We start from the raw sequence: 72089 nt of genomic DNA, 5'->3' as shown, positions 1-72089 counted from the left end.
TACATAATAATCGAGCCTCTAGAAAGAGCCAAACAAAAGAAGCAAGTTTGTTATCAAAGCATAACTCTTAGAACAAACATCTTTGGTTTCTGTGTACAACTTAATTTTCTACAGCCTATTTAAACAGGTTTGAAAAAAAAAGATGCTAGTTACAGTTTTCTGTTAGAACTATTTCCAATTAAACTTGCATAGTTTTCTTGGGGTTTAGTAAAATAATTCCTGTGCAACAAGGAATCCTTCCAGTGGAGGTACTACTCAGGGCACTTAAGCAGTCCACCCTATCCAACGCAATAAAATTTTACTGTGCGTTTTACTTCGGCCTAGAGATAGATTTAGTCTTAAAATGCTAAAAATGCCAGTCTGCATGGAAAAAGAAAGTATATTATTATCTTTATTGCTAAAAGTAAATCATAAAGCTTAAGGCACTCCAGCTGTATTCTTTGGTAGTAGTGTCCTTTTTGTCATAACTTTAAATCAAACAATATATTTGAACTTGGCATAGATTATTAGAGCTAAAAGAGTGAGTATTCTGTGCTTCTATTACGTCATAGTTGACAATATAAAGACAAGATTCAGGGAACTAATGGAGCTTTTTTCTTTTTGTCATAGAAAGGTCAAGCTAGTTTTCCACATTTTATATGTGTGTCATTCTCAATATAGCAACAGAATCTCTTATAGAAAACAATGTAAGTAAATGTCTCTACGAAGCTACTAGTCACCTGATCAAAAGCCAATGTTGAAAAACACTTCTAATGACTTTCTCTTATGCATCAGTGCACCTACTAATGAGCTGCCAGAAAAGGCTTTGCAAAGCTTTGCTAAGATAGAGCAGGAATGTGAGAAGCCTGAGATCTAACTTCCCTGCTGTGATCCCTGCCTTTCTACTAACAGGGAGCCCAGGCGCAGAGCTACTAATGAGCATGCTGGAGAGAGTGTCCAGCCCAGCTCCGGCTAGAGACAATCCACCTGTCTGCTCTCCGATGCAGGGTATGGTGCATGACAGTAAGACACCCCGTTGTATTTTGTCCTTAAATAATTTAGGTATTTATTGATTTTCCTCACATTTTTGTTTTGGGGCTTTTTGTTATTGTTTTGGTTTGGTTTGGCTTATTTTTTTTTGCATTGACCTTGCTCTCAGTGGCAGTTCTCACTGTCTTTGGAAGAAAGTAGCAAGTTTCAAAAGCAGGTTTTCCCTCCATAACTATTATTTGATTTGATCTAAGGAAAACAATGCTGTTATAGCACATACTGCTCTTCAGAATTTCAAGTTTATTCCTCCTATAATATAATCATGCATCCTTAGCTTGATGTTTCAAAAATGGTAAACCAATATTAACAACTTGTAAAAAAATCCCAAATGTCCTTTATTTGAAAAGGAAAAAAAAAAAAAAAAAAACCGAAAAAGATATAACAGCTGCCTGACACTAAAAATAGTGCAAATTGCATAAATTAGAGCCCACATTTCAAAGGCACCACACTCAACATCTTTATCTACAGTCAAAAGCCAGCAGGATACTGGTATGAAACATTTACTTAACTCTGTTTGCAGATATTCTGTATGAATGGAAGTTACTGCAGGATACCTTTCAACTCCAAGCTGCTCACATAACGCATCATGACCATACCTAGCTCCCTTTGGGCTTTTCTTGAGGTTACCCTGCCATTTAATATTTTGTTAGCCAAAGAGATAGGTTTGTAGAACAGACACTAGATAACATTGCCAGTTAGCAGTAGGATGTCACAATTACTCTGAAAGAAATACAAAAATGTAGCAACAGGAATCAGTGATAAATTTCCTGTATTATGCTCCAGATTATCATTGGGAAAAGCTATTCAAGCCATCCAAATGATTTGCTATTTCCACTTCTTGTCTGCCTCTGTTTCCTACCTGAGTTTTGACATTAGAAAACCTCTAGTATGTCACACCGAGGAAGAAAATGTGTCCTCAGGGCATTATTGATCTCCCATAGTTTCTTCAACTAAGTCTTCACCATTATGAAAAAGTATCTCAGGGATCTATAGCCTCCTGTTGATACAAATTCTCACTGACATTAATGGGACTTGAGTGTGCACACTGCATAGGGAAAAGAAAACATACTATTGATATTCAGGACTGATACTCAGAAAACCTAGTATTAAAATACAGTAGTATTATAAGCACACTCACCTCCACACCTGTAAACTGGTCATTCTGAGTAGGAGCTTTAATTTTTAACTCCTTCTGAATTCTCCTTCTGACAATATTTAAAAAAAAAATATTTAATTTTACTTTTTAAATTTCTTTTTCTCTAACTAACACCTTGGCTTTCCATTCTTAGAAGATTTTAAAATAGTTGCTACTTCTTTGCTGAAAAGAGAACTTAACAATTTCAAAAACTTTTCTGATTTCCACTGTTTCAGCTGAATTTACAGGGACACATTGAATATGAAGGCTTGAAAAAAAAATGTTGGGTGGAAATTTCATGCATGACAAAATAAATTATTCAGGTGCATAAAAGTTTGAGAATGCTAGTAAACTTGCTTGGGCCAGATTTTTCCGAGTATGTGTAGTGGATTTAATGAAAGATCTCATATAAATGCTACACTATTCTCTTTGTAGTTGGCCTTAATAAACACTTAAATGGTGCCTGGTAAGGCAATCTAAGCATCCTTTAAAGATGCTGGAGAGAATAATCAGATTCATGGAAGAAAAAAGTACCAAAAGAGGCTCCTGAGCAGCTAAAAACCATCTTCTAGGAGGAAATGCTGAGCTCTCCAGTGCTTCTGTAAATACTCTTTATCTGCTAAAGAAATCTTGCAGCATGGAACTCTCATCCTTCATGTTTCTACCATACTGCAAACTCCTCTCAGATCAGTGAGAAACAGTGACTTTGTTATGCTGAACTGGTTAAGTTGGCTTGGTGCTATCACCCCCTCTTGTTGGGGAGCTCTTTAACACTCTGGTGTCATTCAGCCTTGTGCACTGAATGAGCCTGAGACAGATCTGCTCTGTGGTCAGGTACAGCTTACAGACCAGAATAACTCAGTGGAAAGAAATCAGGCACATAAAGGAAATTGGGTGCAGGCAACACCTTCAGACAAGGTCCAGGGAAGGGAGAAACATTCCTACTCTTCTGTTCTTCTATTCTGTTCTTCCAAACTCCCAGGATGAACAAAGTTGCCCGTATCTAGCACAACTCATTTCATTTCCTAGGAACATTAGGTTACAAAGAACATGTAAAATCTACCCCTCTTGTTAGACTGCAAAGGCTAGCTCACACATGAGATAACTCACATAAACTCTTTTGCCGTATTTTTCTGTATAGTGTTCTGTGCCTATTAGTGCATCAGCCCTATTCTCTGAGGATATACTGTATAATAGAATTAAAAGTGCTTTGAAATTGCCAATCATCTTTCAGTCTGTGCAGTGAAGGAGATATGTGAAAGAATGGAACTTTTCTAGCTCTATCCCTTCAAAAATTAGTTTATCCAAAAATTTCTGTGAAACATTTTTCATGTGAATGCACAGATTTTTCAGAATTTCAAATAGAAAACTTCACAGTGTTTTGATAAAAACCTATTACTGTACTGTTGTAAATATTTTTTATTATTTGATTTATTTGAATAAAAATTCAATAACATTACAAACTCAGAACAGAGTATGTTATCAGAACAGATTATCTTTCAAAATATTTATTTTATTCTCTAAGTTTTTAGCTACAGGGAAGACTCTTTATAAAATGATTTCTTCTTCAGAATGACAGAAAATTTTAAAATTCAAGAATTGATATTGTTTGATCAACTGTAATCTATGATAAACTCACAGTTTTGCTGGTGGTTTGACAACTGAGTTTTCCCTCTTTTATAATCCTGGCATGAAATAATATTCTTTTAAATAATTTTGATTCATTAGCAGGAAAGGTTGGTTTCCCCAAAGTAGCCGAAATATATGTGGATTTATGAGTCAGAGCAGAAGACCTCTCTAAATGATAGCAACAATTTACAGAGAGTTCCGAGAAGACTAATAGAAATGGTTATGAGGCTGGAAGACATGTATACATATAATTTCACAGAGTCATAAGTAAGACATATGGGGAGAATGATAACAGTCTAAATTTTTAAAGCATATTAGCAAGAGCGATAGAGAAAAAATTAGACCGAATATTAAAAAAAAAATTCCTGAAAATGAGCTGAGTTAGGCAGTTGAATAGTCTCCAAAGGACTGATGGGAACCCAACTGCAAGATACATTACAACAAGACTAAGAGGGCCATCGGGGTGACCTGCCAGGTTATACTTTTTTCCATGCTGGTCTTCAAAGAATTGAAGTACTAGGAAGTCAGAAGAAAACGGAGAAGTTTCAGATCCAAGGCTGCCTTGATATTATTATTTTATATCTTAGCTGAGATTTGCAATTTCCTGTCATCTTATCTGGGTTCCTTGGTCAGCTCTGGGTGTTAAGTCAATGAGATGCTGAATGACTTACCTTGGCTGCTGGTAAAGTTAATGTGTTATAACAGATTTTATATGTGATGATTTATGTATTTAGGATTTTTATGTCAATAATTACTGTACATGTTATACGACCATTTCATAAAATTACACATCACCATAAAATAACTGTATATGGCATATTTAATTTTGAACTTCCAAAGACAAAAAATGGAAGTAGTTACAATAATCATTATTTTCAATTTTATGTAGTTAAGTGGTTTTACAAAAAAAAATTAGCCTTCCAAATTACATAGTTATAATGTGTTAATGGTAGCATAACATGTCATTACATTATGCAGCTTAATTTCATAGATATTATATATAGTTGGATATTTTAGACTCTTTCATCCTTACAGTTATTACAAGACACTGACTTCTTTCAAACCATATTCTGCTTAACACTTACGCAGTATAACCTTTGATGATCCAATTCATTTCGACACTTGGATCACAAAAGAAATTGGTGCTATTGCCTTTATTTTTAATTTGAAATGGGAACAGTGCTCCCATTCCTCGCAGTTTTCTCTGTGAACCCTTTCTTTTTTATTTTTCCCTACTTATAAAACATATTCTTCCAAGACAGCTGATGAGACAAGAGTATGGACAAGGTGGTGAATATCACCTTGTCCATACTCTTCTCATGGTCACCTATGAGGCTTGGATTCTTCCTACCTTACTTTTATAGTTGGACACCTAGGTACTTCAGTTAAGTTCTTGAAGTCAGGTGGGATGGATCAGGGACTAAAAGTCCTTATATACCCCTAAGGTATCTTTAAATTATTCTGTTTCACCCTAGTGTCCTATAGTTCTATATGTGTGACTTCAGGGGAATCAAGGGCAAAGAGTGGTCTTGTGTCAAAAATCCACCAAAATTCTCTGATGCTTACAACAAAAAAGAACTTCAAATATTACTTCTGATGTTCTGCCTTGATTTCTTTACATAAACTTCCTCTCTTTTTGATACACCCTCAAATTATTCAGACCCTTTTGGATTTTTAATTTGCCATCTTCTCTATTTACCCTTCCTTTAAGGCATGTTGTCTAAAAATTTTAATTAGTATGGAATTCATTTTGTCCTCAAGGTCATGAATGAATATATTGAATAATGCTGATTCCAGTTTCTGACCCCTAAGCACTCCCATCAACACAGCCTCCCAGTCACTTGTAACTACATTTGCAATAACTCTTTACCTCCTATTTGTCATTTCTTTCTTCAGCCATATATAATTCTGCTTGTACAGGAGCGTGCCTCACCAGCATTTAAAATAATTCTCCTTGAGCAACCTGCACTACTGGGAAAGGTAACTTCATGTCTGCACACTCTCATCTCTGTCTAGCCAGTTGGGCTGAAGGATGGTGCACAGAGAAGAGAGGCTATTCTGACCAGTCTTCCCCACACTTCCCATTGGGAATGATTTATGGCACATCAAGTCCCTCAAACATTGCTCAGATATTTTCTCAGAAGGTTAAATCAGCATAGTCTGTAAATGGGCTGGAAATAACACAGGATAACCAACAGTCCCTCCCATGCCTGGCCTCTCTTTCAGTTAGCACAGGCAAGACATGGACACAGACTGCTTCTTCTTGGAATAAAGTATGACTGGAAATATTGGGCCACAGATAGTAGCAGAAGCCATAGTACTGCAGATTTCTTAATCTTTCTCTCGCTCGCTCTCTTTTTTTTTTCTTTTTTTTTTTTTTTTAGAATTAGCAGCCTCTTTCACAAAAGTAAGAATTTTAGAAGAGGCTGCAGTTACAAGAAATCAATTCAAACCTGTAAAGGAAACCATATTGAGGTATAAAAAGAAAGCAGAAGAGAGTAAAACATCACACAGTACAGATAAGAAAACAAGATCTTTGCCTAAGGACCTTCCCCTTGCAGCAGAGTAAGACAGGTATTTTAGCTGTGACTCTGTCATGCATCATCTCAGTCTTTTCTCCATGCTCTTCTTGCACTGGACAAAAGCCTTGTAAGTCCAGGATTCCTATACACCCTTTCAACTATAAAGGAATTGTTTATATCTAAGTTACTCCACTATGCCCTCTTGGATGGCCAGAATTTGCAAACAATAATCAGTTATGATTTGACACATAGTTTCTTTCTCTGCTTCAATAGGGAACTATCCTAACAACCTCTGCTAAAGGCTGCTGTAGTCCCTTCCTGGGTTTTGGCAGTACAAATTGTTGTTTAAGACTGGATTTCCTATAGCTACTTCATACCTGAACCACCATGTCTGCAGAGTCAAACTGATCCATAAATCCCTCACCAAGTTGCAGAGTCACTGTGCTAATGTACTCTAATAGCAGAGCCTTATGCAGGACAGCAACAGTTAAAACATAAAAATAAGTTGAGTCAAGTATGTCTCTTTTTTATCAAAATGCATTCCTTCGGTTTGCTAGTATAAAGTGATGCTTCAAGATCACATAATCTAAATGTTAATAAAATACATGTAACAGTTCTGATGTCTGTCTTCAGACTGGGACTGTAAATAGGCTGTTATGTGATATATAATATCAAAGGAAAAAATTAATATCTAAATGCATTATTACAGCCCTGGTAATATTCTCTGTCTTTCCATCATCTGAAAAGCTGGCAAATGCATGTTCTGGATCCTCAGTGTAACAATCTCCATATAACATTGTAATATATATTTCTGTAGCATTTGTACTACACACCAACAAAAATTGTTCCACTAGGCACTCAGCTGTGCAGGTTTTTTTAACAACTCTAATCCAAACATTTCTGCAAGTAATTTTAATGCAGATCACGAATGAAAAAAATTAAAAATATATATGCAGAACTGAATGCGCATGCAGCTATAATTTGAAGAAATATACACTTTAAATTAAATAGGATTGATCAAAAATTTTTCTTCCAAAATGGAATTTGTATCCTGGGAAATTGGACTATGAAGTTCTAAATGGGAAAGTTTCATCACTGAGGTTTTTTTATACTGACATTTTTTATATTCTGTTTTGTATTTTAGGGATTTTGCACAACTGATTCCAAAGCAATCCAAATTATTAATACCTCTCAATTTTCCTTAAAATCTTTGCTGACTTGGAGGACAGATCTACTGCTTTCCCACTCTGTTCAATATGTCCCAGGAAATATGAAAGTCAAGATAAAGCTAATTCCATAGAAGTACTGCCAAAACAACAAAAAACTGATCTCTTTTACTGCCACCAAGCTGAATGGTCCATAGAGATCCTTGGTGCAGGCCCTTCTTTTTCTCAACAGCTTCTTCTGAGGTAGCTAAGTATAAATAACTAAGTATTCTGTTCAAATGGATGTTCAGAGGTCCTCAGTCAGGATCAGAATCAGTGTGGTTCTCATACTAGGTTAGTCTGCAATGCCTGCAGATTCTCCTCTTCCCAAATCCTACTCTTACACTTCCTCTCAGGAAGGATGCTTTGCTCACCAGGGTGACACGATGCACTTGTTTTTAGTGATAAAGCTCCGTGTCAGGCAATTATACGTCACAAATATTCCCAACTGCTTGAATTCCTGGAAATCAGCACTTCAGGAATTGTCTAGAATTTTGGGTGTTTACTTGGATGTTGTACTAATAATTTTCACACTTCAAGATCTACTGCTACCATTGCCAAATCTGTGCAACTGTTGATTGATTGAAGATCACGACAAGTACTTGAAAAAATTGTTTCAAAAACCACATATCAACTTAGCCATCATAGTGGAAGACAAAAAAGGCAAATGTTCAACTGAAAAGTAAGTTTGCCAGTATTGTTGCCTAATACATTTTTTTCCTAATGTGGTGCAGGAACACTAGCCCACTGCCTCCCCTATAAGGCAATGTGCACCCCTCTAAATCCTGCTGTGCCTACAACTGCAGACTTCTATATTCAAAAAGTGCTAGATACAGGCTTTCAGCTACAGCTCCAAAGATAATCTTAACAACAAGCCCAAAAAAGGTTTGTACAAAACCAGCAGAGATTATCTTTCAATGTTTTTGCTACACAAAATTATGTGACCTATGGGTTTATGAGTATCAGCACGTTCAATTACTTTCCTTTGGAAAAGTTTTTCCCTCTTACTCTAAACTGCATATGAAGCTGCATCTTCTGATATGTGTTTATACATCATACATTTCCCTTCAACTCTAACTCCTCTAAGAGTAATTACACAATTCAAATCTTCAGAATAAGCCAGAAATTCCAGGCTTTAGTCATTTGCCTGTCAGCAAAAGTTACTGTGACTATGACTATCAACTACTCAGGAGCATGTTCATTTTCTTAGTTCAGCCACTTTTCATCTTGCACGGGCATTAAAGTGTTGTTAGTACCTATCTTTCCCATAACATTTTTCATCAAAACTCATGTGTGAACGTTTCATAGAGGAGGTAAATGTCTTACCATATTTAGGAGAGAGGGAAAAATGAAGATATAAGAGGGCTGAGTATTTTCCCCAAATTCTTTCCGTGTTTGAGCAGCAGGAGTACAGCCTAGCCTTCTTGGTCATCTGCCCAATGATGATAGTCATGCCTTACTCCTTACTAAGAAACCAGTAAAACTATAACACCATCAGAGCTGCAGAGGCAATCAACACTTTCTTGAGACAGGTTTTAAGTATTAGTTCCCAACATCTTGCTTGGTTGGTTCATTTTTCATCCAGTGACAACACATCACCTAAAGCACACAAGCACCCATTGGTACTATTTTCTAGCATTGGCCCTAAAAGCAGGACAAACATCCGTAAAGCAGTGATCAGTAGCTGGTGAACTTAAATCTTGCTCAGGAGCAATGTTCCACTAAATAGGATTTTACCCTTTCAAGTCAGCAGCAAGCTTAGTTTTACAGCAGCTTAGGAGAAATAAAAGGTATTTTATTGAATATTTTAAATGTGAAACCAAAGAATGCAGCAGTGGAAATAGCAGCTATACTTGTTAGCTTTTATACTAATATAGCAGGGTCTTATGGCCCATTCATTTTAAATGGTGATCTATATTATTTTTCCAATTGCCACAGCCATTGAATTGGAAAAAACAACCCAAACAAAACTAGACCATGTGTCAGATGGGTCATTTAAATTTTGCTGTGAAAGACATTAATAATATTCCCATTTCAGTAATCATCTGTGAGTTTCAGAATTAACAAGCCAATGAGGGAAAAAAGGGCCATTCAGAGTTTCCAGGTTTTCTTTTGGCTAATGAAATGCAACAGTGTTAATTTACACTTGGAACAGATAGGCAAGGTTTACGTCTGTTTTAAAACAAAGAGCATCATCTTAGATTTTTTTTTTTTGCAATAAAATGTGAATCATGCATATCTTATACAGATAAGACCCTACTTTTCAGTGATTAGCAAGAATGCATTCAGTAGAAAGATTTCTACTCAGATATTTTCTCTCAATTCAGCATTTAAAAAAGAAGCTCTGGTGTATCCAGCACACCTATTCTTCCAGGGAAAACTCATCTAGGTCTACACAGTCATAATTTAAACATTCAATCACATCAAATTAAGCAACAGAAATAAAGAATTAACACATTTTAGCAAGATTACCTGAATTCCCATTTTTGAGTGCTTCATTTTTTAAATAGCACCTAATAGATCTTTTATTTTATTACAGTCATATGCTAAAACACTTTTGAAAGAGTCCTACAAAAATTTCACCTTTTAAACTGAAATAAACTCAAGCCCTCTATGCTCACGGGGAGAACCTGGCTTTTTTTGTTTTTTACCTTTAAATATAAATGCTTTCCTATAACCACAGCCTAGCAGGGAGGCAATGCCACTTGGCAAAAAAAGTTATATTAAGTGCACTTGCTGGAACTGTTTATACTTTGTTCCTGAGAAATAGATTGAGTACTTGATAGTATAACACAATGAGAGGTACGGGTGGTGGAGATCGGATCGGATGCTTGGGCGGGGGGAGCGGGGAAGTGTTGCTACCCCAGGAATTTATTTTTAAAGTGTCTGCTATTTCATGCAATCTGGTCTATTTCAAAGGCAAACAATTTGCTCTTCAGAAGTATCTTTATGAGCCCCAAGGGATGAAACTCATCCCTGGCAGAAATGATTTAGCAGTATCCAGAGAGGGGGTGAACTCCTTGAGAGGCAAGGGAATAATTTTTTGAAGGGTGGCAGAATTTTAACAAGGGCCTCTAGTGAGTTCTTGTGAACCCCTTTCAGCACATCACTGTTTTATTAAAATATTCTTCTCAAAATACTGAAACACTGACAGCTCATGTAAGCTTGCCAAAAATTGAGTAAGGAATAAAAATAAAATGTTAACTTGACATGTGTGAATAATTTTGATTTGATGATAACACCTTTTGGAATCGAGGCCATATTCAAAGCTGACTCGTAACACATTCACATTTCTAACTTACATGAAATAACTCAAACTTTTCAGGCATTGTTATGGTGCGGTGAAAGGAGGAGATGGTAGGAGTCGAGCTCAAGCTTCCCTCTGAGTTAAGTGAAGATTAAAAATATTTTAGGTCTTTCTGTCTGAACTTAGAGGGACCTAGGTCATATTTGGTATGCGCAAAACAGGTTGGTTAATGCATGCTGGCTGGTTAAAGTAACAAACTGCAGTCAAACTGAGTAAACACCAAAAGGAGGTAATTCTGAGATAATTGATTTCTGAATCTGGACAAAGTATGCAGCAGATATTGTAAGGAACACCCATATTCTGACAGGATCTAGCATTGCACTGTCTTGCGTGGGTCCGTTCCACCTCTGGGTCTCACTTGGGCCCCTTCGCACAGTGAGTGGCCAGGCAAAGAGGAAGCTCAAATGAACTATAAGAACCTCTTTGGACAAACCCTTGATGCAATGATTTCTTTAAGACCAGCACCATGCACTGTTTTCCACTCCCTACTACATTAGAACCTCAGATGGACATCTTTTGTAGGGTAACACTGAACTGACTTTATCTTTCCCTCTATCCCACCACGCTGCTATCTCTGCTCCTGAGCTCCTGACAAGTAGCCATCACTTAATGACAGCAAGGCTGGCAGGGGAAAGGCTGGCAGTAGTGTTAATTTGTCTATAAATCTCTGATCAAATGCTGTGGTCAGGAAACAAGGGGAGCAAAGCTGAAGGTGAAAAGAAAAAATGTAAATGGATGAGCTATGAATAAGTCCTACCACAGTCAGATGTACCTCCTCACAGCTGTAATGATAGAAGCACACCTCTTACTGAAAAAGGCCTGCAGGTTTCTACTAGGTACAAGAGTACTTGTACCCAAAAGTCATTCTCTGTTTTCTTAGTGCAAAAAGAGTGTTCTTAGGCATTATATTTTTAGACATTCCTACGGGCTTTTCAAGGGACTCTGACCTCCTTTGGGCCAGTTTCTCAGCTAGACAGGGCTGCTGCATGCTGTCTTGGGGGTGTAGTGGCATTTATCTCTAACTCATGTGACTTTCCTTGTTCTCCAGTTTATAAGTCAAAGTGATTAATCAAGTTCTCAGAGCTCAACTGATTGTGTAAAAACATACACGACATAAACCCCCCAACATATATTTGGCAACCTTCCTCAGCGTGGCTGAGTTATGCAGCTTACCTTGTGTTTGTGAATGGATTTAAATGCCACTCAGGACAAACACACAGATGAACTTGGCATATGTCCATTATTTCACTGAGTCCTGTATGTATTTAATTCATTGTGGATCTGAGGTGTAACATTAAAGTGTATAGTATTACTAATATAGCACAGGCCGTTTTTAGGTGCTACCCAAAGGCATGAGATAACATTGATAAAGACTAGCAAATCTGATGGCAAGCAATAACTTGTGAACAATGAGTACTGAAAAGATTGATTACCAAAAACCAAATTCAAGTGCTTTGTTTTTGAAAAGAGCATAAAGTCAGACTGATAAAAGAAAGGAAATGAGTAAATTACATACTCTGGACCCCACTTTTCTATCATTTTGTAAACACACAAGATCAATGTAAATGTGCTTTTAATAGAGCTGGCTCATACTTTAAGTGGTTTATACTTAGGTATTCTTTTCCTTCATACAAGTGCAGATTTTATATTTGTCCTGTGCAGAGCACAGAACATGCAAAACAGCTGAGGAGTGAATGCGGACGATTTCTGTGGGTTCAATGGACAAGTTATGACACCTCTCTCTCCTCAGGTATAGAAAGTTTCATTACATTATAGGCATGCAAGCAGGTTAACAACATATTAGAGGTAAAATGCTGGTCTCACTAAAATTAGGAAATTGGAGTTAAGACTCCACTGCACCTTAAACTCAGTCCTATTAGATTACCAAAGTATGAATGCATAATGTACAGACATTAGAGAAATAGATGTCATATGACGGTATATTTAGAAAATATTTGCCAGAAAATATATATGCTGAGGAAAGATTTAAAACCTCTATTAGGATATTATTCATCAGTAATTCTGATAACAGGAATATTTGCTCTGATTTTCTATTACACGATCTCTTAATTTATCATCTAATTAGTTTTCCCAAACACTGTATTTATCTGAAATTCTCTCATCAAGTATTCCATCCTGATTAGATTTTCCCTCTCACTGGCTATAATAAACACTGGTTTTTTTCTTCTTGAATGTGTCTTCTCAACTGCTAATTTATAACTTCTGTTTTTTCTTTTTCTGTGATAAGTTTTCCTTTTGTCTTTTTTCCATATGTTCTGGCACAGCCTTTTCTCAACTGCAGCCTTCCAACTAGCTGTCTCTATGTACTCACCATGACTCTCCAAAATCCCGTTCCTCTTAAAATGGAGCAATTAGCCCTAATCAGCTCTTCTCTAGAACTCCTAAGTCCAAAATGCAACAAGGTGCTACACATAGGACTAGTTCCAGTGCACAACACAGTCATCTTGACAGGCTACCTCAAAATGAAGCCAAACACACAGCCAAGGAGAGGTGTGGCTCGGAACTTGCTCAGGTTGTCCTTGAGCCACAGACCACTGCTCAGAGAGCTCTTGTGTTGTTTCCAACACAGATCAGAGGAGGCATTCACAGAAAGGAATCCACTTTCAGCCCTCAGGAAGGAAGGTGAAAGACAATAGTCAGCAGATGGCAGGAGGGCATGAGTTTGAGTCTGCCATGGTATTATAGCAGAGTTGTAATGTCTTAGTAGCATGGTGAATGACATAGCTGGGCAATGCTTCTTGTTTCCCAGAAAACAGTGTCCTAAATGTACTTCCTATACCTTCTCAGAAAATTGGGACAATCATTTCTCATACTTATTTTACCTAAAAAAAAAAAAATAAAGATGTGCTAGGTTCCCAATCTGCTCTTGCAACCTCTCCAGATTTTGAGCATAAATGAAAAGATATTGAAATGAAGACCTGCAGTGAGCCAGCACATTAGGGCAGAGAGGAACCTGGTCCCAATGAAGGGTGACTGCACCAACCCAGCTCTGTTTCGCTGCCACAGGACATCTTTGGTCTACCAGCAGAGCTGCATGAATGCCTTGTGAATTTGCCATGTGGTTGCTCAGATCATGGCAACCTGTAATGTCCCAGCAGTCTGACACTCAGGACAGAACAGCCAAGTCTTTTTTCATCCCAAGTGTTGACCCCTAAAGGGCACCTAGAAAAGCAGTAGCATGTTTATGGGCTAGGGAGAGTGAGATGTGTATCTTGTTTCCACCTGCTCAGACTTGGAAGACATCACCTCCCTTTAACAGCTCATCTGGCTGCTTCAGGCTCTGGCTTCAGGCCACCTCATGATGGTACATGCGCACAATTATGTTATCATTTCAAATGACAATTCATGACAAGCTGCTAGTAGGGTGATAGTCCTTCTTGCATGGTCCGCGTCTGCAGATTATTATAAACACTGACTGTGAGACAGGGCTCAGTGCTTCTCTCAGTCTTATCTGTCCAAATGTACTGACTTCTATGGTCTTTATCAGTGTAATTCACAGATTTTGACCCATTGCTTTTAGCCACCAGAAAAACAAAATTGCTATGGTATAATGTGTTTCACTTAAAAGCACTCTTTATGCTGCCTCGCCTTAAAGTGAATTTGCCAAGGCAAGTATCTCTGAAAGATCTATTTGTGAAATATCTTCTAGCTTGACATACTATATGAGACTAATTGAGCAGTAGTGTTGCCAGTCATTGCTACTTAATTGTGTGATCGCTGTGGAACGCACAGCCCCGCAGCAAGGTTACACTGCCAGACAGCTAAGTGGGGATCCCAAACACACCTGGACTGCAGGCCAGGGACTAATGAAGGGACCATTTTTAAACTGTGATCATTCTTGTTTACATTCCCTTGTCAGTGTTTCCAACAGTTATTCACATAGAAGAAATTAGTTAGAGAAACTATAGATTTTTAATACCCTTTCAGAAGTGAATTTTAACAGCTAAGAAGTTGAACCTTGTGCATTTTTTTTTCCAGTGCATTCTTCCACAGAGCAGTGATTACAGACAAAGCTGCTAAAAAATTATGTGTGCCCTTCATGCTAGAACATGCAAATTTCCATTTTAAGTTAATTTCTAAAAGGCAGTAACAGAAAGAGAAATTATTTTTACAGCGAGGTCTTATTACAGACCTGTATTAATGAATATGAGTATTCTCACATTTGTCAGTATTACAATCATTACAGCACATATTTAAGCAAAATACACTCCCAGCCTCTGCCCTGGAAATCAGACATCCTAGCCTCAATTTTAGGCACAAAAAGCTAAATCATGTCACTATTTTGCTAGGAACTTCGTCAGATTAAAAAAGGATATCTTAAGGATTTGTGGTTTAGTGCAAAAGGAAAGGCTCTCACATTGGTGTTGAAAGAGGCTGTAAGATGCAGGACTTCTTCTGAGAGCATTTCGTTAGGAGAAGAGCCAGTGTCGTAGTGCAAAACAAGGAGTCCTTCTCAGCAGAGTGCACTCTCAAGCACAACCAGGGCCAGCAGTCTCACTGAGACAGAAATTTTGTTCATCTGAAAATATGTTTCACTAACTATTTTTGGCAACTCGAAGAAAAGAACAGATTTGAAACACCTGTGCTTGCTGCAGGCCATGAGGCAAAAGGCTTGGTAGGCTTCCCTGAGAGGCTGGTCCCTGGTGCCATCTTGTGTCGAGACCGTACCTATCCCCAGCAGTGAGAGGCTGGTGGCAAAGCTCTGGCTCTGCCGCAGCCACATCTCCGTCTCGCTACCCCCAAAATATCTCCATGCCTCAAAGTGTTAATACCGACTGGTTGCTGCAGGGCTCATCTCTGCTGCCACTGTCCTGCAAGAGCTAAGGCTGAGCTCAAGGCTCCCAAAAGATTGACTTTTTTTTTTGTTTTAAATTAAATGGTCGGCAATGTGAATACTCTTTTTTCCCTAAATTACTCTGGTACCACCATCAAAGCGATGTTGGCTCAAGTGATAAGCCTGAATTTGTAGAATTCCTTTCAATGTATCAGTCAGTGGTCAGTTGAATTCTTATCATTGTCCTTTGAGGTTGTTTAGAGGACAAGGTTTGAGAGCCCACTACCATATAATACAGGTGACAACTGAGAAATGCGTAACCTTTCTGTAACAAAAATGCACAGCAGAAAAAAGACCAATGCCACACACCTGCCAATCACTTAAAATTTGATGTATTTAAAAAACAGTTATTTAATTTGCTTGCTTGCAAAGGTGCTGAGTGTTTTCTGGGAACATTCTGAGTGCCTTGATGCTAAAAAAACCTCCAACATACATATATAAAAATACTGAAACTTATTTAGGTTTTATGAATTTAGATACCTAACTTTGGCCACATGCTTTTTAAGGCTTGGAACTTTCCATGAAAATAGGCCTCTGCCTGACCCATTTAGGAGCCAGCAAAATGATAAAAGAGTGTGTCTGGATCTTCTTTGTGTACTTGAAATGATTATGCTGTATGCAGCACTGTTCTAAAGCATGAAAAATCTGGCTTTATTTGAGTATTTTATGTCTATGTGTTTCTAATATCTGTGTACCTCCTAGTTTTAACTAGGCTAGCAAGCAGAAACACTGTAGTGCCAGCAGAGCTGTTCTTCTTGTCCTTTAATCTGACCCAGATGAGAAACTACTAAAGATCTCACAAGAAAATCCAGTTTTTGGAAATTAGCAGCATGAATTCTTAATCAAATAGGCCAAGGTAACTTCTGATAAGCTTCTGAACCCAGCCTCCAAGGCTTTTAATGTTCATTCACAGTACATAGTACCATCTATAACATTTGGTACTTCTACTCCCTGCAAGCATGCTTCACCTCTCTCACTGCATCATTTATTAATCCTGTTTTTTCCCTTTTTGGACACATAGTGGTGGTTCACCTCTAATTTTGTTGCATTGCTCTATTTTTAATCACATTTGCTGTTTGTGGTTTTAAATTGATGGAGCAGGAAACTAAAGCCCTCCCTTTATTGAAAGGACAAGTGCAATACACGCATCTATGGAATAAATGAGTCACTAAACTACCTCACCTGTAGGCAGGTTAGTGGAAACTGGAGATTGTACCTGTTCAGACATAGGTGCCTTTGGTATAGGAAAATCAGTGTCAAATAATACAGTGAAAATAAACCTGCTGCCTAAGAATATAACAGAAAATATTCAGATCTAACTGCCTGTGCACCAACCCCAGGATTTAATATATTGACTTCTCCCCTAGTGCTGGAAGGAAAGATGTGCCCACACCTGCCTCCTCTGCTGTGACTGTAGGCACGTACCCATTCACCTCAGCTGCAGTGTCTGAGGTGAACAGCTTTACACCACATCCACCCTGCATTTCACTGAGGTCCGCTAATAAGTACTTTCTTTATGTGAGGGTATATATAGCAAGTTTTAGCATATTAACCTAGAGAAGTTTTCTGAATTATTCTTTATCTTCCTGGGCTCTTTGCTATACACTTCTGAAGCTGTTTCGTACACGTACACACTTAAGTGCAGCTGGGATTGAATGTAAAGAGTCATTATGGTGTTCTTCACAATCCCAGTGCTGCAGAAGGCAGTAAGTACACCCTTGTGCCTAGTGCATCCCAGTGGCCTGATTCTTCACTGTCTTGCACCTGCAGGAGTTATTTAAACCACTACAAAATGGGCATAAATCATGACTGAGCCTGAATGGCAGGATTTCACACTCTGCAGAGGCAATAATGACTAGATGAAAGGGTAAAGCAGTAGAAAAACAGAGAGGATTTTTTCACCCTTCTGTTCCTGCCATTTGAGTGACTAACACAGGGGAATTGCTCTGGTGTCATAAAATATATCCTAACCCTGTGGGTGGGCAGGTGAGAAGAGAGGCTGAGGGCAGCCTGGGGATACAGCTCTAAGTCCAGGCATGCAGCATTGCAGTGAGATGCTGCCACTCTGCCCCAAGTTTGACTTTATCCAAAGGGATCTGAGCGCTCCAAAACTACATTGTTGCAAATAATTTGGCAACTGATAAGTGGCATTCAGCCACACACAGCATCTGGAGGTAGTATACACACAGTATACTGGAGGTAGCACCGATACTTTTTTCTACCTTAATGCCACTAGGAGAAAACATTGGATCCACCAGAGCCTCTGCTTCTCACTGCAAATCACAAATATGCAAAGACAGGCACACAAAGACACAGGGGTACCTTAACACTACTCCTAGATACAAAGTTCTGAGAAAAACCCATCACATTTAAGACAATGAAATTTGTATGAAATATTGATGCATATCAATACAGCATGCTTTTGTCCCTGTAGCTTGAGGAGCCCTTTAGGGCCTGATCCAAATCAAGCTGAAATCACCATAATCCCTCTGTTTGCCTCAGTGTACTTTGGATCAGCCCCTGAAGCTGTCCAGCAATGACTGGCCTATAGGGAAAGCATCTTTCTAATGAGGAAATATCACTAGGATTTACATATAGAGAGATTTCTAGCCTTGCACAGAAACCTGTCTTTTCTCCTTTAACTAAGCTAAGAAAACTTGCATTCTGGATTTTGTGAAAAGTAATTAGCATTTCATACACTTAGGAGAAACTGAAAGTACGTTTAATTATAATCAGTTACAAGATGTTATTCGCCAAGTGTTTCCATGCTTTTATTCATCTTTCAAGCATAGCAAACAAGAAATTAATTACTAAAGGTCTTTCAACTATTCCAAGCTATATTTTAAAACGTAGTAAAGAATATAATATTCCTCTGATTTTAAATATATAATTTCTGGTAAAATACTGGAATAAGGACTGAGCTGGCCAGCAATGGAAGTCCTTCACTCTAAGCCAGCCACATCTAATTATAAAAGATGAAGGCTTTGAAAATTTACATAATTGCTGGCTCTGGTAGGGGTCGGTAACATATTTGCATTAGCTACTTATGCTTCATACCAACACTTTTAAGCACCACTTATCAAAAATAAGTCTACCAAGTCAGAGGTGCGTAGGTGGCTAAATAAAACCTGCTAAATATGGGTAGCACCACCTCTTTACGTCATGAAGAGATATATGGGCTTTGACACACAGGGTCTTTTCTTTGTCTTGTTTGTCACTTACACATTAGAGTAATAGGTACATTAGAAATGCTCTTGATAGGAATTAATACCTTCTACTCCTTTAGTGTGCATTTGTTGTAGCTATTTACTGTGTTTTTATATAGAGAATTTATTTGGTTTAATTTGCACTCCAGAATTTCCCCCCTTTCCCCTCTCTGGCTCATTTCTCAAGCCATCAGTCTAGATGGTAGCATGGCACACTTAACACGCAGGATAAAACCTCTGTAGTCTAAATATATCTGTCTAATTCTTCCATGATTATTTCTCTTTTTCATATCATATATCTTTTTCATAGCATATAAAAATTATGCCATAAATATATGATGCAAGAGCTATACAACAGAAAACGACAGGCCAGTACATACATTTCAAAGGCTCTGTTTGGAAAAAAGTCACATTATGTTACAAACAGGTCTTTTTCTTATTATGTTTGATGTCAGCAAGTGAGCTTTAAGGAACCTGACACTGTTTGAACTTCTTTTTTAATTTATTTTATTGTATACGTTGATTTGATGGTTTTTGAACTCTGGATCAATTTGGTGACATTGTGGCTGATCCATTTTATCCTTGCTTTGCTGGGCCACTGTTTCGTTCTGAGGCTCCAGTCTCCCATTTTCCTCGAAAGGCTCATTAGGCCTGATCTCTTTTAGCCTTTTTGCTTTTTTTCCTTTCTTCCCCACACTGGACTCTGGTTTGCTTTATTCCTTAGGTCCCCCTATAGGTTAAGCCTAAGCTCTTATCCCCTATTCTCTTTAACTCACAGCCAGCATTTGATTCTGATTTTTTAACCCTCTCCATGAATTACCCAGCCTGGGCATAGCCCCATCATGTTGGAGGCTCTGTCTGTGTGAGTCACAGCTTAATTTACACAATGAAGGGTAATGATTTTACCTAGAGATGCCTGACACAGAAACAAAATTGAGCAACTTCCAGTGAGGCTGTTGAACAAAAAATAATCTTCTGGGTTGATACAGGCTTCTATACAGTGAATAAAATGCCTACGGTCAAAAGTTTAAGTAGTTAAGTATTTTAAAGAATTATGTGCGGAGAGACTACAAATAAATCACTCTTGCACCAATCTGGGGACGTAGACTTGGCTATTTGTTCTAGCACATTGTCTTGTTTTCTAGCTACATCTCACATAGAGAAGATGAAGTTCCTGGACTATTTGTGCTGTATTGTGAATACATAGACATAAAGCTATACCTTTTAGAGCACACAGATGAAATACAATCACATGCTGTTCCTCAAGCACTGATAAAAAAATGTAGAGAACTTAATCCATTTACCTGATTTTGCAGAAAAACAAAACATTTTAAGCTTTGTTATTGCTTTGATGTGAGGAAAAATACAAATTTGAATTTATGTCTGCTTTATATTTGGCAAGGTCTGTCTGCTGAATTTATTTTGCTAATTGGCCACATTTTAATCACCTCTGTCTTCTCATCTGCAGTCTTAAAAGCATGAAATTACCTATATTTTATTCCCAGGTGTATTTCTTGCTGATGAATTCCATATAGAACAGAGTTAAATGCAAAACATTTGGTGATAACACTGCATCATGAGGGAGAAACTTATTAGAATGGTCTCTTGACACTTCACAAAGAAACTTGTTCCATCTTGCTCAATTCCATATATAAAAGAAATGATTAGTGATTTGGAAGAAGATTGAATGATCAATAATTTGGATGACATGTTCACTTTTAAGAAAGTTAACAAGTTAACCATGTCTGAGATTGTTTTATAAGATTTGCCTGTGTGTTTTTTGTCAGTTTGTTTGTTTTTTCTGTAAATAAAGCATTTTGCTGTGGGAGATCAAATTATCCCCTTCACAATATCCTATGAAAAACTCTTAAATTCTCTGTGATCATACAGAGTAATATAATTAATAGCTTAGATTAACGGAACAATAAGGAGATGTTCAGAAAAATAATCTAGAATTTATTTACGAACAAAAATCTGATGTTGCCATATATTCATGTGAAGAATGCTTACAAAAAGTTCCATGTGAAGGACATGCAAATTATCATGGAAGATGCCTTAAAAAATCTTTCATTTCACTGATTATTACAATACATTTCCAATCAGTGTCCAATGTTGCAAAGCAACAGTTCATGAAGTTAAATGTAAGCTTGTGGGTTTCTATGATCTGTTGTCTTTACACAGCACAGCCTTTACAGAAGGGGATCACAACATAAAACTCCTGGTCAGGCAGCTCGCAGGGTGCCAAAACTCACTTTGGCTTTTCTTAGATTCTGGTAGCAGTGCAACAATGACTCTTAGAAATGTATTTTTCAAGAGAGATACGAGATTAGTGATAGAAGTTCCAGACTAAAATAGATTTTTATTTTTTTTTCACTAAATGGTCAATTAATGAGGATTCCAAATCATCAGAATTTCCAGTCATATATAATTGATTCCTTTAAAGGCTTAACCTGCTTTTCATTCTCTGGACAACCATGTGTACACACACATGGAAGATTTTGCCAAAAATATAGAGGAAGACTTCACAATCATCTTCAAAAGAACTTACATTTAAGACATTTATTTATAAAGGTTTCTATTGCTCAACACAGCAGATGCCAGAGTTGGGAAGCCACTCCCTTGGAGAGCAGAAAATGAGGAATGACCCACCTTCAGAGTTCAAATTTTTGAAGCTTATTTACTCTTATTTAATGAGATCTTTTTTCCCCTAGAAATAGTGTTTTCTTTTCCTGCTATTGCAATTTTTTTTCTGTAACTTTGACAGGAAATTATTAATTTAACCTCTTTTTTGAGGTAATTCTGAAGAATTTCAATTGAACTAAATAATCCCTCTTTACCTATATTTTTACATTGCTCTTTATTTTAATTGAAATTCTTTATTTCACAGCAAGCTTCTAACATAGGAAAGAATTTACAAAAGAAGTGACAATACATCCTATGAATATAATTCCTTTTCTCTGGAAGTCTGTTAAGGAGGAGGAACTCCAGTGCTACTAAATACAAGACTGAATTTTGGGGAAAATTAACACTGCTGTGGCTCTCCACAGAGTGTGTGACACTCACTGTAGTAATAAAATACATCTTTTATCTTTTAAAGCTATGTCAGAGACACCTTGCACACCTTGCTCTCCCAGAAGCTATAGATGAGACCTTGCTCTCAGAGAAATGATTGGAAAGCTCTGATTAACGTTAACAGGGACAGGATTCTCCCCACTGTAGATAACGAGCTACTGCTGGGCCTTGTGGAAGGTGCCAGGCTGCCTGCTAGCCACACAGCAGCCTCTGGCATTCCCAGCCCTGTGGCCATGAAGGATGATGTGCTGGGAAGGCCAGGCAGGTTGAGGCTGGAAGAAAGAAGGGAGGAGAGCAGGGGCAAAAAGAATAGGCATAGCAGGAATTCAGGTGTTTTGTGCTTCTCTTAAATTCAAATTGACTGTCTATATGATGGTGACAGTAGCCTCAGCCTCACTCAAGTCTTAATGTTTATGAAGCTAACTGTGATCTTCAGATGAAAGGCTTTTCAAAATGACAAGGGATTTGTATAACACACAGAGTGATAGAAGCTTGCATTTCTGTAATACCAACACTAAAACCAGAGGTCAGAAGTTGATCCTAGAATAACTTCATTTCCCATTCACAACTAAACAGGAAAATGTATTTTGGCAGGAGCATGTCCCTTCTCCAAAGTCCCATTCTCAGGCTGCTCTCACCATCACCCCTCTGCCCACGCAGCTCAGCATCACCACAGAGCTACTCTGAGTGACAGTAGTGAGACTGCAAGTAAAATCAGGCCTCATTGTCCATCTAAAACATTTATTACAGTTTTGTTTAGTGGTATCAGTCTTTATCTGGCATGCAGTGCAAACCATAGAATGCATCGATCACAGCAGCTTCTCCCTGCACAAAACAATCTACTTTCAGCTGTTGCTTTGTGGTGCAGGACTAAGCTCCAGGTACTTTAAATCTCTTTTATTGAGTAAGTCTGTGTTGCTATGATTTAGCCAGGGTGTATTATTGCATGTGAATGATAAACTGTAGTTCATGACCTGAGTCTAATGGTTACTTTATCAGTTGCAGTGGACAATTAAGTGACTGAGCAGTGCAACTGACGATGAAGAACAGATTTTGCCTCCAAGCTGCTTTCAGGAGTTAGATTTCGCTGTATCATGTTCAGAAAGGTCAGAGCTCTGGCCAGATGACCAGTATAGTAGTGCAGATGGCATTGTATGTCACCTGGCCACTCTGGGCCTCTGCAACCTGCTGCACAGGCCTGGGGTTCAGGGAAAGGTTATGGCCATATGCAACTGCAGCACATTAGCAGCTCATGAGGAAAATGGCTTTTTTTGCAAAGGAGATGAAAAATCAGTTTGGCAGCTATGTCCACAACATCACAGCAGATTGTGGCCATTTTCAGCTGCTATAGAAGCAAACACAAAATCTTTGAATCCTTAATTGTGATCACCTTGCAAAATGGGACAGAAATATTAATAAAAATATTTACATAACAAATAACAATGTTCTCTTCCACTGTGATACCATTGACCTCCTTTTTTACTCCTTTAAGCATACAAAATACTAAGGCTTAAATTTATATGGTCAAACTAAGAAAGCATGTTTGCACTACAAGACCAGGTTAATAGACATATTTCTGGATTTTCATATCAAAAACAAGTTACAGAAAAGCATTGGCCTAAAGTTTCAGAGCTCTTTTTCCTTAGGAGTTACCTTAACTGTATTCATTACAAAAAAAGCTCAGCTTTTGTGTAAGTCTTGCAAATTAAAGCTGGTGTGTGGACAGTGAAAAAGAAAAGGAAGTCTGTTGTGACTGTCTTGGCTTCCAAGAAAGTTTGGTGCAGTATAGCCTATTTCATTCTGAAAAGGGATTCAAGTGTTCCCTAACCAAATGGAAGTTGCTCTTGTCTATGATGGTTTCTACAAAGAGACTGAAGAGGAGACAAGACCATCTTTTGGAAATTTTCTATACTGTAACTTCTTAAATTGTTCATTATCATATTATAGATGGTTTAGATCTCATGGTGTTTGCATGGAAAAAACCAATCAGAATTAAAAAAAAAACAAAATAAGAAAAAAGGACTGTTGCAGCTAAAATAGATGATTCAGAAGCATGCTTTTGATGCAGCAGAAGTGTGGAACCAGTAGGATTTAACCGATGATAGACTAGACAACCAAAAAAACAATTCTTTGTGTTGAACAAAGAAGGAAAATCGTTATTTCTAATAGCAAAATAGAAGTCTCTAAAATACAACCCAGATTGACTAGCAACATCAGTGTGGACCTGTTTTGAAAAGCCTGGGCTTTAATTCTTGGTCTTCAGTCCTTCCTATGTGTTTAGAAAAACTAACAATTGGAAAAAAAAACAAAAAGAAAGAAAAAAAGAAAAGCACTCAAAGTGTAAGCTTGATATCTTCTTATTTATGCTGAAACACTTTTATGGAAATAATTTAAAAAAATAATTCTCCTAAAATGCATTTTTTTCAAGATGAAAGATGCTATTTACCAAAGCTAGACCTTTCTTGTCTAGTGAACAGCGTATTTTTCAGGATTTTTGATTGGAGGTCAAAGGAACAATGCAAATTCTTAATATAGGGTTCAATTCTGTGTTCCTCAAGCCAAGCAAAAAAACCTACTGAAATTCTCAGGAATTTTGGTCTAGAAAAGCAATGCCACAAACTACCCAAATGAGCCTAAAATTTTCTATTAATAATTTTTAGGTTCTTTTGATACTTTCAGCGGCCTACTGCTAGATACCGACTTCTGGTTCCCTCATTCGTGATGAGGATCAGTTTGCTCAAGGGTGAAATATTTTTTTCAGTAAGACAGTATGCTATGGAAAACATATTAGCTGTCAGGACTTTGTCAGTTCGAAAAACTACTTTTACAATTTACAGCAAGTTGTAGCTGTGCTCAATTAAATGCATGGAGTATGGTGACATCTATAGGACGTTCCAAGTCTTTACATTTAAGTCACCATTTCCACGTTATCGTGTGTGTGTGTATTATGTATACACACACCTCAGAGACAATTGTGATAATCTGTATGAAATATCAGAAAGTAAATTAATCATCAAGATTTTAACTTAGTTGCTCTCTCTCCAGAGAGTTAAAGAGAATTAGAATGCATTCTGTAAAATAAACGCTCTCAAATGCAGCGGGGAAAGCTGAAAGGAGCAGGAACAATTGCTATGGTAACCATGTTATGGGATTAAAAAAATAATGGAAAGTAGGAAGACATTTAGAGCAAGAGCATGGGACCAAATTTGTAATAGTAAATGAATGTTGAAATCAGTACTGAAAATTCTGTACCAAACATTGTTTGCTCCAGTAAAAAGGAAGTCATAAACATAAAACAAAGCACAGCAAATGATGACAGAATCTCACACAGAGACAACACATTGCTCCTTCCTCTATGTGCACTGCATGATCCAATAATGTCCCACTGCAGCAAACAAAGCATCAAAAGCCAAAGGAGAGAATGCCCCAAATGTTCCCCTTCACAGAGAAAGTCTTGCTGGAAACATGAAAGGTAGTGTGACCCTCAAACCTCATGGATTGGGATAAGAAACTGGGAGACATGGGCTCATGCAATTGTACAATAATGCTCCTCCTAACACCAGCTCAATGGCCTTGAGGGCTTCCTTAAGCTAACAGGACTCTTGCACTTGGTGATGGCCTCAAGAATGTTTTATTCAATGGCAAATAAATTTATTCTGTATTTTCACTTGTATAATTGAGTATGGAAAACAGCTGCAGGTCCTTTTTAATTTCAGGAGAAAAATAAAGATGCTTTCATTCAGCTTAAATAAGATAATTTTTATCCCTGAGAAATACTTTCATTTCTGGTTATGTTTCATCTTTAGTTAATGTCTTTCAGTTTTTCAAATTTCAGTGGACTGGTTCCAAATAGCTCTAAATGACTGTAGAAGTATTCTGTAAAAATGTTTGGTTCTGACAGCCAAAATTAATCTTGATGTAAAAAGAAAACCATTGACAAAGTTTTTTAAGTTCTATGTAAAGACCTTTCATTATAGAAATATAACTGTTTTCAGATTTTTTTTTAAAAACAAACAGTGGTAAAAAAGCATACCCTAAATATGGTTAAGCACTGTCAAGAAAAAAAAAAAAAAAAATAGGCAAAAAACTCCTCCTGGTCTGACAATTTCATCCAATACTTCATCCCCAGTGCCAGAGTGCAATTGGGACCAGAGCTTATTCATTTAAAAGTAGGAACCCCTACATCTCCTGGTATTTGGTATCCATCTCTCTCAAAGCAGGTTGCAGTAAGGGTACTTAATTGTGGTCTCACTACTACAAACATGAACTTAATTAACACTGATTAATAAAGTGGTAAAGACCTGTAATTCTCATTCCAGAAAAATTCTGCATTTCAGTCAGGCTTGGAATTAAAACATTCCTACACCTTCTCTCTTAATAAAAGAAAAAAAAAAAATAATTTGAAAACTTTTTTACTTTTAATTTCTTTTTTCAAAATTCCAATCCAGCACTCTAGGTTTCAACGTTTCCTTGGTTGACAGCTAAAAAGAAAAAACGACGCTATGAGAATCGGAACTCCCAGCAGTGACTGAGTGGATTCTGAGTGTCTGCTGCTTACTTCCTACCAAAGGTTTCAAAGTAAGCTGACGCAAGTTTGATTTAATCAAGTCAGTGTGCTCTGACAGAAGAATCTCCTGTGATACACCTTGACACACCAGGAAAATGCTGTCTCACTGAAATTACTGTCACATGGGTCCTCAGCAGGTTGGAAAAGCTTCAATCAAAACGTTATCATCACTTCATCTACCCTGTCTCTAGCACTACAAGGAATCCTTGCAAATAACACTCAGCAAACACTCACTGAAGGAACACCAACAGGATGGGCTGTTAGTACTTGGAGGATGTAACAAGAATGAAAGGTCATGTTGATAAATTGAAGAAATTATTTGAAATGCATGAGATAATTCAGTAAAGATTGATGCAAAATGCTGCACTGAAGAAAAATAAATCGAATGACTGCAGCAGACTACAAAATGAATAGAAATCCAGAAAGAAAATGTAATTTGCAGAAGAATTAGTCAGACTGTGAAAAGCAAGACAGAGTGGGTGATTATTCAAATCTATTCAGCACTGGGAGGACACAGCTGGAATTCTGTGCCCAGTTTTTGACACTACACTTGCATGAAAATATTAAGGAGGATAGAGATAATCCACAAGAAAATTGTAATAGGTTGTTTAGAGGAATGGCTGAAAGGATTAGCTTTGATGACTCAAGGTGTGATAGAAGGGCTGATAACATCTTCAGATAAACAAAGTAGTGTTGAGGATGATGGCTTAATGAGATTAATTTACAGATACATTGGTTAGTGTGCAACATTAAATTATACTTATACAGAGATGAGCAAACTGATTTTAACATTCTTGTTATGTGAGCTATACAAGAATGTTATAAAATTATCTGTAAGCAATGGCCCTCAAGTATCCTAGTTCATCTCAAGAAGTGCATTAGATTAGCTAATGTCTTCTGTTTACTCTCAACACCATTTCTTTGATTTCTGTGAATATTTTCAGCACACTACACTGCTACTGGTTATTGCATATCATATTGCATGCAATGAATTGCATTTGTGTAGCAAAAGAACCAGTAGTCTCTGTATAACTGCACCTCACTGAGCAGCTAGACCTGTTCAAGAAAAAAGCTCCATCATTAGCGCTCCTGACTGCAATGAGACTCATGTTTGTTAAATGAGCAAGAGCTGAAGGTTCTGGCCATAAGTCTTTGCCAGGTTGATTTTCTTTTCTTTTAGAACCTATGTTCAAGCAATACTAACTCCATAAGAGACAAGAAATTAATTAAAAAGAGACAAAAGCATTTTTGCTCCAAAGAAGACCTCAGCTTAATACTTGTATGAAAACGCTTTGTTAGTCTACACAGACTGCTGTTCTTTTTGCATTGTCTAAACAGTAGGCAAAATAATGTATTGGAGATCACTTACAAATTAATTTACCCTCTTTCAGCCTACATTCATATTCAAACTCTGGAACTGTTCATAAAACTAGTCTACCCAGCCTATCACAAAAAGGGGGTGTTTTTCTGGAGTCATGGCTTTTGCCCAGGGAAGGCAAAGGAAGCAGGTGGGAGTGGAGCAATTGTACCTTTTATCAACCATCAAGTCCCCATGTTTGATATTCAAATATGTTCCCACTCCTCAGACATCCACTTTTCTTTTGTCCATTGTGCACCTAAGGCTTTTTCTCTGAGAAACTATTTTCCACCCCATATCTCTGTTCTGTTGAGCTTCTTGGAAGATTTTATTTAAAAAGAAGACAAACTGGATCTTAATACACAAATAAAACTGTCACTGCAAGAAAGATATAGAGGTATATATTTTTGTGCTACAAAATAAAAGAGAATTGCACAACGTGCAACAGTTTTAAGGCTCTTGTTATTAAAAGGAAATGCAACTAAATCCCATGGCAATAAGTAGCATGTGAATGGTAGTTGCCATAGTAACTTATTAAGTAGAAAAAAACTTATAAGAAATACACTTTGTTGGTATGTAAGTTAAGGATGCCTCAGGGCAGCCTAAAGAGCATTGATGGACCAGCAAAAAAGTATTTAAAAAAAATCAAAAACAAGTGAAATATGATGATATCAAAACATGTACATTTTATATTTACACTTCTAAATAAGTCATAGGCTAGAACAGCTGCCCAGGCCACTGTGTGTTTCAATTATTACAAAAGAAATCTGGGTTTAAGTCTCTTTAGAAGAGTTTGAGAATGAACAAACTACAAAATCTTGTTCTTCACTGAAGCTAAACTTGCATTAAGGCACCAATAAAGTGGAATTGACTTTCTTGTTGTAGGGCCTTATTAAAGCACTGTGACTTTTCATGTCCAACCTCCATCCTTCAGGTCCCCCACCCCAAAATCCTTGCTGACAAGTTTGGCAAGAAAAAACTCTCCACTACCACCCCACAGAAATTTTATCATTGCCTATCATACCTGATATATAGAAGATAGATATGTATTATTAAAGTAACCAGCCACTGGATGTCATTGTTATTCCACAGAAACATAACAAAGACAAATCTCTTTAACTGCAAAAATTTTTCAAGCCACTAAAAATGAGAGGTAACATGCAACCTAGCTTCAAGCATGTACTGTTCAAGCAAGTCTCAGCATCCTGCTTCGCAAACACATTTTACCTATTTTTAAATGGATGAATAAGCCATGTGTCCTATATATGGGATTTAAAATAGCTGGTTAAACATCACATGAAAGTACAGTCAGTGGGTCCTGTATATTATCTGCATGTCAAAGCTTCTTCCCTTAATTTTATAAAGCATTTTGCTTTGATTTGGATCTGAAGTTTTTAGAAGAGAGTATACATACTGCAGAGAATTTCTGCCCCACTTTGGGATGTAGGAAAGGACGATTTTTGCCCATGTTTATATATGTTGATTTGCTATGTCCACTACATCCCCATCTCTATGCCCAAGACTGAGAATGCGTATTTCTCACCCCATTTTCAGAAAGGATTCTCAGCACATCAGTTGGAATTACTCATTAGTTTAGTGTACATTCCTTCTCTCAGTGTGAACAAAATCAGCAGCCCTATATTTGCACAGCTCTGTGTAGACGTGGATTTGTATCCCTGTCTTACACTGCCAGCTTTTGGCAGCAAGTAGCTTTTTGTACTATATGAAAGGTGGAAAACTCCTTGCCCTTATGAATTGGGACCCAGCTAGCTTAATTTCTGCATCATCCTCTACCACTTCCAGGATAAGTCTGTGCAATGCCCATGTGGCTCAGGGTATTATTAAAACCAGACATGCAGGTGAAGAGTGGTCTGGGAATCACATTGCACCAGTGACCAGTACTGCAGACACTAGTTCCCATCTTCAGACAGGCTCCAGTTACAGCTTCTCACACTACAGTTTGCAGCCATGCACTGCACTGAGCAGGCACATCTAACTAGTTACAGGATTCCTGTCAGGCTGAGGTTCCTAGTAGACTTGAGCCTATTTGCATCCTGTATCTCATTGCCTAGCCTCATTCTGTGACATGTTCAACACTTAAACTCATCTCAGTGTCATGCTATATTGCTTAGAGTTATGTGCTCAAATTATTGAGAAATGGACTGAAATGAGAAGGGAATGAGGTCTGGAACGAGTGAGCCTGTACTCCTCTTTCCAAGTTTCACTATGAGATCTTTGGGTTCAACTCAGGACTCTGTTTCTCATTGCAGTTAGAAGGTGTTATTAACGATCTGCTTCCTGGTCCTTTTCTGTACCAGAAATGTAGAGAGGTATCAGAGGAGATGTAAGGAATCTCTAGGTCAAAAAGGCAGGTACCCTCTTCAGCTGCTTGTCTAGTAATGAAGCAATCACTGTCAGATTTCTGCAACTGGTGGTATAAACTCCCACAGAAGTTGCACAGAGTAGTCCCTTAACCCTTGGCTTTTTTATTTCCTCAGCCTAGTACTCAGAAGGGCAACTTATAGGCAGATGTGAAAGCTAGGAAGTTTTTCAGTTTCCTCTTTTAGAAAGAAGTGTTTTGCACTGTGGGCAGTCAGATCTCTTCAGTCTTTCTCACAGCCGCAGGGAACACCACAAGAAACTCACTGGGTGGTTAAGTAACTTGGTTTACTAGGGCTTGTGTCTCAGCTAGATCTAACAGACATATGTTCAGTTAAGCCCACTCAAATTCTCCTGCAATAAAAGTAGGCTTGGATGGGAGAAAATGAGTCTGAAGGCTAGGATGCATTTGGAAGTTGGCAGGAAAGCATTGATTTCAGTAAGTACTCAGCTTCATGAATAAAAATAGGAGATAAAGAGAGATTTCATGCCTGACAGAAAAAAGGTTAAAGGATGAGTTTCTCAGAAATCAGCAGGAAAAACATATACAAGAAAAATAAGAACACACATTATGTTCTTATACCCACATAGATGAACCATAGCTGACCCAATTCTGGTAATTCAGCCAAATCTAAGCAAATCTTCTAAAATCACACCCAAAAAATTAGTAAATCATGAGTTCTTTTCTAGTGATTTAGGTTTGGAGCCAGGGAAATCTGTGGCACCTTAGCTACCCTGTAGAAGTCAATAAAAATTTATCTTCAAGTCATGGCTCATGTTAATCAGTGGCATTTAGCTTTGTAGTTATGCATCAGCTTTTTTGGGGGGGTGTACATGTGTATGCTGGAACTTATTTTTCTACCATTCTCACTTTTTGCCACTACAGACCTGACCTGCAATCTGTCAAGTATATGAGAAAAAGGTTTAGTGTCCCCTGACATGTATCCAGTGGAAGAAGGTTGTCTTCCTGAAAAACAAATAAATTGCTTGATATATCCTAGGTAATTGGCACTGAAAGGAGCTGTCTTTAGCTTCTCTTTCAATTAATAGAAAACAGCACCTCAGGGAGTTTCTAGTACCATTGGAGAAAACAAATAAACAAAAAACCTTGAGCACTGAAAGTCTTAAAAAAAATGAACAGTAAGATGCTATTATATGAGCTGCTTCCAGAAAGGGAACAAGGATCTGCTTGGATGACTTTTAAGGCCTTTAGGTTTAGCAGTATTTTCTCCCTCTGAATCAACTGAGTTCATAAAGAAACGAGAGCTTGAATTTTTGCTACCTCAAAAATGTATAAAGCAGTTCCCCCCTAAAAGTACATGGGTCATTAAATTAAACTATGCAGTGTACACTGAGGCTTTGAGATGAGAGTCAGATTTGCCATTCAGAAGTAACAGGCCACTCCTGGCACGTGTGATGAAATCTGGGTACTCTATCACATCATCATCTGGTGTTTTATCTAGCAATTTAAGATACCCTATTCATTAAATTAAGTCATTGCTACTGCAGGCCACCATATCATATAATGACCTTTGGAAAGTTATAGATCTTTATTTGAAAACCATTTCCTGTTTTATTCCTATGACTAATAATGCATAGCTACATACTGCATATTGATTTCATATTCTCTTCCAGTGAAATTAATCTTTTAGTTTCTAGGTTGTGTATGTTTTATAGCTATCCTTATTCCCTGGAACTTGTACAAAGATACACAATTACCCAAGCTGTCAAGTGACCAAAATCCTGATGTCAAATACTATGGACAGCAGCAGTGAATTGCTGCAGTTGTTAGATGAAGTGTTTATAAATAAGTGATAAATATCTGACTGAATAAATACATCCATGTATGCTCAATGTTCTCAACCCATAGTCTCAAATTGCAGGGCCAGTTTCCAGTTTTGATAGTGACTTCCCTGTGTTATTTTGGACTACTCACTCTTTTAAATTCTCTAGACCTGTGAATAAGCAGCAGAATTTGATACCTACTTTCATTCTATATCTTGTGAATTCCTCAGGGCAGGGATATTTCTGGTGGTTCAAGACACAGAGGCACTTAAGGTCCAAACAAACCAGAAAGTTCTGCCACATAAGTAACAGGTGATTCTTGTCACTCAGATTTCCCAACTCAGCAGATTTCCCTCCACCTTTGTTCATATCCTTTGTAGGCAGCATAAAGCACAGGCCTATGTTTGCCACTGGGAGGTTCTCCTGCACTTTGGAGACATCATAACCACATCTGGTACCACTATGGAGAAAGGAGAAGGTGGGCTGGGCAGCCTCGAAGGGTTTACCCACACTGTGAGCAAACATCCCATGGAAGAGAAGCCCATAGGGAGAGCCACCAGGAGCTGGAACACACAGCCAAAGACAGCAGAGCTCAAACTCGGACCAGCATTTTGCATGTTTGCGCAAGCAACACTGGTAAGGTCCAGAAGCACTCAGTAAACAATACCAGCCCTGCACCTTTGACAGTTTAACTTGTGCTTTAGACATTTACATTCCTTGGGTTTGTCCTTGTCAAGGCATTAAGTTTTCCTGGTTTTTTTGACTTTCACATAGGCCCATCCCAGGGAAAACATCTAATAATTTTCGGTTGTCCAGGTGGAGGCTTCATTATCTGATGCTTCATCCTTTCCTACTGCAAATAAAGTTCATTCCACAGCCTGTAAAAAGCTCATTCAGCAAAATGTTCTTTCAGTATTAATTTGCTGCCATTTCCCATGCTACAACTTTCATACAGAGAACTGCAAAGCAGAAATTAAGACCCAAGCCCATCAGCCTCAAAATGAAAAGACTTTCTAATTCACTTCTTGCTCTAGAAAATACTCATATACTGTGTATTTTAAAAATTAAAACTGAAATATCAGTGAAAATACTTCATGAAGTTGGGGTTTTTGTGTTTTGTTCTTAGATTTTTTTGTTTGTTTGTTTGTTTTATTTTATTTTTATTTGGCTTCTAGCTGGTGAGACTAGAAATAATTTGAGTTTGGCATATTTCAGCAAGGAGAGAGGCAGTCCCGCTTGGAAATTTCTGCTTGATTTAGCACTATTCCCTCTAAAAATGCGATGTCTGGGGGTCTTTAGGCTGATTTCATAGCTAAAAATGAATTAAGACTCCTTTGAAACTGGGCTGTGGCACTCTAGAAAGGCAGTTCCATATAAAGACACTAAAATAGCATATAGTAAAGTGCAATAATTCTTTAGCACTCTCTCCCTGCCATTCACACATACACGCACGGGGTTTGACATTGGCAGTGGTTGGTGGTGTCTTCACACTTGGCTGCAGGAGAACCTACTACTTAATTTGCACTAGAACTTGTAAAATTGGGAATGCACATGATTTATGAACAGAAATGGTCAATAGGCTCATAGTATTCTGTCACATAGATAACATTATAAATGTCACCTTCTTTGACTATTGTATTAATATTTTATCCCGAAAAAGGCAATTATATATTATTAATACTTAATTAGTCTTACTAATTTAAATGTAATAGATTTAATCTTTCAGCAAGTGTGGTTAGGCTTAAAGAAGACATTCTCTGCCTCTAAATTCCTTGAAATACTTTAATCTTCTGATATTTTATGTAATTCTTAAACCTGGAAATTTGGCAGATTTTCTAAACTACAATCTAAATTAGAACTATTACTGCCTGTGGCAGGCCTGGGGAAAAGTGGTCAAGAAGGCGAAAATACTGGGAAAAAAAAAAAAGTGTATTTAATGAGAGAATTTAGGAAATTAAACTGTGGAGTTTCCTAAATAGCACTGCTATATTTCGAGTTCCCCATCCACGTCAGTGATGGGCAGGAGGGTTAAGGACACAGAATACACTGGCAAATAACAGCTTCAGGCTTTGCCAAAGCTGCTGCCGCCGTTCCGCTGTGCCACTAGATGGCATCAAATATCCTTTATTTCCTGCAAAGACTGTTTACACCTCGCGCAATGCTGGGTCATAGCATGGGCTTAGATTTAGGTTTCGACCTAATTGATTTTATGATAAAATTTTCTCGTGTTGGTTAAAAGTGTTACCTTGTAAGTGGGAAAAAGATATCAGTTATCCTCCAGATACCCTTGTATTTTACCTACTTTTGTCACCAGAGTGACTGCTTTTGAATTAATAAATCTTTTGAGAACTATGGAGCCTTTAAAAGAGAAACAGATCCCCACTACTTATACTGAATACCACTGCACTGAAAAGATTACTCTACATTTACCCTCGTGTTTAATTCTGTAACTGTTTCAGGATACACCTCCTCCATAAAGAAAATGTCAAGTTCCCTAAAATAAACTGTCTTTAAAGTGTCAGCTTTCTCCACTATGTAGTTATGCATTTGAGCAACCCGATTTACAAAATAGGTGCACTTAAACAACACAAATTTTCCTATGGCATATCTGGAGGGCATAGAGGGTACCAACAAAAAAAGCCCTCCAACAAAACAAACAAAAAAAAAAAAACCCAAACCCTACCATAGTCAATAAATCACTAGAAGTGCAGAAACTTATAATAACAAAATTAGGCACAAATATGTGGGAAAATATTAACAGAGTATATTTAATTTTAAATAAACCAATATTCTCTTGAAGTTATTATTTTTTGCCATTAGAAAGAAGGGTATATCTACAGTGAGAAATGGACCTTTAAATATCTCTTCCCGAATTATTCTATGACTCTATGACTCTATCCTTAGCCTTTGTGCTAAGGATAACACAAGCTTCATTTGAACATGTTAGTTTGTAAGAAGCAGAGCACCACCACTGTGCCATCAAGCATGAGTGTCCAAAGCCATTATCTCTACTAACACAGCCTTTAGGCTTGTGGCCTCAGAGTTAGCTTGTTTGGAATAGGGCACTATATTCTGGGAATCTCTGTATTAGATACACTGGAAGAGTTGGTGCAAATGATCTCCAGAGAAGCTGGTGACTTTAACCGCTCGTATAACTGGTGGACTAACTATTCCTGAAAATTGGTAAGTCTGAGCAAAGCTGTATTCTCCAAACCTCAGAGAGCAGTGGCAGAGACAGCTTGAGACTTGCAGTGCTATCCAGGCTGCAGGAGGGCTCAGAGCTCCAGAGAACCCTATGTGAACACATCTGCATCTGTCTGCAGAGGAGTCATTCTTGCAAACACCTGATCAAAGATGACCTGAGGGGGGCTGTGTAGTCCACAGGAAGGAAGCCCTGCACCTTCATAAGGTTAATCCATTCTGCAGCATCAAGCATGGAAACTTTGCACGTTGATCATGCAAAGTTCGCTCCATCTGAACACAATTTCCTACTCTTATTATTTTGATAAAATTTCCCTTCCCTTCTCTGTTTAATCTGGAGAAATGCAAATACTGAAGTGCCTACATAAACACTTGCCAAGAAAAATATTTTCTTTCTCCATCTTGTTCTTATGTAGTTATGTTAGAAATAGCTTAACTACTTTATAAACTTTGATTCCACTACAGACTCTACTTGTTAGGTTAATGGAGAGCATGAGCTGATTTGAAGGCATCCTTTCAAGTGGCTAAGTCAAGAGAGTTTTGTCCTGTACAAATTAAATCTCAACAGAAGCAGGTATTAGGGATCCAGAGGGTGAGAAGAATCACTTCTCTTATTCCTTACTTCTACTCCCTTCAAAACAGGATTGTGACCAAATAGAGACGCCACAAGACATTTTCTCATAAAGTCTCCAAATAAAAAAGCATGCCTAAGTAACAATTGCTCTTGTGCTACCTCTTATCCCACTATGAAACTCTTCCCATTTGTTCTTAAACCATTCTTCTCTTAGTTGTTGCAATTTATTGCTGCAGCTTAGAAAATCTGTAGTAACCTCCTGTTTTCATGCTATCCTGAAAGTGTTTTGCACAGTAGCATATCAAACTGATACCTCCACTCTTCTAAGTTTTCACTGTAAAAGAAATATACTACAACAAAGTTAAAAGACAGTGGATCTGAAAATAACTAGCATGATATTTAAGTCTCATCTACCATTATTTGCCAGCATACGAAGTAACACCTATCTTCTTCCAGTCATTGGGGAAGAAAATGGTAATTCTAGAATAGGGAAATAAAAATTGTCTTCCCTTTTTTTGGGCTTTAGAATACTTATCAGAACCAACTGTCCAACTTCATTCTCTGGCTTATTGTCCAGAAAAAGGTTGTCAAGATAATGTTATATATAGATGTACAAACACCTTTTTTTTTAATTGCCTTATTTCAGCCAATGTATATGATGAGTACATGGCCTGGAAACACTCACTTTCACCCTTAAAATCTTATCACTCTTTCAAGTACCTGGTACTTAAGAAAAAGTGTCTTCTCTCTCCTGATATCCACTGATCCCACTATAGTTCTACTTCAGCTGACTTGAACTTAGTAGCCGTTTGTAGAATATATACTTTCTGCTTGGCTTCATTAATTATTTTACTTTTGCATTTTCTTTCATCATATGGAAGTACCTTTGAGTTCTGAGTTCTGCAGTTAGTATTTCAGATTTTTTTACCCATTTCCCTTGTATGTTCTTTTCCAAACATCTATCACTGCCTGCCTTAGGTCCCGAGTAAACTCTCGTGGCATCTTTTATCTTTCACAGTTACAAATAACTTTGTTTGACTGCTTGCTTGAAAACTACACACAGCATGAACACACACACACAAAAACAAAGCAATCATAGAAAAGTGCCAGAGGAAAAACCTATCATAAGTCCTAGAATTGTACCTAAAAAGCAGGTATCAGTAAAGAAATTAAGGTTAAATTAGACCTTTTTTCAAACCAGCATCTTTTTTCTGTGGAGCACTGAATGTAGAAACAGCTTGGATCTCCAACTGAATTTTAAATTCTTCCTGTAAACAGCCAAATTCAAAACCAAGATGATGTTCAGTGTATTTATTTTTTTTTCATTTTACACTTTGATCTTTCTCTTCATTCCATAGTTTTGACTAAAATCAAGGAACATTGAGCCAAAAAGATGTGTCCCACCAGCATTAGGTTGTTGTGTTTTGGTTTGTTTTTTGTGAAAAGTCTCCTTTATAAATCCTTGAGAATGCAAGAGCTAGGGATCTATGTCATCTATTCAAGACACCTGATAAATAAAATATTAATATGAAGGCTCCTCCTCCTTGAGAGGATCCAGAAAATTTTTATGCACTTTGCTTCAGTTTCAGTTCTACCAGTGAAACATACATTATTTCCTCTCATCTTTTCAAGTATAACTTCTGCCTTCAATGAACTAAAGACTTGCTGACATTTGCTGTCATGAGTAGAGCACCAAGTATGCTGATGATCTCAGCTGTGGCCTGCAGTTCAAATAATAATAGTAGTAGCTATGACAATGTTAGCATATGACCAAGAACAAAGACATCCCATAATACACACAAGCCAAACTGGGGGATCATACCAAAGAACAGTAAATGCTAACTCAGAAAGAGACAATTCATTATTCACTTTGTCATTCAAATATTTCAAAAAATTAATGACGTTTGCCAAACATATGTCTAGCATTTCCCTAAGATAGCAAGCTTATGTACAGCAGGAATTCAAATGACTCATATGTTATGATGCGACTGCTTAACATGGCTTATTAAATCAGCTCTCTGAAGTGTCCAGTACAATGAGTATCAAATATCAAAGCATAGGAAGTAGGGTCCTATTTTTCTCATTGGTGTGTGCACAAGCAGAAAGCAAATTATTTGGAATTCATGCAAACCTGAGACGTTTCTTACAGAATTTCTGCTGAGAATACCATTAAGTGCAGCACTCAGCTCAGTACTAGTTCATTATTATGACAAAACACAGAGCTGTTACCACAGTGAAGTAAAGACACAGAACCTTCAAAAATAAAATAAAACCAAAAAAGAAGCTCTTGGGATAGAGCACTTTAATCTCTACATCAGATTATTTAGCAAGTGGCCTGAAAAGATCCTGACGATTTTGACAATAGAATCAGCAAGAGGGCCACTTACTGCCTCATAGACTTTGAAGTTCCTTTGGGTCTTTTAATTAAACAAATATAAAACAAGGCAGAAGTAAATGTTCTCATTCAATCTGCATCTATTCATTGAAGCATTTATGTCCTTTGTTACCTTAGTGCTCAATACAGACTGCAAATATTTGGAAATTTTGCTTTACTTTTAGGTTAGGAAACTACTGTAACTCAATTTTATGGTCAAGAGTAACATCCAGACTGAATGCCTTCTCACAGGCATGTAACCTAGTCCTCTCTAGACCATATATTAGTTTTCAATAGTTTTTAATACATAAACAAAAAGACAAAGTATGGTAAACTGTAAGCCCTCCTAGGAACATCTAGAACAAGTCAATGTAATGACCCAGATAGAGGATATAAAAAGAAAATTTGGTCTTGTGCAGATTGCACCTTGGCATAACTATATCAGACCAAAACTTAAGTTGACAATTTTGAACAGCAGGTCGATATGGCACAATGCAGAACACCATGAAAAAAACCTAAACAAAACAGTGGCAATACCAAACAACCTTTCCACATCTCTGTTAACGTGTACAGAAATAGAATAAAGTGAGAATGGCTCCACAGTTAAGCTGAAGTCTGCTGTAACTGTTTTTAAAGCCAAAGTCACAGATATCTTGATAAAATCACTTTTGGGTCAAGTGGTGTTCTTAATATACATCATATAAATTGCCTTAAGTAAAGGTTTTCTCAGCCCTCAGTTACACAATTCTTGGATATCTTCTATTAGCCTTCTGATCCTGATTCCTAGGATGCCTCTTCTGGGATCAGACTGGACCCAGGGCACTGTTGGGTCCTTCAAGGAACTAACACAAATCCCTTACAAAGAAGTATACATAAAACCCGGGAGAGCTTAATTTGCAAAGTGATTCACAGACATGGGAGCATACGTATCTCAGTCAGATGAAACTAAATTAGAAAATCCTTACATTTGCAAGCGTATAGTCAGTAAAATCAGATTTTTACTACAGTTCATCCACATTAAGTAGAAGCATGTTCCCACAGTATTTGGGAGTGAGACCACATCTCCCAGGAAACAGGGCCAGAAAATTTCTGAGACCAAAACTCAAGGAAACAAGAGCCCTGTGATGGTAGTTGGCTTGCTGAAGTGACTGAACAGGTCTTCCACATCCTGGATTTAATGGTACAAAATAGTTATATATGTATATTTAAGACTACTTTAGCTCGTCTTTAACACTTTACCTGTCATGGAAGTTTGATATGGAGATGGAGCAAGAAGTATGATCTATCACAGATGTGTCTTCTGTGGCTCTGCCATTTGAAGACCTCACTTCTTCAGCAACAGCGTAGTTCACCCCACACAAACAAAGAAATATCTAATGGGGGTTTTTTGGCACAATTCTTTCCTATAGTTTCCATCAGCTTTATTACTATTATTATTGTTATTATCATCAAAATTTTGCATCTTTTCTTTATGGACATTTTTTTAAAAAATTGAGAAATTTGAGTAGAAGCCCAGCAAATTAAATGCCGGGCAAAATTTTACTTATTATATTTATCAATGGTACCTCATAAATTTTCACAGCTATTTCTTCTTGAACCAATAACCATTAATGCAATACCATTATTCAGGTAATAACATTCGGAGGCATTTCTCTATTGCTAAAGAAAAAGATGGATAATTTTTGTCTTGCACAATACATGCAAAGGAGATATATAAAGTGAATTTGAAGTCTCAATAGTAAATCTCTTGAAAACCTTGATATTAAATTACAGTTAACCAGGGAGCAAGGAAAGCCAAACAGATTTGTACTATTTCCAACATTAATGCCTTGAAATGTGCTTATCAATAACATAAATTTGATTCCAGATTGCAGTCATATTCTTTGGAAAAGAGAGAGGTAGATCAAATTCTGAAAGAGGAAAAGCCAGGAATCACCTGAAATAGATTTCCAGAGAGCGATGTCCATTGAAAAATAAGGAGCGCTGAGCAAACTCTTGGGTAATGACTACACAGAGAATGGGAGGAATAGGGGTTAGAGACCTAATCTACAATAATATCTATTTGTATCGTCCCTTCCCCTTTGTGCAAATGTCCAGGGGGGAAAAATGAAAAAGGGAAAAAATAGAAGGGGAGGTCACACAGACAACCTGAGTTTAATACACCAGATCAAGCAATCAAATATTTTCAAGCTATGGGTAAATAAAATGAGGCTTGGCATGATTTGGTTGCTTGAGATGCAGCTGAGAGCTGGAACTCTGCAGCTCAGGCAAGCTCTGCCAAGGTTCGCCTGAGGAGCAGGAAATCAGAGATAACTCCAGGTACCTTCAAGCTTCATCAGACTCCTACTGTCCCCCCAGGGAGAATGGAAAACAACAGATACAGCTCTGCAAAGAGAAAACATTTCAAGAAATAACATTCTGAGGTGGAAATTCACCACCAGCTGAGAACAAGAAAGGAGCAAAGAGCAAAAGAGAAAACGTGGTTTCAAATAGCATGTGTCTGAAAATAGAGCAAATGTGTGCAAGAACAACGAGCTTTCTGTGAGTTGTGCTGGAAGCACAGCTCAGAGCCAGTGCATCTCCACTCATATTTGGGCAGCTGGCCAGAGACTACACAAGTGACTTTCCTACCATTATTTTCTCATTTTCATTAAATAGCATTTTAGGGCACCACTAAACAAGCCTACTTTCTCTACATTTTTCTCAGGCACATACCCTTTGCTCCCCACATAAGAATAATCTCTCCTGGCAAATAAAGCAGACCCCCATTAATTATATCTCTCTCTCCACTTTTGCAGCTTTATTTGTAGGAATACTGCCACGACTATGGACTGTTTGCCAAGAGGCCTTACACATGCTTTTTTCATTATTAGACTACTATAAAATTTAACCATATAAGTCTCCTGCGCTGTACCCTCCCGACAATGCCAACAGCCATTCTAAAATAGACCATTTCAGAGGGTGAAGAGACCAGGCCTTTTTGTAACTCATTAAACAGAGGTTTATTTTTGCCTTGTTAGTAGATGTGATTCTGCTCCTGCTGATGGGCTCTGCAGCAGGCCCAGCTCTCATATGAGCATTTTAAAAAACATCAGACCTTTTCATGCTCAGCAGTTACACAAAACTTCTTTTAACTAAGTGGGAAGTTTGCATGTCAGGGCTAAAACACAGCAAGGGCCAGATTTTACCATTTGGCATTAAAAGATTTTGACTCTAAATTGCTGAGAAAATAATGGTGTAAAAGGATAGAGCTTGTTTTTCATTTTCTCTTCAAATCACAGAGCTTAATTGGTTCTACAAATACAGAACTATAAGCAAAGAAAATGGATTCTGAAGTAATACTTTTTATCAATAGGTAGCAGAGTACTCTACAGTGGAACATGATACCATTTCCCCCTTGTAAAATGGTCTCTTGAAGTAAAAAGAAATTACTTGCTTATCCAGAGGCTCACAGCAGACTAGAAATATGGAACCAAACAAGATACAGGCTTTGATCACTTTAGTTAATCCTAACAAGCAATAGTTTACTTTCTATCATTAATTTCCCATCAATGGTAAAGAATCTGTCTTGGAAGGACATGGCCTATTTTTCCAGTGTGTGAAGACAGCACACATGGTAGAGACTCTGGAATTTATTCTCTCAGTGCAGCAAAAGATAGAGTAAATAACACTGTCCCTAATTCAACTTTCAGGAATGTCAGCCAGAGCAGTCAGGGAAGGGCACCAGCTGCCTGTCCTCTCATTCTGATCTATTGCAGCAGCAAGGCAACAGTATCTGACAGAAAGGGAAAACCCAAAACTCACACACACCACAGCAAACACCCATCCAGATAAAGATCCAGGCTTTGCACCAATTATAAAAAAACCCCAAACAGTAACATTGCAAACTGGACTGAGAAAATCAGAAGAATGATGCTTCACACACGCTTGCTAACATGTCACTCCTTTGTTTTCACATGTCACTTAATATCTAAAATATAATGTGTCTATCAGCTTTGAAAATATGATCAAGAGCCACCATCCTTGTTTCAAGAAGCTTATATCTATAGCAAGCCCTCAGTTTACTTGTGCAGAGCCATAAGTACCAGGGAAGAAATGAAGAAACACAAGCCAGTGCTCATTTAGCAAACCAGCAGTGTCTGCACTATCCTGAGCATCACGCAGAAGCTGAGCACAGCACCCTTCATTAAACAAAATGTTTTCTGGTGGAATGAAGTAAAACAACTTGCAGAGTTGTTTGTTCACTGTCTTGGTGGAAGTGATACAGGAACCCAGTAACTTTAGGGTGAAGAGACCATGAAAAGAAAGAGACCATAACTGCACAAGGGCACAGACACCCTGTTCCCAATCCCTGTGCTCCCCCATGATGCTTGCATTGCCTAAGGATGAAAAGCCCAGCACAGATGGCCCTGAATGATTTTCTGAATAGACTGATAGAGTCATTCTTTCAATGTCACTGAGATTTATTTATATGTCTTAAATCTCTGCTGAAAAATACCCCCAGTTTCATGAAGTTGCCCACAGCTTCCCACCAATTCTAGCCCAGCTAAGCAAAGCAGGTCATAGCTCAGTCCTGGAGGCTTATAAGGAAGGCAGCCAAACTGTTGATTTCCTAAAACCTTTGAAGTTAGTTATTTCTTTCTCCCAAGGTGTTTTATCTTTAATAAACAAGCAAACACCCTTCTTAAAACAAAAGCAGAGAGCTGGGGATTTTTCCCTTTTCACCAATTAAATCAATGAATCACACATTTTCAGCTTTACTCCCTTATCATTTTCCTCAAGGAAAATTAAGATCCACTCCAGTTCCCCCTGAGCTCCATAGGTGAGAATGGTATATTCTGCAAGACCAAGACAGGACTTTTCCACTGAGAAAAATGTCTGCAGCACTGTGCCCATCCTAGTCACAGTGAGATGAAGATGCACTAACAGAAAAGGATTGCTGGTGGCTATCACACCCCCATAGCTCTTCCCCTCCATCTATGGGAAAAAAAACCAAAACAAAAAAACACTGGAAAACTTCAGAAGATATTGTAGGGGACTAGAAAGCACATGCAGAGTGTTAGAAGAGCTTTAGAGTGACAGGAGAAGCAAAGAACAGTCCAGACTCTGGCCCTCACCTTGGGAGCAGCCAGCAGCGCTGGAGGTACCACTCCCAGAGCTCTTTACTGAGCCACACTCCCTCGGAGCTCACACACCTGGCAGGGACGTGGGACAGCTTCCAACACCTCCCGCTGCCCCATCACCTCCCACCAGCAGCAGGGCCAGTGAGAGCAGCCCCCACACAGCTCCCCACCAGGGACAGAGGGGCCAGGCCAGCCTTGATGGGCGCGTCTGTCCTCTCTTGGTGACACAAATTATTTCTGAACTAAAGGGCTGGGACGATAGGAACAGGATGTGACCTGGTTTTCTCTTCAGGCTTGTAGGAAGACTGTCTCAACAGGGTGGTCTAACAGACAGCATCACTGATTAGGAATGACTCCTCCAACAATATTTTATAATTCTGAAGCTACATAAAAACACACAGTAGCCCTACTTATCTGGCTACTCAGGTCTACCCTAGTAAACGGGTAGATGGGGATCAGACTAAATTCTTCCACTGAACTTTGGTAACATTTCAAGACTCTAGTAATCTCATTGGGCCAAATAGCTTGTTTAAATTCACAGTAGAAAAGTCAGCTTGGCTATTAGCTCACAGTATGCTGCACAATCTACAGAGACAGACGCAAACATCAAAGCAATATTTTTCCCTTGTTGATTTATTAGCAACAGATTTAGTTGCATCTAAAAAAAACCAAAGCGAAAACCTCCCCACCCCTCCAAAAAACAATATAAAACAAAACAAAAATACCCAACCAAAAAAAACCCCAACAAAACAAACAAAAACCAGGCACTTGCCCCACCAAAAAACCACCTGTGCAAATTCCACCACAGTACCTCAGGCAGCATCTTTCCATAAGAATTTGGAGAAAAACAATACTGTTACCCTTACATCCCTTGAGCCAAATCCGTTATGTGGGCAGGACCATTAATGTCAGCAGGGATACAAAGTGAGCAGGATTTGCTCCATGCTCAGTAATAAAGCCTTCTCAAGGAGATGAAATCAGACTCAGTGTAATGTAACAGGAGTGGCTGGAAGCCACAGTGGCACTGTGTGGACAGTCTGTACCACACTACTATTCCAGGACTATAAAGCAGGTAGTAGATCTGTTGTAAGATTATTCTGGAGATGATATTAATGAGCAGTGACTCTCTGGTGCCAGTGTTACTTCAAATTGCTATTTTAATACAGCTCACATCAACAGTAGCACTGACAAACATAATCAAAATGGCAGTACATTCAAGTACAAGATAGGAATACTGTCCTCATTTGAAAATGAAAAATAAAGCAAAGAGATGGAACACTGAAAAACAAGAAACATGCTAAAGGAAGAAAAAAACAGTATCATCTAGAGTTAAATCACTATGCACAGCTAAAGTCTGACAATCCAAACATGGACTTAATGGCAATAGCATGGATACAGTGACTAGAATATTTTTCTTAAATTTTTGTATAGCAATGAGTTCAATGTGTGCCACAATATAGGAAAAGTGCTGCCACAAATGATTCCTACTGTATATTTTCTGAGAGTATGGGTTTGATTTTGAGCACAGCATTTATTCAGTTTCCCCCTCCCTCACAACCAGGTTCTCATTATGTCGTCTAAAACCTTGATTCAGCCAAGCACTTCTGTATGTCCTTTGTTGGAACATGTAATTACTTCCCATTAAAGTCAACAGGACTAAGTAGCATGGTTAAGTGCTTTGCTGAATCAGAGCCTAAATGACATCAGCTGTGCCAGTAAGTTACAGGTGTAAAAAAAAACCAAAAACAAACAAAAAAACCCCCAACCAACCAACCAACAGCAAGAAAAATCTCAAAATAAAAACAAACAAAAAAACCCCAGCCCCATGTTTTAAAAATTTGACCTTTTTTTAGCAAACTTTTATAATAAGCACATTTGGGGTTTTTTCTTTGTGGATTTTACTTAGTTGACTGATGATATACCGCTTCCTACCTTTTACCTCTTAAATGTTGTCATGCTCTTCCGTGTTGATTGTCTAGAAAACAGGATATTTTTTAGAGAAGAGAAAAATAGAGTACTGAGGTGACAAACATTACTCTGGCTTGTCAAAAGTGAAGAGAGAAATAGAAAGAAAGCACATAGAGTTATTTGTCCTTGAAAGCTCTTAATATGACAGATTTAGACAAAGATGCATTAGTCTTTGAAAAAAGACACCAAACACACACACACAAAAGCAAAACCCACAATAGCCCACAAAAAGCTTCCTGAGCCAGCTAATTCAGGAAAAGATTATGCAGGGTTTGCATCTCTCCTTCACCAGTAACAGGTTTAAAGATAGCTGCATGCAGCCTGGACAGCAATGAGGAGCACTTAACTCTCCCATCTCAGCCACAAACAATTCAGATCTATCCCAAAGTCCTCAGATGCAACCCTAAAAGCTGTTCACCCAAATGACTTTCCCAGGGACAGGCTCACAATGTCATGATATCTGAAGCAAGGATACCTTATACACACAACTAATCATGCTCTTACTCAGAGTTCTGGTTAAAATCTTGTTTTGTGACTCTCAGCATGAGGTCTGCCTGCATTCCCAGCAGCAATTCTGAAGCAAAAACACAGTCACAAGTTAATTGGGTAGGACTCATATCAGATAAAAATGTGGGTTTAACTGGGAAAAAAGTACCACTAACAGCACCTGAAAGACTTTGAGAAGTTGTGGGGGAAATACACCAAAGATACAAATTCATACAAATTCATCATTTGTAGCTGTCATCCAAAACAGGTTTACTTTGTTCTATTTGAATCCTGATGCTGTGAACACAGCTTTGGTATCTGAATACCTAGATGTCAAATTCAGGAGTCTAGCATGGAAAATCTTATCTATGAGGAAGCAACGTCATGAGCTCCACATGACATGAAACTGATGGATGCACCCACATCACAGAGGTGACACAGGGGACACACTGAAACACAAAGGAGTGAATCAATGGGAACAAAATGGCATGTTTCAAAGTGGACAAATAGCTCTTGGCAAATAGCCAAGAGTGGCGTAACAATAGCAATGTCTATAAGAAATCAACTATCAACTCAAAATTTCAGTCACAAGCTGCATAGGCACAAGACAGCCATAACAGACACCAAGAGAATTAGTATCTTAAAAATCACCCAATCAAACACAAAAGTAATATTACAAAAGAGTTTAACCTTAATCACCGTTTCCAGACCAAAACAGGTTAAGTGGTTTCTCTAAAAAAGCCTCCAGTTGAAGAATTTAACATATATTCTATTATTTGTTCTATTTGTTTCTTTAGATTTTAAAATGTGCCTCTCCAAAGGTCTAGGGAAAATATACAGATCATTTAAAATTACACAAAAAATTCCAGCTAAACCAATGGTCAAAATAAAAAGCCTTCCCAGAACCCTGACCCTAACCCTTCTCAAAAAAGAATCCCACCTTTTGAACCCAGTAACTATCACTCAGTCTTTTTCTTCAGAAAAAGCTTGGGAAAATAGTTGGGTTCTCCCACTACCAACCAGGAGGTTAGCAATTGGCCCATGTCTAACATCTAAGACCATGACATGCAGTGACAAAAATTATTCCTGACACTCAACTTTCCCTTCTCATCCTCTCTTTGGTATTTCTGCTGTATCTGCAAGTTTATTTTAACAAATAATTTTTATCAGCCATTTATCTTCACCCCTTGGCATTCTTTGAGACCTCCAAAATATGTCCCTGGAGAGAAGACGACCACTATCCCTTTTCCATCTCTATTCCTCCCCTTTTTTTTTTTTCTCTTTTATCCCCAGAGATGGTCAGCCAACATGATGAACTAAACAGAAGTACTGAACATCAGTGTTTCTCAAAACCATAATTAAAATTGCTCTGTTTCTTTCAGCTTGTAGTGTGCCATTTTGTAGATGCATAGAGACAGAATAAGAGTCAGACAGAAATAGAGTCAGCAGAAGAACTGGGAACATAATGCAGATCTCATTTCCCTTCGCCTTGGTTGAGGAGCTGAACTAAACAATAGGGACAGTCTATTTCAGCCTATTTTCAGGTACGGTATCTTCAAGAGCTATTTTCATGCCAGAGGTAAAACCAGGTCTATAAATCTCAAGAATTTTTTTGTCCTTCAGTCAGTGGAAAAGAGACAGGAACACTTCAGTCATAACACATTAAAATGAAGGGGGAGGGTCAGCTTTTTTTTCTGTGCTGAGCAGCAGAAACATTGCTGTCACACTCAGATGAGTGTGACTATCATAGACTTTTTGGATGACGAGTTGCAGATAATTAGAAAAAGAACCCTTTAACTGAATATTATAATCCCATTATTAATTTATAATTCATAATCTGTACCTTATTGAACAGAGTAGCCATGCTATAAATTTAAAATACATTGCATGATAGCCCACTCTTTCCAAAACTTCATTTGCAATGGGATCTGCAGGTCTCAGCTGTAGTAATTTATAATAATCACCAGTATATATTGCACATAATTTATGCTATTTGCTGTGTGCAAAACAGAAGTCAGAAGTGTCATACTTTAGGCCAGAATCAGTCACACTTTTCACTGAAAATTATTTATTCTTTACACAAACCTGATAGGAGTAGAAAGATACTGAAGGAGAATTTCATCACAAAAGGCAGCAGGCTGCTCTGCGTACTGATGGAAGCCTTACCTTACTGCAGGCAGCAGTTCAAGGTCCGTACATTGCCTCGAGGAGAGAAAACTAATTCAAGACTTCCCTATTCTCATCTCTAAAGTTAGATCTTTTTCCACCCTATTTTACAGATTCACTGAAGCAAATTACCAGCTGGTTATTTCATTTTTACATGTTTATTATGCCCTTACTGATGATGTTTTTGATTTCACAGGAAGTTGATTTTTTTCTGGAATGCAAGATTCTACTACCTAAGAATGAATGAAAATTTCTCCCACTTGGTCTTATAGTGAGTGCAATTAATTTTATTTTAATTTATCAAAATATATATAAATAATAGATCTGTAAGTGGGAACAGTAGTCCTCAAATCAACCAACAGATAAACCAAAAAATGCTGCAGCATCAAGGAATTGACAGTCAAATATTCTAAAGAAGTTAATTGTTTGGAGACACAGACTGTGTAGAGCAAGAGCTGTAACTATGTTTCCTTTCACCAACTGCGAGTCAAGCTTAGACGCTTGAAGCTATTTTCTGATATTATTCAGATCACAGTGATAGTGACTGTGTGTTGGTATAGGAGAGCCCAAGGATCATTAGAAAAGTGTTCTTCAGCACTCAGAATTTGTTGCACTGATAAAAAAAGACATACAAATGTGCCAACCCAGTGTCAAATGAAAAGCCTTGGCAGTCTGACACAGGGATTCCTTAGAGCTGAGTGTATTTCCATGTAAACAGGGACACAAATACATCATTTTCACATTCAAAATTACTGGCACACATCTTTAAAGGACAAAACAAACAAAACCATGCAACTACATGAGATACGTCACAAGAGACATCCCCATGGTAATGTGACCCCCCCTCAAAACAAAGCTGCCACAGCTCAGCTTGGAAACCACCCCACTGATTTGGAGAGATTCTAGCAGACTGCTTGGTGCAAATCAATGGTTACACAGGAGAGATGGATACCTTTCCAGCCTGCATGAAGTTGGAGTAGGGCTGTATTTCTCTGTCTGCTCCCAATCCCTTGTAAACACATCTGAAGACATGTACATCATAGGCTGTAAATCCAGCTAACGCATGCTCATTTTTTGCAGTTTATTCCAAATTCTTTAACACTTTAAAATGTGCACCCAGCATTGTTAAAGACAACAAAAAATTGGCTACCAACTTTTGCAGAAGTCTACAGATCTCTTGTGATTTACAGAGCACAATTTACTTTGCCTCTTTCTTCAGAGGTCTTCCATTAACTATCTTTGATCTTGAAATACATAAATTACATGAATTTTCTTTAGGTTCAGCTTCCATTGCAATGAATCCTAGAGAATTTGGTTCCAAAACAGCAGTTTCCTTTTGTCCTTCTGCCACTGAGGCTGGCTGCACCCTGCATCACGAAGTGCTTATATCTGATTCAAGAACAATCACAATCCTTGGGAAATATTAAATTTTGCATGTATTTTGCAGTCAACCGTCAGCTAAAAACCAGAAGATGACTTTGGAAGAGGGTGTTTTCTGCCTGTGAAATACTTTAAGAAATAGGGTAGAAGGCCATGTGCTTGTTCACTTTATCTCACTATCTTCCTTGCTGCACTTTGACTGTTTTTCTACATGCAAATTCCTCCATTTTTATTGCCTAGAGTTCAAGGCAAATTAAAGCAGGCTTTCTGTTTTCTCAGCACATTCTCTGACCACTGGGCTATGACAAAGGTAGAAGCAAATTCTGTTCCACTCTCCCATACTTATTGCTAAGGCCACCAATAGGCACAGGTATAAACAGGGAATTTTATTGATGCTTCTGGAACTTAGAAGTATCTGTTTCATCTATATCTGCAAAAGGGCCTAGGTGCTCTCACTCTAAGTCAGTATGCACATACATGCAACCTCTAGTGTCAGTGGAAGGCTATGCTTGACGTTCAGTTACAGAGCTTCCCGTAATTTAGAAGTTTAAACCTTGACCAATCCTCAAGTTGCACAGACCTAAAGGTCTCTGAATCATGTCCTGAGCTCTTGACTCGCAAGTTCAGCAGATGCAACAGCAGTGGCTTATGCTAACTGTGAGGCACCATGGTCTCAACAGTTCAAGCCATAGACAAGTAGCTGTAGAAACCTGAACTAAATTGAAGTAATGTCCAGCCCACAGGGATTATACAAACTGGCTGTCTCATTATTCTCTGGAATTTTCTGTAGCCTCCTAGAGCATGGGTGCAGCTTGTAAAAGTGCATTAAGATATTGCAATTAAAAGGGTGGTGTAAATATGAGGAGTATTTTTTTCAATATGAGCCAGAGTCCTGTGCTTCCCAGATGGAAGTGTAGCTACATTTAATAGTTTAGACAGAGATCTTCATTAAGGGGGTTAATGCATTTAATATGGATATCCCAAGGGGTTCTCTTCTACTAAATTAACCACATTTTAAGCTTTATAGATAAAGAATTCATTTTCTAAATGCCTAGAAATAAAGTTCTTTTAATGTTATACTTGAGGTTATTGGCACTTCTTCATCTGAAAAATGTTTTAGAAAGATCCAGCAATGAATTTCCTCAATCCATGAAAACTTCAGTCCATACCTTATGAACTGCTGCATAGAGCGTATTTATCTGCAAACCCAAAGCAGGTTCCTATGGCTGCTGTATGTGACATTCAGATACATCAGATTTGCTGCCTTTATGCTTTCCAGTTAAGCCTTTTAGGCTTGGTTAAGCATCCGAACAAGCTTGACTTAGCTTTTGGCACCATAAGCACTGCTCACGAGCCTTAATGCCGTGCTCAGTTTGGCCACATAGTCCTGCATGGATTAGGGTTTTTCATTCCAATTTGGGGTCTTTAACAACTGACAGAAACTGATGCTGCCCTACCTCCACCCTGGGGTATCCTGGGTGAGAAGTTGCAAGGGGCTCTTTTCAGAAATGTACAGAAATTTCATAACTTTTGGACCCTTCACACTGACCCCGGGCAAAGTAACCCTCCACTGGAAAGCAGTGCAGGATTCCCAGAATGCCCAAATCCCTGTCTCCCATGCTGAAGATTTTCAGGCTTCATTTCTAGGTGTGTGCTATGACCTCACACAGACAGAAGGTTATCTGACATCCCCCGTCCTTGCTAACTGCTGCGCTAGATGCAAGGCAGCTGTTGCAGTCTGTGCTTGAGATAATGTAACCTGGCAGCAGCAATATGGCAATGCCTCAGACACAGGGCAGTGCTCTCCCCTAAACCAAGCTTAGGAGGGGAGCTCTGCCTGGGCTAGACTGTGTTGTCCTATTTATCTTCTCCCCATATCCTGTGCAAAGTTTGCTGCACCATGTAACTTAGGTGTTTAAATCCTTCCTTACACCTCTTTCTAAAAGCCTAAAAAAGTTTTTCCACAATGTGTCCTGACTAACACTTTGTTATAGAAATGCTCACACTGGTGTCTTTCAAAAGTATTCAAGTTACTAGGTTCAAATTCAGTGTCTAATTCGGTACAGATTACTTGGTCCACCTGAATAAAAAGTACAAGCAAAAAAAAGATCATACATTAAATAAATTAATTCCAACTGGAGAATGCTGCTAAGAAGGACAAAAAGCCCAACATACCAGTAACGTTTACAGTAATACCATCTCTATACGTGCTGAAAGATGTTTCAGACATCCCAAATTATAGAAACATAAAGCCTGAAAATATTTTTTCTTGAAAAGCACAAGGGGCTCCTTAGTGCAAATTTTTCTGCTCCTTTCAAAATTTACAGCTGCTGAAGTCTTTCCAGCATCTGGTCAATGTCTACGTGCAGTTTCAAATACCTATCACACAGTGGGTGGTTTTAGGGGAAAGTACTCAGTTTATCATTACTGCACATGAACACAAGGAAAGTAAATATCTGTTTCTTCTCACTGCGGATAGAAATGAGACTACAGAGCTGGTAGAGTGCTACTGCAAAACAGCTTCCTGAGGATTCTTGACTGTCAAATAGACAGCAATTGCGCCTAAAAGGGTGAATGCTTCCCATGAAGACACAGTACTTTATAAGAACAAATTTTCAAAGTGCAGGACAGTGTGTATCTGAACTTGTTAGAATAAAAAACTGATTAAACAGATCAACTGCAGCAGAAACATCAAAATAGGTTCATTTCTCACTCTCTCATTATAGTCAGTAATTATTTATTAGCTAATGATTTGCATAATGTTTTATCTCTCTAATTATCAAAGGACAGTGAAATTAAAGTGATGCACAAAGTCTTTACAAACTGTCTTCATCAAAGAGCTCTGTCCCTCAAGATTTACCATCCCCAGAGGAAGACCATAAGCTTCATGACCATGATCAAGCTGTGTCAGATTTAAAGTCCATCTAGCTCAGAATTTAATTGCTCCTACTGGCTAGGAGTAGATGCTCAAGGAGTGTAAAAATAATCAATTAGTGCTTCAGTACATTGAATGTAAGGACCACATCTAAACCATAATTTTAGCAGCCACTAACAGATGTATTCTGTATGAATTTGTCCAAATTCTTTTTCAACTCACTAATGCTCTTGGCTATTACAGATTCCTGTAAAAGGATATTCCAATTTGATTCAATGTTATGCGACGTGCACTTAAATTAGTTTTAAAGTTGTTGCTTTTATTCTGTTTCTGTCAGAAAAGAACATTTCCTTCCTCATTCCCCAATGCCCCATCTTCTCTAGGACATTCACAATTTTATACACTACTCTTCTCCTTCAGTCATCTCTTTTCAAAGGTGAAATGTTTAGTTAGCCTTTCATTACATAGGCTTCATTCCACATCTTTTATCAACGTTGTTTTTTTTTTCATTTCAGCTCTCTTTAGCCTTTTTAGATAAGGAGATCAGAATTGGTTGTAGTTATCAAGATGTGGGAGCACCATAGATTTATTCTGTGCATAATGGTCCTTCTTTATTTTGTTATCAATCCCTTTTCTAATAATTCTTAGCATTCAATTTTGTGGTTTTTTTCTGCTGTGAACAACGACCTAATTTTTATTGAGAAATAGCCACGTTAGCACTAAAATATTTCCTCAATGTCAGGTTAGAGTCCATTATTTATATACATTCATAAATGTTATTTTCCATGTGTCTTACTTTGCATTTACTGAAATTGATGTCTCCCCTTAGCTTGTCATCAGTTATGAGAATTTTCTGCAATATTTTAGAGTTAGACTCTCCTATTTGATTTCTGCTTACTCTTTCCATGTTATAGATGGACTGTAGGAAAACAACACACAACCCAATTTTCAACAGTATCACATATCTAATCTCTCTTTCAGAAAAAAAAAATGTAACCATTTATTCTCACCCTCTATTTTCTAGCTTTTCACTGGGAATAAATCCACAAAAGGATCTTTCCTCTTATCCCATGACTTTAATTGACTGAAAAGCCTGGTTTTGTTGAATCTGCATGTACCATTTTGAGCAGATAATCCATGAGACAACTGATTAGGACACTAACAGAAGCTGATTTCACACAAAAATCCCATAATTAAATTGCAAGGAATTACATAGATTTTGTTCTGAAACTCAAATTCTTCATAATTTTGTGCTATCAGGAACATTAAGGATGGTTTATTGGCATCAACAGGAGCTTCACAAATAAGTGGAATGAGGGAAAAGGCAGCAGTGCTTTGAATCACTGTCATTAGTGCTCTCATTATAGGCTTGTTATGCATGGGCTAGGAGTCAAACTCTTATGAGCAATAGCTGAAGAACCTGACATGTTTCTGCTGCAAATGGAAAAGGACATAGTTCAGATCTGTGCCTGGTAGCTCATACACCACTGTCAACGACTGATGCAAGTGTAAATGGAGTTTCACTCTCCTCCACACCCAATTAAATTAGATGTGCCCTGCACTCTTCAACACACTTTTTTTTCTTGGGTTCTCCAAAAACTTGTGAGTCCCCGAACCACATTTTTCACTGCAGAAGAATGAAAACAAGTGCATAAGCATACACTTAAGTACTGATGGTGTAAGGTGTTGCTTAACATATTGACATTTTTAGAGGTCTTCCCAATATCTCCATGCATTTTTTGCCCTATGTCAAGATTCCTCATCGCTCAAATTCTCTTTTTATATAGTCTAAACCCTTATTTATATAGCAAAGCTTAGATACACATAATTCAAAATACAAAGGAAAGCAAAAATACAAATACTATAAAACAAGAGCTATGCTGTGAACTTCACCCTCTACAAAACAAAAGCAGCAAATAAACAGCACAAAGTGTTGAACTCCAGCTGAACAGCGACACAATTTTTTCTCAGCATTTGTATAATGGCAGCAGCTAAAATCATCTGTGCAAAATGGGGGAGGGGAATTTTGATATAAAGACGAACTTGGAGAAGCAGTATGGAAATACACCCTTCCCAAAGTTATTAATTTTATTAACAAGAAATTCACCAATACAAGAAGATCAACAGAGCTGGTTGATCTAGTACTTGCAAATATGTTTCTCTTCTAGCCTTATGTCTGAGTGTTTTAACTCTGTGGTCTAAGTCTTGTTGCTAACCAAATGTTAGAAAAAAGAAAATGACTAAGGATAGAAAGTTATTTAAATTAGAAAATGTTCAAGTGTTTTCTTGTACCCCTCAAAAAAAAAAAAAAAAAAAAAAAAGGAAGTCTTATTTCTTGGCCTGCTTTTCCTGTACCATAGGCTAATCTGAATATGTTCAAAACTCCCTGTTGATCAGTCAGTAAGCTAGTTTTTTCATGTTTCTGGGCCTAAAATATAGATTTCTTCTTTAAGGGGCACCATCTAAAATCAGAACAAATTCTCATCCAAACCCTCAAACTTTTCTTTAATTCTAGCAAATAAATAGCATTTTCAGGGGCTTGTTCTGTCCTTGGCATGCTGAACAGAGTTCTAGCTATATTTACCACATTAGTATATAAAACTATTCTGTCATCACTCTCCTTTTATGCTTTTAAATAAAGCTTACATAAAGTACTGCCACTTTATAATTTTGGCAGATCAATAAAGTCAAGAAAACAGCAGCCACATCTTTCCGGTAGCAATTACTAAGATTATATCAATGGTATTTAGTGCATTTAGGCTATTAGAACAGAAATACTTATATTTTATATAGGTGGGGCTGGTAATACCAGCTATTAGTAAGATTGCTTAACAGTTCCTATTTTAAGATCCTGTCTTTAATGTTCTAGTTGCTCATAACTCTGGAAGCTTTTTTGTATACTGAACTGGAATTTTCCATCCTAAGTACTCTGCAGAAATATCATAATGATTTCCCTGCCTCAAAAAGCAAGGTAAACTCTTCTGTCCATGTTTAAAAAATTAACTTGCCATCCCCCTATCTGATGTACTTGTCTAAGAAATGTTCTGGTTTCTGCAAAATTTTGAAGAGTGACTTGAAATTTCCTAAGAAAAGGCTTGATAAATTCTGCTCCTGTTTAGTAGATTTCTTTAGTTTTGGTAGAAATGGTCCATGGAAGATGTCTCCTGCAACAATACAGGCCAGATGTAGGAATTTAAGAGCACATGTCCTGTGTCTCCATGGATCTCAGTGAGCCATTGCTATAACCAGAAACAGAAAAGACAAGAGAAAGGGGAAAGAAGATGAAACTACAGAGAAATGGGATTATAATCCATTAAAAAGAAAATTGAGATTGATGTGCAGCACACAGACTGGGACTCGCCCTGGGAAAAGAGGAGGAAAATACAAGAATGCAAAAAGCAGGAGGCATGAGAAGAGATATATCAGATAAGACACTCATGTGCAAAAGAACTGAAAGTTATTGGGGCAAAAAAAATAGTATCAGAGAAAGGACCAGAGTTCTGGGGACTGCAGAAGGTTCCTCAGGCGAATTTAACTGAGGAATCATCTGTGATTTGGAGCTAGTGTTTAAAATGTATTGAATAACCCAGCCATCAGAGCAGGGTTTGAGTTCACAAAGAATGCCGACACATGGTGGACAGTGTGGGAGGAAACAAAATACCATTTAGCAGCTGCCAGCCTTCACAGGCACCAGCCTGTGGCCTGGCTGATGTCAGATACCCATAAAATTAGAGGCCAGATCAAAACAGCACAGGATGCTTCCAGAGATCAGTTTTGCATTCTTACGATTGTGCTCTGATTAAAACTTGTGAGTGCACATGTATGTATGCTGTTAAATGCTCCCACTTAAGAATAGAGGGTTTTTTCTCTTATGAAGGGAGTAAAACAAACCCCATAATATTTATCTTTCCAATAGAAAGCTATTTTCCTCCACAATGTCCTTGTAACTTGAAACATCAGAAAGAATTAAATATACCAAATCAATCTGGCAAAACTTTCCATTCATGTTGTTGATTCAAGAGCCCTTGCCAACCCATTATACGAATGCCTCTCACTTTTCAGAAAACAAGGATGGAAAACATCAGAGATTACTTTCCCGTGCAACCTCTTTTGAGGTTTGGTCAAGAACATGGTGACAGAAGGAGATCAATTCAAGTCTCAGGCTGTATGGACCCTAGTTACACAGCAGCTGAGTAAATACCACTGATAAATTATGTCAATATTGGCTTTGACAATGAGTTAAAAGCATCACCAGTTTCAAAGCTGTTCCATTACTGAGATATGACAACAGAAAAGCATAATTTTAAACTTTCATTTTATTGTTTTCCCTTCTTTATCTACTCTCTGATACAAAATCAAATCACACACTCTTTTTTTCCTTAGGAGTATTACTGTTATCCATAGCCCATCATACATTAAACTCTCGGTCTGCTGTGTCAAAGTGAATGAACAAGACTGACACATTTAAACAAATCAGAGGTTACTCTTAGAGGCTTTGTACAGATCATCCACACTTCATCAATTCTGCAAGTCAGTATGCATAAACAGGGATTTATATTCTACTAGCTTCTGTAAATCCAAAAGTGAATAAAAAGAAAACCCTTCAGTTTTTTTGCCAGCCTTTTGTTTCTCATTTCTTAGCTGAGATCACATTCCACATTTGGTATTTTATCCTTAACTTTTAACTTTCTGTCCCAGGGGCAGGAGGGAAAGGGTGAGACCCAGTAAATGTGTTCAAGAGCTTATGAGGTTTGACCACTACAATTCCATTTGGGAAAAGTACACTTACACAAAATGGCAATATCATTTGTATTAAATATCAGAATACAGCACTAAGGTTAATTTTCTTATGTTAAATATCAGCACTGCTGTTAATTAATGTTGCAGAAAATTGGTATCTATCACATTCCAAACATTACATCATTTATCAATAACTTAAGGAAATACACGGTGTTAATTTCCAAAGGAATCCATAATCTATAGGTTTTCAGAATCAAACAATGGATAGGTATGGAACTAAGCAAGGAATTTATAGCTCATAGACAAATTAAAGATTCATAAGGGATATCAACCCTTATTTTTTGAAGGTAGAGACTGTTTCCTCATGTCAGAAGAAAAATAAGAGCTACATTGGCTTAACTCCATGGGAGTGACTGGCACAAAGTTACATTATAAAACCAGAGAAACTTTGTCGGAAGGAAATTATCAGATAAATGCCAGTCTAGTTTTGAAGAGATAAAGTGTTATTTCATTTTTTTCTTTCTGTAAAAAGGTAAGACACATATATGAGAAGAGTATCAGCTTATCTGGACCACAAATCTCCACTTTGAAAAATCCAATGTCTTTCAGAACTTAAATGAATATTCTTGTCTGCACCTTTGAGATTTTAAAGACAATGTGTTTGAGGACTTTACTAAGAAAGATATCTGGTTCTTCATGATTTTCTCTAAAATCTCGAAGGGTTTGAATGCCATATAATAAAGTTAAAAAAACCAAACAAAAAGTTAACTAACCAACCAAAGTAGAAAGAGAAGCATCAGGTACTGAAATCTTTGTTTTCAACTTCTTGCCTTCTAGAGTTAATGGAGAGAGTAATGTATTTCTGTTCAAGATTTCTGAGACAACCACCTGCACTAGAAGGGCAACTCAGAACACTGTGTTACACAAGGACAGTGAATTCACACCATAAAGCACAAACCAACTCACATGTAGCAGCAGTCATTTGCCCTTGTGCTCCAAATTTCTGGAGGTACCAAATAAGCAGACCAAGTCCTCTATTTTCTGTTTGGAGAAAGCTGCTGGTGGAAAGAGGACTCGATCAGATTGACAGCCCACCAGGAGAACAATCCACCAAAACATCTTCACTCAGGAGGAGACTTGGAGAAGTACTCATATATGACTATTTACTAAGCAAATCCATCCCTTATTTCTCCAATGGTGATTTTTTGCTTGGTTACCTGAGTTTGGAGTTTTAGACGGGTTATTTTCTTCATCTACTCCCTTTTAAGGCAAAAAGGAATAGAGTTGAGACAGGGGCAGGCATCCTCTTTACTAGCAGTGTGTTGGGAGTATTAGCATTTGTCTAGCAGAGAGGCACCCAGTCCCTTTCCAGGCAGCATTTCTAGATTTTTGAGTTATGTGACGGTGCAATGGGGATCTAAAATCATTAATTTAGAGATATTCCATCATGAAGAAGACAATATGAGTCAAGAGTTCTCATCATTTTTAATTAGGCACCTAAATTCCATTTGTAACTTGTTTTAAGGGCCTATGTCCTTTTCAGACTATGAAGTCATTAAAAAGTACTTATGTTTCCAGCATTAACAAATATGATTTTAAACTCTGACCCTAAATTATTTCAATGGATCTCTTAATCTAGATTTGGAAATTCCTCCTTGACTTATGCCTTCTTCACTCTTCTCTAATTAGCAGTGCAGTCATGCTATTGATGAAAAGCAGGTTGTTTCTTCATGTGAAGACCACCTGCCAGCACATCACTGCTCCTACCCCAGATGGCAACTTCTTGGTGAAGCTAAGAGGTGCAATCATTCAATTGTTCTACAATCAGACACACACTTCAATTAGCTACTGATTATTACAACAGTAATATTATGCTACTTACTGTTCCATTTGCCAAGATACTCTGTGATCTTTGCACTGTTAAGATTCAACAAGTTTAGCATGTTGTTTAAGCATTTAAAAAGACAAACTGCTTAAAGCGTTTATCAACTCGGAAAGCAAAAGTAATTTAATTTTGCCTAAACACTAACTTGTTCCAGTATAACGGCAAGTGCTTGATTGTCTGTAAAATATTAGGGCCAGAATTCTCTGTTTGAAAGGATGTGTATCCTGAGAAGAGAGCTATAATGAGGCTTAGCAAACATTTTTGCAAGTCACACAATTGAGAAAATGAAGCAGACCAAAGTAGGTCTGGAAGTAGTAAAACTATTTCTAATTTAAATTTTAATTAACTCAAGAACCACTGTCAGCCAGTCACAGCATTTAGCTGTTATATTTATGAGAGGGGAAAAATAGGCTTTGTGTTATTAGTTTTAACATTCTCCTCAATGTCCTCCCTTTGCAGTCAGCCTGAGCTGCCATTTGGACTTTTCCATGAGGGTGGGAGACAGCCAAATCCCTGCTCCTGGCTATGGCAAAGGGACATATGTGTGCACGTGGACTCTGCAAAGCATTTAAACTCTTATGAGGAAAAGACAGAAAAAAACCCTGAATCTCTACAAAGTTAGTATACTGCTACAAGTTTGCAGGAGGTTTGTAACTGAGCAGAGGTGAACAGCATTGCTGTTTGCCACCTCACAACACTGGTAAGGCAGAAAAGCATAGAAGCATTTGAGAGAGGTTTTAAAGTTCTGGTGAAGACAAATCATTCCACCTCCAGGATCAGAACTGCCGCAAAAATACAGATACAGCTCTGAGGAATTTCTCCCATTATTATAGGTTAGGGTATTTTATGCAACTTATTGTAACATATATTTATCTGTCTTTTAGAACTACCAGTGTTTAAGTCTAAAAAACCTGATATTATTCCTATTTTGAGGCTAAATATGTTTCCCATCATATTAATTTTTGTGGAGTAATGAAGAGAATGCAACCTTAGGTGTCTAATTAGTTCTCTTAGCCCATATAGTCTGTGCTCAGACAGATCTGCAGTGCTATACTGGATTTTAGCAAGGGCCACTGTGTATAGCTGAAGATAAAAGCAGGTCATATGAACAACATGAAAGGCCTAAGATTACCTTGTGCAGATTTGCTAAGACATGAGAGTAGAGAGCTGAGCTCTCCACCAGTCCTCTCATCAGCTACCCAGCATGTGTGGCCACATCGGTGACACAGTAGTATAACTCATTTGTTCACACTGGAACTGAATTTTCCCTGGCAGCTATGGGAACTGTAACTACTTCATTTTTCGAGTGACAGCCTTTCACATACTGAAAAAAACCCCAACAATTTCATTGTAATAGTAATTATACACTATATTTACCTTGCTGGAGATTTCCATATAAAATATAGGTGACTTTATAGTTACACATTCATTTATTCAAACACAGAATAAAGAATAAAGAAGGCTGAGGTGTACTGAGATGCAGTGCCCCAAAGGAGAGATTGGGAAACTTGAAGTTACCAACATAACTTTAATTCTTGTGCTTCTCTTTTTGATACAGTCTCTAACTGAGTGAGTGCTGGTTTTACAGGAGTTTTACAGTACAAAGTACTTTATTCAGGTCACCACTGTTCACCATTTCTTTCAGTTCCACTGTGGGCTGAGTGTTACTCATTGCATACTATCCAAATGCCACTTGAGCTACAAAATTCGGGTGTTTCTTCTGGCTTTCCACTGGGAACATAGCCCAGAGAGAGAAAAGATGAGATCAAACGAAAATCGTATTTGTAAGCTTATTCTCAAAATCCAAACAAACAAGCCCCACAAACCCTATCTAACCAAATACTATCACTTTGTGTGGTTGAAGATCATGTTACAAAGATAACCTTAAATTTCAAACCTAGGACTCATTCTCCTTTTTTTTATATGCAAGTGGTAGGTTATACATAAACTTGAAAGAAAATACACTTAAAAGTGAACAGTAGTTTTATCCCACAAAAGAATACACAAAACCTAAACAATCTTAAGTATCTACCTCAAAGATGTACATAAAAATAATATTTCTAGATTTACAGCAGTGACTTTGTGTTTTAAAGCTATATATAGACAGCCATATCATTTACATTATGAAAGTCTCAGATTATTCCTCAGTAGAATCTCAAAGTCTTAAATCAATAAACATTATAGCCATTTTTAGGAGTTACTAAATACTTATTCCAATACTACTTCCAATACTTATTAAACCTCCCAGTGGGAGAGAATATTTGTGATGGCTCCTATCAGTCTGTGCACTATTTATACTGCTAATGGACACTGAAGACTGGCAGAAATTTCAGTCAGCTGAAACAAGTCTTCTTTTTACTATTTGTTGATTACCCTCAACCAAGTCTGCGATTTTTTTTTTAGCTACTAGTCCCAGATGGACAGCCTCTGGGTCTCATGGCACTCTTTTGCTTGCTTCTTCTAAGTCACCCCTTACTGCTTGTAAGGGCTGCCAGTTACAGTAGGGTTTGTCCCCCCCTTCTCTAGAAGAGTTTGTCCTGATGACTGTCATGAGACAAGCTCTCTTACATCCTGTTACATTATTTTTGGCATAGGGGCCACACAACACCAGTGCTTTGGGAGAAATCACCAGAGAAACCTCAAGGACAGATAGATCACTGAATTCAAATTCCTTCTATAGTTGTTTAGACTTCTCAGGGGAGCATATGTGATCTAACTGATCTCTGAGTTCTTTTCCAGGTGCTCTCCTGGAGAGATATTTTTATCTGTACAAACATGGGCTTTCTGTAGAGACATTCACTTGCCAGATGCCCTTGATACATTTTGCTATACAGATATACTCAAGTTTATATCATGAGAACTTAAAATGCTCAGTCCTCTGACCTTGGTATTATAAAGATACAACAGACCCATGTGGACAGATTTGCTGACCCCTTATAAGAAGGAAGTGTGATGTATACTTGTGATAATTTTAAACTAATATTTCCTGTATAGATTTGCATTTCAAATCCACCAAGCAATGTTATAAATTGTTTCATACTTTTGCAGGTTGAATTTCAGTGGCAGTTAAGAAGATGCTCAGCAATTTTTTAGGAATTGGACTCCACAGTGCTGTTCAGCTACTGGTGATGAATAGTCCGAATCTACCGCAAATCAAAGTTTTCAAAAATTATCTTAGCATATTGATGGTAACATTAATGTTTGAAGGCTTCTGAGACTAATAATGAGAATAATAATAATAATAATAATAATAATAATAATAATAATAATAATAATAATAAATGTCCAGTGAATGGCTGAGCACCATTTCCTTCCAGAAGTAGACTTCAAGGGAACAGAGCTCTGAACAGCTCATGGGCTCCTTTTCCCCCAAACACAGTAACTCCAGTCATGAAATAGCTTGGCCTGACTGCAAAGTAGAGACAACGGGATGGAAAAACCCCACTGTTCATTGCCAGGACTCCACTACATCATGATGGCAGATGAAATTGAAACAGGACAATCACTGGTATTCCCATCCATAAATGTAAACATAGGATAAAATATATGTCTTAAATTAATCACTTGGTCATCCCCTAAAAATGCAGCCCAGAAATTTGCAGGATGCTATCTGTGTCCTACTGCAGTGTGTTGATGAAAAGAAGGGGAAAGCAGTCTCCCTGCTCTGTGAAATTGGACTTGGAGATAAAAAGCAGCCTCCATCCTGCTGAGCTCAGCTGCTGCAACAGCAGAAACTTGTTCTAGACAGAGTGTGCACTCATAATTTATTGTCTCTGTCCCTAAATGCATTACTTGTTGCTCTTTCAATTTTACCTTTTATAATCCTTTCAGATATTGACCTTCCCTCCAGCAACCATGATCTTGCGTGATCATTTTCACTTGTGTAGACTGAGTATAAAACACTGTTCCATGAAACTGCAGCATTTATCAGCCCTTATTGCTGGGTACAAGAGTAAAAAGAGGGACAAATGAAGATTTTTGTCCTGCTTTTAAAGCAGGAACACAGCAAGATGCAAAACTGAAAAGACAGTAAAACTCTTGTTACCCCAGCATGTCATGAGTTTATGAGGAAACCCAGAGCTTTTGGGCTGTCAGGTGGGAGGTATTATATGAGATGCTTTATTCTTGCCTCTGTAATGCTTCTCTGAAACCCTGCACCATCAGGATAATTCCTATTGCCAAAATCCATAGCAAGATCAGTAAAACAGGTTTTCAGTCTCTCTTTTCCTCCACCAAAGCCAGAGACCTACAATCTAAGTCTAAGATAGGCCAGGTTTAGACAAGTGTAAACAACAGTTCACATTCCAGGGAAAATTGCCTCCATCAAAAAGTCCAAGCAGAAATAAGGATCCTAATTTAAATAAGTTCAACTGCTGTTTTTCCACACAGTGTTATTTTTTAATTCCTCCTTCCTTTAATAGATGCTTGGTGGCCTGTAGCAGGTAGCTGAGTCTGAACATGTTTTTGAAGTGTGTTTACTGCAAGGAAGATGAATAACCACCAAAAGCTGTACCTTGCCCACCTACATCAGTTCTGTATCTATCCCAGCATACTTGTACCTTTTATCCCCCACCCCCAAAAATCACTGCCAAGCACATATCTCTGAAAAGCCATCCTTGTTCTATATTTGTCTGTATTGAAGTGTCATTGTCCTCTATTGATTTTAACTAAGTCTGTAAATAGCTAGCAATTGTGTTCTTCATTACTTAGTTTCATCCATTTATAGTATCATCCATCTGTGATTTTTGTTTTTCCCTTACTTTCTTTCCTATTTTTTACTTCCCTGAGCCAATTTTTTTATTCTAAAACAACGATCTGAAGTTAAAATAGCATCAACAAATTTGCACTCAGTGTTTGAAGTATTCCTTATGTACTCTCTACACTGCAAAAACCTGGAAGAACTTTCTACAGATTATATAGAGTATTTATTATTTAGTTGATTACAGTAACAACATGCACACACTGTTTTTCTTTTTCTCAAGCCACAAATTTACCATGTGAGAGAGAAATCAAAATAGTTTGCCTCAAACATAGATTTAATCCTTGACTCTTACCTCATGCAGGTCTTTCAGGCAGTACTCTGTGGTATTCATCAGATTTTTTTCACCTGTAAAATATCCCCAGTAAGACAGGATTTTGAAATTTTCCCAGTTATAAAATGAAAGATGTAGTACTTATTTACATCTAAAAAGATATAAAAAACCAAACTTATTACTATACAGCTTTTACAGACAGATAAGAGGATCACAAATTTATCAGTGGTGTTGCAAAGTATCTGTCTTGACCTACTTTATAAGGCGCTCCCCAAAAAGATCAAGAAAATTAAAATCAATAAAGCAAACCAAGAAATCAGGTTCTTCAGAGTAGGAGCTGTAATAACTACTTCATCGTTAGAAAAAGGAACTACTGAGCAATGACAAACTAACAAACACCTATCTGACACTCCCTCACATGTTGTCCTGGCCTCCCAACTTGTTTTGCCCAGCTTTAGTGACTGTTGGGATCTAAGCAAATCTTTCCATGGCTCCAGATTCCTTTCTCTCCACCACACCTGGGACTTTGGCTTCATCTTTCATTTCCTGGGTACTGCCTGCAAAAGAAGCCCTCAGCCCCAGGCTGCTCTGGGCCATGTAGCAGGTGGTCTCCAGAACCACTTCAGCCTTTCCTTAGAGCAGAACAACAAAATTTCAACCGTAAAAGGAAAAATAAAATTCCACCTCTCCAAAAGGAGAGAGATAGCTTCATTTTTTTGAAAATGAAACATTTATTTTCTTTTTATTTCAAGAGATTTCTTCACTTTCTTTTACAGAAACCTTGAGTATATTAGAATGCCTTGAAAGGAAAAACAAAACAGTTTTGACACTTGTAGAAATATTAAAGCTTTTCAATTCAAGCAAGGTACAAAATCATATACAAATTTTATATGATCTGGAGCTTAAATAAGAAACAGAAAGGAAAGATGGGAAAAGAAATTTTAACTTCTCAAGACATTCAATAGAAACTATCAAGAAATCAGCGGCCAAAAACTGAATTTGTACATTAAAGACTCACAGGAGAAGATCTATAGTTACCAGGAGGTCTGGCTATGCAGGATGGCTGGCCCATTTACTGATTACTTACATGACAAAACAGAAACCTTTGCCCATGTTTTCTCTGGAGGTTGCCCTGCCTCTGCCTAAGACACACACAGAAATACTTTGACACTGGGGTTACAGATAATAAGGCCCATGTCCTTCACCTCCTCTTTAAACCAGACTGGCTCTGCAGATCAGCTTTTCTTCACCCTGCAAAGACTAACACCTGAGAAGAGGCACAGCACTGAGCACAGCCTTGACCTATTTTCCAGGGCAGCTAAGCTAGTTTGAAAATCAATTGAAGAATAGGGAGAAAGGCATAGCTCATGCAGGCTTTACAACAAGGAGTTTCAGGTAGAGGAATGGAAAATGCTAAAAAATTATTTGTATGGTCTTACTAATAAGATGCAGGTTTAAAGGTTGAATGAAGTTATTTTCTTTGGTGGAATAAACTCCTTATAATTATAGAAAGTAGAGAACAAGTAAATAAACCAGTATCACTGAGTGGGTGAATAAAAATACAAAACAAAACACACCAAAGTCATGCCTCAAAAATTAATTTGTTCTCACTATGTGCAAAGCAGGTTAATCTCTCCCACATATTTTGTAAAAGCAGTACATTTTTCCAAGCTTCCACAAGTGCTATGGAATGGCTTTCTAGAAACCAAATAAATCAATCCAGTCAGCACCAAATAAGTTCCTCAGTTCTCTATGATCAGGGACAAGGACAGGAGGATGACTTGGATGCAGGACAATCTGACAGTGGATGCAGAGATGGGCAGGCCAGGCAGTGTGGGCTTCCCAGACTTGGATTCTGGTGAGTAACTCTAGCCCTCCCAAGGCAGCTCTGTGCTTCACCCCACTGCTGGTCTCCTTGTGTTGGGATAAGTAGGGGAATATGGCCCAGAGATTTCTCTGTGAGAGCTACTCCCAGTCTGGAAGCAGCAGTCTTATCTATTATTCAGATAATGGGCAGCCTGCTAAACAGTAGAGCAACCAGAAGAGGATTTGTCCGTCAGCACTTTGTATTGGGTTTTCACTGCTGAGTTATAACAAAAAGTTATTTTTGGAAGCCAGAGTTTTACTCCTTACCTTTACTTGAATTGAATTTTCATTGCTGTGGTGTAACAAAAAGTTATTTTTGGAAGCAAGAACTTTACTGCTTACTTTTACCTGTTAGTTTTAAGGAATGTGCAGCACAGCTTTATTTTGTTTTTACTGACCCCAAACTGTCTTCTATTTAGAAAGAATGATATTTGAATAGATATTTATATAATAGTTATATAAAAACAAAATGGCAGTAAACAGATAAATTATAAATGAATTTTAATCATTAATATTCACTCAACTAAATGGATCAGTATCCCGAGAACATCGTTATTTTGTGTTCAGCATTTGTATATGACAAGTTTTATTTACTTGTGTACTTGTGTCTGCAAACCCCAGCTGAGTCATGGGGTTTTTATTACCCTGGGGAATGAATAAACATAGAAAAAGATGGTCTCTCAGGAACATTAGAGTCTGAGAAAACACATCAAGTGCAGAGCAGAGGTGCCTAGTGCCCTCTCATGCCTTTCCAGTGTATGAAGAGTAGCTAGAAATTCAGCTAAAAAGTAGCATGAACCTTCAAAACACACCCAGTATACCATCGGATAGAGGGTAAATTTCTGCAAGACACCTGCCCAACAAAAACTTCTAGCAACCAGTAAACCAATGATTATAACTGCAGTATCTCTGCAGATCTGTCCCATGGTCCTTGTTCAGGACCTATCGCTGGGACCCAGCTGGATCCATGGCCAGATCAAAGTGTGGAGGATGCTGTAATAGTTAAATGGAGATGGAATTTCTCATGGAAGTCATGGTTACTGATGCAATTTATAATACATCAATAGTTATCCTGCAGGCATTTTGAGAAAGTAAGTGACTCGGATGACTTCATGTTCCTGAAATGACCTTTCTCATCTCAAGTAAATGCATATCCTTTTATACTTAACCAGTATTTTTAATTACATTTGTTACATATCATTCCATTCAAGGATTTACCTTTTGAGTGAAATACATATTTTCCTTTCTAAACCATAGTTTACACATTATTGTATCTATGTTTAGTTCTAGTAGTCCTGGAATTCTATTAAGTGCAACATGAAATTACCATTATTAAGAATCAACATAATGGGGCTTTCTTGATTATTTAAACAATATGTGAAGATATCTTTATCAATATTTTTAGCAATTTGGTTACCCTTAAATTGCAAAATATTCAGCAGAGACATAAATGGTCTCCAAAGGGGCACTGTACAGAAAAATAACTACTTGCAACTCCAAATCTCTTGAGGCTTGTCCATTCAAACTCCAAAAGTCCAAACACTCAAAAGCTGATGCTAGTATCTATATTCATAATGCTAACCAAGAGAATAATACTCTTCTATGTTTTTACTTGTACAGATATTCTGTGAACATAAATCAGTTTTCCAATTTTTCCACCTCTATGTTTTTAGCATTACTTTTTTAAAAATGAAATGGAAAGTAAAAATAACCTTGGCTACATTATGCAGTAAATGTAGGCAGACCTCTAGCTTCAGCATGACTCCCTAACAGAAGCTGTCCACTGGTGTCCCTACAAAGACCTTTTTGCACAATCAGCTTAAATTAATAAAGACATATGATGCATTAAGCCATGCACATTACACTGAACAGTGGTTCAGGCTTGAAAGAGCCTAATGGTGAATAAAGTTTCCCACCAGCTGTTTTTGTGTTGCTTTGTGCTCTCATTTGAGCTATTACGTAATGTGTTGAGATGAAAAATTGGCATATAGAGGTATAACGGTTTGTTTTCTAAAGACAAAGCAGTTTATAATTTTAGTTCATACTCACAGAATAAAGAACTTTAGATCAAATCAAAAAACAAAGGAAGTTATGGCAAATGGCATCACAGACCATCACTTTCAGGAAGTATTCTTAAAATATGAAGACATATCTTCATCGTGTCAATCATAATTTATGATAGATCAAAATCAACATTCTTCTGCCTGAATTACCATAGTCTAAAGTCATTATGTACACTGACTTACTACAACACATGAAAAGGAGATAAGAAAAAATAATAACTGATACGTTTCATAGTATTTTTTACTCTAAAAATACCCAGTGAATGATAAAATGTGCATGCAGTATTGAATCAGACAAAATAAATGAGTGTGAATGCACACACAAGATTTATTGCGACAGCACTAATGTTTTGTCCATTGTATACTTGTGCACACAGAAATGCAATATACTCTGAGGTGAAAAAAGGAAACACAACAATTAGCAGGCATGGAAAGAGCTCCAATTATTAGACTCTCACTGAGTTATATAGAAATGGGCTGCAGTACCACCAGCTGGTTTTGACAAGTTTTGCTGCTGCTTAGGAAAAAGGCTGAATGTCTCCTTCCAGAAGAAAATTGATAAGATGGCATATTCTGGAAAGAGTTAAGTTTTACTTCTCCTTTGCATGGACTACCTCAATTAGTTTTCTCCTTGCTATGCAAGATTCTGTGGATCCCACTTCTTTCTCCACAGTGGAAAGGGAAGATGAATATCTGACTTTGATGGCTGGACTTAATGATCTTAAAGGACTTTTCCAACCTTAATGACTCTGTCATTCCATGATCTAAATTTAGTGTTGCAAAATTCACTAGTGGCCCAGCATTATGAGGTCTGTCATGGTTTAACTCTGGCTGGTAATTAAGCTCCACACAGGAACTAACTCATTCCCACCACACCAGGATGGGGGAGTCAATGAGAAGGGTAAAAGTTAGAAGACTTGTGGATGAGGTGAAGGCAGTTCAGTAGGTAAAGGAAAAGCTGTGCACACAAACAAAGCCACACAAGGCACTCATCCACCATTCCCCTGGACAGGCTGGTGTTCAGCATCTCCAGGACAGCCAGGGCTCCACCACACCTAGCGGTGCCTTGGGAAGACAAACACTGTCACTTCAGACATCCCCCCTTCCCCTTTCTTCCCCCAGGTTTGTGTGCTGAGCGTGACACTCTGTGGTGTGGGATGTCCCTGGGGACAGCTGGGGGCAGCTGTCCTGGCTGTGTCCCCTCCCAGCTCCTTGTGCACCTCCGTTCTCCTCACTGGTAGGGCCGTGTGGGTGCAGTGCCTTGACTGTGTGTGAGCACATGGCAAAAACATCCTGGAATTACCAGCACTGTGTCCAGCACAAATCCAAAGCATAATCCCATGATACATACTGTGAAGAAAATTAACCCAGCATATATAACCAGCACATAGTAACAGATTTTCACATCAGAAAGTTTTGGCTACACAACTCACTCACAACAAAAAGTTCTCAGCTTCCACAGTGGTAAAACCATAAAAGATGAAAGCAAAATCTGTGGGCATTACTAGAGCCTTTCATTGGGAAGACTCAAGAGATTTCAGCCTTTGGTCATTGAAATGGGACTTTACCACCGTATACTTTCATTACTGTAATGTCCATGGAAGACACATTACATTCAGAATGAAAACCAAATCTATTTTTGATAAGAAGACCAAGAGCTAGAACCATTAGTAAGTAGAAAGGCCCAAGAGGATGGAACTGCCACGATAAATTAACCTTATCATGAGGCAAGTGAAAAAATTTATTCTTAATGTTGTCTAATCTTAGCATATATGTGCTTTGCCTAGAGATGATTTTGGGCTCAGTCTCAGAGTCTGTTAGTGCACATGCATAACACAGGCTTTTGAGACAGGAAGATGCAGAGAAGTTGTCCAGAATTTACAGTGGGTTTTAAATTAAGCACAAAGCAATTTTAATGGGACCCTTGGAACTGGTTATCCATTTGGAAGAATACCAGAAACAGGAAAGATGAGTTTGCTGCCCATTCACACTCTCCTAAGCATAGATTTTAAGGTGAAACAAAACCAGTGATTCAATTTCTCTTCCTCACAGGTAAGAAGTCCAAATGATCTGCATGGTCTATGTTTGTGCATAAGTAAATATTTTCAGTATAGCTAAAAGTTACCACTGGCAGAAAGTTTGCATCCAAAATCAGTGGAGAAACACTATCCAAGTAGAGATTATCTGTAACCTCATTTCCTGGGAGTTATAATTTGTTTCAGATCTTCGAATACTGATAGGGGTGAGAACACCCAGAGTCAGGCAGAATGAGATGACACTTTTTCAAAATAAAGAGGTCAGAAATTCTTCAACATCAATTTCTATGTACTCAACATACATATCTCTTTTCTATTTTTAAGCACCAGGCAGGCAGGCATTTTTACTGGTAACACATCCACACAGGTTTCCTTGGCATCCCTCAAATCCGTGCGGCACTATTATACGTGAATGCTGCAATTTTCCATCAATGGAGAAACTACTCTGTTTCCACTCCCTGTAATTTTGTACCCTCAGAAGATACTTTTGTTGACTGACAGACATCTCCTTCTTCTTCCTTTTGCTGCACTGGGATTGGAAACCTGTGGCTCATAATAGTTAATATACCTGACTTTCTTTCTTACACAATTAAAAAGCAGTCACATGGAAGAACAACTTTGTGCAAGGAAGGTCTGGTTTTAAAATACAAAATCCCAGGAAACAGGAATATGGAGAAGTACTTCAGCATCTTACTTTAAATTCAGCCCTGTAAAAGCTCACATGAAATATTCATACTTTAATGTCCACAAAGTAGTTTAATCTGATCTGCAGAATCACAACATTGGCAGTATAATATGTCCCATGGCCGTACAAAATGCTGAAGTGAGCAGAATACACCCATTTTCCTCTGCCAGAAAAATTCTGACTTGCAGGCTTTGGTACAAAGCACTCACTAAACACCCTGTATAACTATTTAATATATGTGCCCTCCAGAAATGCTGAAGGCTTTTCTCCTGAGGTGTCTGTCTCTGATCCTAGCAACGGACACTGTTTCTTTGTTCAGTGACCTTATGAATATAGTACGAAATTGCTAGCGGCATCACAGTCTTTAGTGAAGGCCAGTGATTCTACAAATTTCATCCTAAACATAATTTTGTGGAGAAATCAATCTACAGAACTTATGGGTTCCTCAAAACACTTCATCTGTCATCACCTCATTGAACCAACACTATTTATTTGCTTTCTAAAGGAACTCTAATTGATTTATCTGTTACTTGGAATAACACAATGATAAATAAATTATCACTTAAACACGATGGATTACTAACATTTCCTTTTCTAATTATATTTATGACATATTACCATGTCTTGCTTTGTTAAAAGCTTGCATATGTTTTCCTTATCCCTATAATCTAATCTAAGGTGCAAAACCTGGACTTGTGCCAGTGAACCCCTTTATTAATATACTGCTGCACTAGCAGAGTCCATCTGGAGTTACTGTTCTGCTTGATGTCACACGGCAGATCCTACCTGCATGGAAGATGAAAGGACATTCAAGGCACATATCAAGGGATGACAGTTTTCTTTGTGATGAACCGCAGAGTCACAGCTTGTTAAGTAAGACTGTGACAGTGATAAAAGACAAAGCCATCATTTTATAGCAGAATATGGCCTATCGGTACATGACAAGCCATACTATCTCTGCTCACACATGCTGACATCTCATAATGCATTCTCCCAAGTGCCGGACAGAAATAGTCCCTGAAGACAGCACCACTAGAGAGTAATAGCATACTGCTTATCTGGGAGCAAATGAATGGAAAAAAACCTGAAGTGTACAATGTGTCCCTACTAAAATCACAGATAAAGTGAGCTTTCAGCTGAAAGTATTTTCTAATTTCATTAGAAGTTCAATTGCTTTCAAATCAAACAATACAGACAGTTATATTATCTTCATTGTCAACTATTTAGACCCTTTCCACTACGATAGTTTTTTAAATGTTGAAGGCACATTTACAAAAATCTATTGGGAGACTTCTTTTTTTTGAGGGCTGTGCATCCATACTGTGGATACAGTCTTGCACTGTACTTAACATTCTTCACACTCTACATCTTCCCAGCCTGTCCAAATGCCACTTGCTGGTGCTCACAGGCTCCCAAGCTGCCCTGCAGGGTGAAAGCCCATGGGAACGTAGGTTATGGTGAGAGGCTAACAGCCAGACACCTCCCAGAGCAGGCAGCATAGAGGGACAGGGAGGGAACACTGTCAACAGAGGTGGCAGAAAGGAACTTGAGACTGGTACCCTGCTGGAGGGAATGGGAAGACTTAG

This window comes from Poecile atricapillus, chromosome 5 (assembly GCF_030490865.1).
Source record: "Poecile atricapillus isolate bPoeAtr1 chromosome 5, bPoeAtr1.hap1, whole genome shotgun sequence".
Classification (NCBI taxonomy): domain Eukaryota; kingdom Metazoa; phylum Chordata; class Aves; order Passeriformes; family Paridae; genus Poecile; species Poecile atricapillus.
This window is presented reverse-complemented; position numbering follows the sequence as displayed.